General features: G+C 43.8%; 3 protein-coding genes across 3 annotated transcripts in view; 2 read left to right on the top strand and 1 right to left on the bottom strand.

Annotated features, from left to right (window-relative positions):
* Nucleotides 1-11,581: 11,581 nt before the first annotated feature.
* hnrnpub (heterogeneous nuclear ribonucleoprotein Ub) lies at nucleotides 11,582-32,648 on the top strand. Its single transcript, XM_084315386.1, has 14 exons — nucleotides 11,582-12,223; nucleotides 13,881-13,995; nucleotides 15,996-16,075; nucleotides 19,396-19,535; nucleotides 20,220-20,319; nucleotides 21,072-21,184; nucleotides 23,655-23,918; nucleotides 24,413-24,532; nucleotides 24,845-24,973; nucleotides 25,250-25,418; nucleotides 25,779-26,096; nucleotides 26,542-26,828; nucleotides 30,170-30,355; nucleotides 31,786-32,648. The coding sequence occupies exons 1-14, from the start codon at nucleotides 11,749-11,751 to the stop codon at nucleotides 31,834-31,836; spliced, it is 2,547 nt and encodes an 848-aa protein (XP_084171512.1). The 5' UTR covers nucleotides 11,582-11,748; the 3' UTR covers nucleotides 31,837-32,648.
* An 8,975-nt stretch (nucleotides 32,649-41,623) lies between these two features.
* On the bottom strand, nucleotides 41,624-43,354 carry lft1 (lefty1; the record flags this gene model as incomplete). The annotated part of the gene is made up of 4 exons (XM_084314956.1): nucleotides 43,069-43,354; nucleotides 42,479-42,725; nucleotides 42,094-42,336; nucleotides 41,624-41,951 (listed from the first exon to the last, which is right to left on the bottom strand). The coding sequence occupies exons 1-4, from the start codon at nucleotides 43,337-43,339 to the stop codon at nucleotides 41,624-41,626; spliced, it is 1,089 nt and encodes a 362-aa protein (XP_084171082.1). The 5' UTR covers nucleotides 43,340-43,354.
* Nucleotides 43,355-52,937: 9,583 nt separating this feature from the next.
* cdc42bpab (CDC42 binding protein kinase alpha (DMPK-like) b) overlaps nucleotides 52,938-72,089 on the top strand; it is a 198,592-nt gene continuing 179,440 nt past the window's right edge. Inside the window, 3 exon segments of the mRNA XM_084313821.1 lie at nucleotides 52,938-53,309; nucleotides 53,311-53,337; nucleotides 53,339-53,366. Coding sequence (XP_084169947.1) covers nucleotides 53,184-53,309; nucleotides 53,311-53,337; nucleotides 53,339-53,366 — 181 coding nt within the window. The 5' untranslated portion in view covers nucleotides 52,938-53,183.

A 72,089-nucleotide genomic window follows, 5' to 3' on the forward strand; every position in this document is an offset into this window, starting at 1 on the left:
AAGGCTGTGCACTTTGTTGCTCTCCCCAAACTCCCCTCTGCTTCAGAGACCGCGGACCTGATGGTGCTCCATGGTGGTCCGCCCTCCACTGCGTCACGACCCGGGACCCCTCTGGCTGGAGCGCCTTCCTACCATGGATCGAGTACGCCCACAACTCCTTGTCCTCCGCTGCCACAGGTCTGTCCCCCTTCGAATCCTCTCTGGGCTACCAGCCCCCACTGTTCCCTGCACAGGAGGAGGAGATCTCTGTCCCCTCGGTGCAGGAGCACCTTCACCGCTGCAGAAGAGTATGGGAGGACACCAGGGCCGCACTGCTCCTCTCCGCTGACCAAAATCGCCGCTTCGCCGACCGCCACCGGACCCTGGCCCCCGACTATCAACCAGGTCAGATGGTTTGGCTCTCGTCTCGGGACCTGCCACTCAAGTCAGTTTCCCGAAAACTCACCCCCCGTTTTGTTGGTCCCTATAAGATTCTGTCTGTCATTAACCCCTCAGTCGTCAGACTCCAGCTTCCCTCCAACATGTGCATTCACCCCTCATTTCATGTTTCCCAGCTGAAGCCGGTGGTCTCCAGTCCCCTTTCTCCCCCGGCTCCGGAGCCTCCCCCTCCGCTGGTCATCGACGACCATCCGGCCTACATCGTCCGGCAGCTGCTGGACGTACGTCGCCGCGGCCGCGGCTTTCAATACCTGGTTCACTGGGAGGGCTACGGCCCGGAAGAGCGCAGCTGGGTCTCCCGCCGGATGATTCTGGATCCTGCCCTCGTCCGGGATTTCCATCAGGCCAACCCTGGCAAGCCTGGAGGGTCGCCAGGAGGCGCCCGTAGAGGGGGGGGTCCTGTTGTAATCACTGCGAGAGCCTTCCTCACCCCTCCTCCTTCCTCACCATCACCATCACAGCGGAAGCCTCCCTCACCCCTTATCCTCTCACACCCTTATATGGGCAGCATCCACTCCCCGTTTTCCCACGCTGCCAGCCCATCAATCAACACTGCTGTGACGGATTCCCTCATCAGCGTGAGAATACTTCAGCCCGCAGATCCTGTTCCAACCTCGTCGGAGTGTTAACCTTACTTCCTAGTCAAGTCAAGTCAAGTAATTTATTTATAGAGCACATTTAAAAGCTCGAGAGCCAACCAAAGTGCTGTACAGTACAGTCAAAGCATAAAATCAATGTCCTATACAATATACAAAAAGGCACAACAGGACAGGACAGTACATTCAAAAAATAGGACAAGCGGATAGGGGAGCACAAAGTACAGTATAGCACACCAGGGACAGAGGAGCACAAGAAGAGATACAAGAGGGAGGGGCCAGGATAAAATTGCATGGGAGTGTGTGGGTTAGGGTGTGGGAGAATCATGATTAATCGAAGGCTAGGGAATAAAAGTGGGTTTTTAAACTGGCCTTAAATGTCTCCAGCGTAGGGGCAGATCGAATCTCCAGGGGAAGCTGGTTCCATAGTTTGGGGGCTATGGCCTTGAAGGAGCGATCGCCTCTCTTTTTTAGTCTGGTGCGGGGGGGACCAGCCGAGCCTGGTTGGAGGATCTTAGTAACCTGGGTGCTGCGTAGGGGGTGATGAGCTCGGTGATGTATAGGGGTGCTGCACCCGATAGTGCCTTGAAGGTGAGGAGGAGGATTTTGAAATCTATTCTAAGTGGGACTGGGAGCCAGTGTAGGGAGGCTAGGACTGGTGTGATGTGCTCTCTCTTTCTGGTGCCGGTAAGGAATCTAGCTGCAGAGTGCTTGACCATTTTGAGGTGGGACATGGCTGCCTGACTGATGCCTAGGTACGACGACTAGCTCTAGCCTTGCTACTCAAAACATTGTTGAATTGCCTTGTCGCTAATCCTGTTCTCTCTGTGCCCCAGGACCACCGCCCCGGTACTCCGCTCACCTGGACGCCCTGTGCGGCACATGGAACGCACCATTCCTCATCCAGTGAACATTCTTGTACCTGTCGCACATTTCCTATTTGTGAAACTGTCTGCTTGGGGAATCATAATTAAAACCCACCTAAACCGCTCCATTCTCTCTCCTCCTGTGTTCTGCAATTGGGCTCCGCAAAACCCCTATCCTAACAATTATATGGTAATATTTTACAGAACCAAGCATTTCACTGTAATGTACATGTACTTTATATGTGACAAATACAGTAAAACAAAACTTGAAACATCCAACAGGTGAAAGTGTAACACTGAACATGCAAAGGCATAATTCTACTGATAAAGCATTCATATAGTGTTTTCCATTCATACTAGTGTTGAATTGCACACCAGTGTTCAATGAGTGCTTAGTGCATCTACTCATATGATGTATGTGTTTGTCATTTGAAAAGAAAATACCATTTAGTGAAGAGTTAATACTGTTTTCAGGGCAAAGTGTGCTTTTGCAAGAGAAGTGTAGGATTTAGCATTTTGTGTGTGAGTTTTGAGATTACACACAGTGATTTGCAAAGCACAAAACACACTTGCATTACATTAGACATAGAATGTCAAATTACCACACATATGGGCCAATTGGTTAAACACAGCCAACAGGTGCACAAACACACAATTGCTTAATTGTAGACACACCAATCAGGTTTAAGCACTATAAAAATGCAGCAAGTGAGTTCACCTGTCTTCAACCAAAATGGAAGTACACAGAGAATGTTCAAATATACAATACAGTAAATTCATCAAACACTACACAAGACCAATGCTACAGACTGATGAAAATATAATTATTTTCTCTCCATATACCCAAATCAGTCAACATGTCAACATGGAGAATCACAACAAATGATGTCCCAGTTTCCCATAAATTCTCTGGCCAGATCCAGCTAGGCGAAGATATAATGTCTAGTATTTTCTGTACTCTATTTGAACTTTTTCTATTTTGTTTTACTGTAATTGTAACCTGTACTAGATACAGCATTTTATGTTTGTCTGATATTTGCTGAGCTTACAGTGTTATGCACACTACTGTAGTAGCATGAAAACGGGGACATGTTTTGTTGTGATTCTCCATGTTGACATGTTGATTGATTTGGGTATATGGAGAGAAATAAATTATATTTTCATCAGTCTGCAGCATTGGCATAACGACTAAAATTGGGATGGGATAAAAATACAGAAAAAGAAGTAGAAAAAGTAGATTAAAAAAAAGAAGTAGAATTGCTAAAAGTGTTTTAGGTTAAGCACAGCAGTGTGTAACTGGTTCAAACTGAATTAAGTCGTATGAAACGTGTGTGTTTCATATGGTAACAAAATGTATTTTTTATAAATTAGTGTATAGTTTTTACAAGTGTTTCATTTAGCAAAGGATTTGAGGTGTTCTGCTAATTGTGTGTGTGGTTGTGCTAATTGTGTGTAGTGTTTTGAAACATCGGGCCCTGCTTTCAAAATCGTGCTTAAGCAATCGGGGGGGAAAAACTGTAAGACGGCAGTGCACTCTCCACCACCACCATCAAAACAGCAAATGAGGGAATATCTTTTGAAAGAATGGTGTTTCATCCCTCCAGCAGAGTTCCAGAGACTTGTAGAATCTATGCCAAGGCGCATTGAAGCTGTTCTGGTGGCTTGTGGCCCAACCTTACTAAGACACTTTACGTTGTTTTTTCCTTTCATTTGTCAACCTTCTGTATATTGTAACATATTATAGTCTGAATTTCTCCAGACATCGATTGGAAAAGCCTGAGGTGTGGCCAGCAATAGCAACCGGGGACAAAATAGCAAAACAGGGACAAAATAGCAAAACAGGGACACGTCCCCAAAGACTTCAAAATTGCTAGAATTTGCTGCACAAAAAAGGCAGCAAATTAGACCCAGGCAACTACCGCCCTGTTTCTATTCTTACCTCCATCTCGAAAGTCATGGAAAAAATTGTCTACGAACAGGTCGAAAAGTTCCTTGTGGAAAGAAATCGAATCTATGAATTCCAATCTGGCTTCAGAACATCCCACTCCACTGACACATGCCTTCTCCATTTGAACGACCACATCAAACAAGAGGTGTACACGGGCAAATACTGCGGCATGGTCATGCTGGAACTACAAAAGGCCTTCGACACTGTCAATCACTCCATTCTGATTGACAAGCTAAAAGCAATTGGTTGGATGAGCTGGATGCAATCCCACCTGGAGGGGAGAGAACAGATGGTAGAGGTAAACGGTACTCTATCCCCCCCCCCCCCCCTCCCAGTGAACTGTGGTGTTCCACAAGGAAGCATACTAGGATTGTTACTGTTCCTAATTTATGCAAATGACATGTCGTCAGCTTGTTCCTGTTCGCGGACGACTCAGCCCTGCTGGTCTCTGACAAGAACAAGTTACAGGTTGAAAAAACCCTCAGCTCAGAACTCGGCAGAATCTGCACCTGGCTCGCTGATAACAAACTATCATTACACCTGGATAAAACAGAGTCCATTCTCTTTGGATCAAATAACAAACTCAGCAAAACCAACGGCTTCTCTGTTACAGTGGGTGACAATATTGTCACAAGGACAGATGAAATTACATACCTGGGTTCCATCCTAGAGGCAAATCTTTCCTGTGACAAAATGGCATCCAATGTAATCAAAAAAGTCAACCAACGAACAAGATTCTTGTACCGGATCTCCTCTCTGGTAAACAAGAATACCCTGAAGACTCTAGCAGGAGCACTCATTCAAGGGTACTACGACTATGTTTGCACCTCATGGTACCAAAGCACCTCAAAGGCACTAAAAACAAGATTACAAACATCACAAAACAAACTGGTCAGACTACTGCTTGGCCTTACTCCTAAAACCCACCTCACCCCTGCCCATTTTGACAACCGAGGATGGCTTAGAGTAGACGACAGAGTACAGCAACTTGCAATGGGCCTGGTCTACAAGATACACTACACCACTGTACGGTCTGTACCCATGTACATGTCGAAATACTTCCCAAAGTGTAGAGGAGCCAAGGCTATATATTTAGGTTATTGTATTATATGAATGTTTATATGTTTATTTTTATAACCTTACATTGAAACGGCATTAGGAATATTGATTGGATTTAGATAAAGTCATTGAACCGTCTTATTTGACATAATAGAACATTCTAGAACATTTGTGATGTCACATCCAAACATTCTAGAACATTTGTGTATCTATATATATTCAACAATTCTCTCAGGTGGAGGGATATGGGTCAAGGAGTGATAGGGTGAAGATGTGTAGACTGAGGCTGTGGGTTGAACAGTAGCTTGTTCATTGTGGGCAAACATCCAGATGGGGTGTGTGAATGTGGAGAGACTGAAACTGTCGGGCATGTCTTCCTAAAATGTGAAAGGTATAGGAAAGAGAGGGAAATCTTTTATAAAAGTCTGGTAGAGCTGGGAGTATCTTCCTTCTCTCTTAAATCATTCTTTGGCATGGATAATGAGAACCACCAGTTGATCACAGAGGCAGTGCTGACATTTCTGCATGCTTCAGAGTTGTACCAGAGGATATAGCGTTAGTGTATGTATTAGTATTGGACAGGCAAGAGGAGCAGAGAAGAAGGAGAAAGTGTGAGTTGAAGAGGCCTAAAGATGGAACACCACTAGTGTAGTATAAGAAATGAGGAGGGAAGAAATACGCCAAGAAAGAAGAAGAAGAAGAAGAAGAAGAAGAGATCATCAAAAGAAGTGCGGAGGGCAGTAATACGCCACGATGCGTCTAATCTGCCGGAAATTCAAAAGAAGAAGAAGAAGAAGAAGTACCCCAGCTATCACCCCCTTACATCCCCCCTCCCTCTTCTCCCCTACTCTCGCCTCCTTACTTATACCCACCCCCCCAATGCTCTTCATCTTCCTAGCCCTCTCCACCTGCCCCTCACTACCACACCCTACGGCCAGATTCCCATCCCACAAAACTCTTGCGTACTTTACCTCTCCTAATTGCTCGGCAATGGGTTTGGGCAACTCGAGCCTACCTACTTTCCCCTCTCCCCTCTCCCCCTCAAGCCTGACCACTATATGAATCACTTCCTCTTTTGCCACATCATTTCCAGCACCCTCGCCTCCCGGCCCACTTGAGCTATCGTCCCTCACTTTCTTCCTCTTCCACCCTTCTCCCCCACTCTCCTCCCCCCTACTCTCCACGTCACCACCCGACCCCTTACCCTTGCCCTGGCTACTCTCACCCCCATCGCTGTCGTTCCTCTCCGTCCGTTTCTTCCTCTTCTTCCCCACCGTTTCCCACCCCTCTTTCTCATTCTCCTCCCCACTATTCTCCCGCTCTCTCTCTCTCTCTCTCTCGCTCTCTCTCTCTCTCTTTCTCTCTCTCTCTGCCAGAGAGACTCATGGCCATTCTTTTCCCTATCGCTATCTTCCTCGCCCTTCTCACACCATTTACTTCCATCACAATCCTCCCAATACCCTGGACAGCCGTCCACAGACCGGGGCCACCAATCGCAAGGTCTTCGCTGTTCCCGATCCTTTATAACTTCACCGGTCGCATCCCACCACCGACTACTACTCCCACGCATGTGTTCGCTGCACAGTTCCGGCGGACGCAGACGCCGCCACTCTGCGCACCTCTCAAAATCCATCAAAGAAGAAGAAGAAGAAGAAGAAGAAGAAGAAGAAGAAGAAGAAGAAGAAGAAGAAGAAGAAGAAGAAGAAGAAGAAGAAGAAGAAGAAGAAGAAGAAGAGGTCAGTGTGCATCTTGAAACAGTGCGGAGCAGTACTGAACAGATAGACTAAACAACATAGATTGAAGCCTGCATTTCTAGAGACTGGGAAAATACAGTTTTCTTACCTTGTAGTAGTGACGTGAATATTTAGGAAAATAGGTTTAGGATCACTTCTGTAAAGAAAGACTTTGCTGTGGAAGAGAAATAACCCATTTGGATATCTTTTTTTTACACTGGAGCAGCTGTGGACATTATTTTTCTTTATCAATGAATGTACTACTCACGAGTAAGCAACTTTAACCAGTAGAGTGGAACGTCGGCCTCATACAAAGGTCAGTGAATACCACGACCACAACAACACAAGAGGGAGTTCCACAAATCATGTTCAACCCAGATTCGGACCAAACAAGGGTCTAAACACGTTTCGCAATTATGCAACATCAATGTGGAACGCCCTACCCACAGCCGTAAAAAAATGTGAATCCCTACCCACCTTCAAAACCGCTCTCAAATAGCATCTACGGGAGGCTGCAATTCGAAACTGGCCCCCGTAAATGTCCAAACCCCCCCTCCCACCCACTCCTAATGTACAATTTCCTCCCCCTCGTATGTATATATTATCTGTTAGGATCTCTGTTTAACAGTACTATATATTTGCATATCTTGTATGTCACAAATGTAACAGTACTGTATACCTGTATGTCATGTATTGTCATGATATATATCTGTATATCTGTATGGCCCCCGTAAATGTACAAACCCCCCCCCTCCACCCCTCCTAATGTACCAGTTTCCTCCCCCTCGTATGTATATATTTTCTGTTAGGATAACAGTACTGTATATTTGCATATCTTGTATGTCACAAATGTAACAGTACTGTATACCTGTATGTCATGTATGTCAGAATCTGTATGTTGCGTATGTCATTAATGTCATTACGAATTGAAAATGGGGGACCCTGATGTAAACAAGACAAAAGTCTTTCTCTGGTCTGCATCCCCTTAACAATTGTGTGTATTGAGCCGTACTGTAATTGTACCCATTCTGCAATCTGTTAATATTTTTCAATCAATCAATCAATCAATCAATCAATCAATCAATCAATCAATCAATCAATCAATCAATCAATCAATCCCTCCCCTCAATTCCAACCCACACATCAGACCAAAACAAAACATTTAAACAAAGTGCTCATCCACTCCCAGTCTGTGGAATGCTCTCACTGATCATCTGAGAGCATGCTTTAAAAAATTGCCTCAAACACATATTTTTAATAGAGCCTTTTATTGATTTGTATCTAGTTTGGCCCCACACATTTGATGTTCTTTTACTGTTTTACTAGTTTTAGCCCTTCACATTTCATGTTCTTTTTACTTTGACTAGTTTTAGCCCTATACTCATGTTATGTTCTTTTTACTCTCTTGCACTATTCTTTAACAACAAAATAACCTTGATCAGGGCCAGCATTACTCATGATGGAAATAAAGCTGATTGCGGCAAACCGCGCAATGTAACCATGGGAAGTTTCACATGCATCACATTAGATGTACTCTGCAAAACTGTCTCAGAATGTAACTCCTCCACCTCAGACATTGACCCTATACCTACAGCTTTCTTCAAACGGGTGTTTAATAGTGTTTCAAGCCCTGTGCTAGATATCATAAACACTTCCCTTAGGACTGGTATTTTCCCAGATGCCTTTAAAACAGCAGTTGTAAAGCCATTACTAAAAAAACCTAACTTGGATAGTAATGAAATGGCAAATTATCGTCCAATATCCAACCTACCATTCATTAGTAAAGTACTTGAAAAGATAGTTTCAGTTCAAATAAATTCCTTTCTTGAAGAAAACAACATCTTAGAAGAATTTCAGTCAGGATTCAGAAAATATCATAGCACTGAAACTGCCCTCACCAAAATAATCAGTGACCTCAGACTAAACTCTGACGAGAATAAGATCTCCATCCTTATCCTGTTAGATCTCAGTGCAGCATTTGATACAATCGATCACAATATTCTAATCGATCGTCTTGAAAACCATGTCGGTTTCTCAGAACATGTGCTGGGCTGGTTTAAAACATACATCAGAGGGAGGAAATTCTATGTTAAACTAGGAGATCACATGTCTGATATATACGACAACAACTATGGAGTTGCACAAGGGAGTTGCTTAGGTCCTTTACTCTTCTCCCTTTACATGTTACCGCTGGGTGATATCATCAGAGAACATAATGTAGATTTCCATAGCTATGCGGATGATACACAACTGTACATATCTGCTGAACCAAATGATACAGCGATTAGCTCCATTACAGACTGCTTACTGGCAATAAATAAATGGATGAGTAAGAACTTCCTGAAACTAAACGAGAACAAAACTGAAATTCTAATTATCGGCTCCAAAACTAAAAAAGAAACATTAATAAAGAACCTGGGGGGACTAACCCCTTGGATCAAATCTGAGGTCACTAGTCTTGGGGTTATCATAGATTCAGAACTGAACTTCAATTCTCATATTAGCAAAGTGACGAAAACATCGTTCTTCCATCTCAGAAATATAGCAAAAGTACGACCATTTATTAATCAGAACGATGCTGAGAAGCTAATTCATGCATTCATATCTAGCCGGTTAGACTACTGTAATGCACTTTTCACAGGTCTCCCTAAGAAAACCACAGAGAGGCTTCAGCTAATCCAAAACTCTGCAGCCCGACTGCTAACTAGAACCAAAAGGAGAGAGCACATTAGTCCAGTCTTAGCTGCTTTACACTGGCTTCCTGTAACATTTAGAATTGACTTTAAGGTCCTTCTCCTTACATACAAAGCTCTAAATGGACAGGGACCTAGCTACATCGCCAACACTCTAATAAATTACACACCAGCAAGAACACTGCGATCATCAGCTGCTGGACTACTAGAGGCTCCCAGAAGCAGTCAAAAGAGGATCGGTAATGCAGCCTTTATCAACTATGCCCCAAAACTATGGAACAAACTACCCCAAAACATCAGGGAAGCCAACTCGCTAGACATCTTTAAAAGACAGCTTAAAACCTATCTCTTTGCTCAGGCATTTCACTGATAGATATCTGCTACCACCTAGTGGCAAGAGGAAACGTCAGGGATATCCTGACACAACTTGTATTTACCTGCACTATTCTTACCCTGCCTACTCTTAATATAATAATAATGCAGGACCTGTTCAGAGGTCTTTAATTGGCATGCAATTATCCTCAACGTTTAGCGATTAGCACACACGGTTAGCACACACACACCGGAACACACACGCATGCATTGTCTCTTGTAGGATCGCCAATGCGATTCGTCTCTGCGATTAACCCATCCCGTTGCCCTAACCCCCAAGGGCAGCCGGGAGCAGACAGGCGTCGGCGAGGGCCGCGCCAGGGGACCAATCCATGTGCTCCTGCCCGTCTTCGTCAAGGACGCCACAGCGTTAGCGATCTGTTGTTGTGCATGTTTTTCCATTGGGTTTATCTTATCGGGGGGAAACCCTTGCGAGCACGGGGAGAACATGCAAACTCCACACAGAAAGGCCTGGGAGATACCCCACCTGGGTACCTGGCATCATGGAAACCTGGTCCCCTAGCGGGAATCGAACCCTGGACCTTCTTGCTGTGAGGCGACAGTGTTAACCACTACACCACCGTGCCGCTTATACACTGCCTATCAAATTCATGTGTCGGTTATTGCACTTTTTACTTCTTACTGATGACTATTTTTAAACTGAATCATTTTAAACTATTTTTATTATTTGCTAGATCCAAATGTGAAACACTGTGATTATTTGTATTACTAAATAGAGAGCCTATTAGGATGCTAGATCCTAATGTGAAACACTGTGATTTGCCATACCTTGCTATGCTCGCTCATGCCTGTATTTTTTATGCCCGTTCTATTTTATAATTTTTTGACTATTTTTAAACTGAATCATTTTAAACTATTTTTACTATTTGTGTTACTGAAAACTGTAAGCGGAGAGCCTATTGGGATGCTAGATCCTAATGTGAAACACTGTGATTTGCCATACCTTGCTACCTGTCTATCTTTTTATGCCCGCTTATGCCTGTATTTTTTTACTGTTGTGAAGCACTTTGAACTGCAACCTCTGTATGAAAAGTGCTATACAAATAAAGTTATTATTATTATTACTAGTTTTTATGTTCTTCTACACTGTAGCGCCTTGAGATTTTAATTTTTAATTTAAATTTTTTACAAATTTAAAAGGAAATTTAATGCAATATATTATTATTATTATTATTATTATTATTATTATTATTATTATTATTATTATTATTATTATTATTATTATTATTATTATTAATAATATCAAGTGGTTTTTTTTTGCCTAAAGGACTACATTACAGATTCAGGAGGACACAGGACTGGACCGAAAATGCAGACATGTATGCACTAAAAGAAGCATGATGTTTGAAGGGAAAACCAGGAACTAGAAAAAAACGAAAGTGGCTGTGGTTTATTTTGTATTCGTTATTATTTCGTCCACATTTCGTGTGAGTGAGCTAATAGTTACACTAATGTTCTAGAATGTTTGATTATGACATCATACTGTGACATCACAAATGTTCTAGAATGTTTGATTATGATGACATCATACTGTGACATCACAAATGTTCTAGAATGTTCTATTATGACAAATAAGACGGTTCGATGACTTTATCTAAATCCAATCAATATCCCTAATGCCGTTTCAATGTAAGGTTATAAAAATAAACATAATAAACACTCATAATACAATAACCTAAATATATAGCTTTGGCTCCTCCACAGCATGCTTGGTGTGACAGATGGCTGATGGGAGTGGTGGGAGAAAAGAGGTCCTGAGCAGCTCTGCGCATCATTACGGTAACGCCGCCCTCTCTGTCCCCCCCCCCACCTCTTATATAGCTCCGAGCCCACACCGCGCACTCGTCGTCAAGAGTCCTTTCCACCGGTGCAAAGGGCCAGGAACGCGGGTGGTGCCACTATTGGCGCAGTTTTGCATTAACGTTAACTTTCAAAAAGCGTCCTGTTATTTATTATCGTCGTTATTTGTGATTTTTTTTTAATTTAATTTAACAGTAGTGTGTCTTAGCAAAAATCGTCAAAATGAGTGGCATTAACGTGAAGAAGCTGAAGGTAAACGAGCTGAAGGACGAGCTGAAGAAGCGGGACCTCTCCGACAAGGGGCTGAAGGCCGACCTGATGGACCGCCTGCAGGCCGCGCTGGACGAGGAGGCCCTGGCCGGAGACTCCCCTGTGGGCGGGGAGGCGGTGGACGAGGGCTTCAGCCAGGCCGCCGGCGAGCAAGAAGGCATGGCGGAGGACGAGGAGGAGGAGGAGGAGGAAGAAGAGGAGGTTGACGAGGACGGAGGCCCGGTCGAAGAAAGCATGGAGGCTGAGCAGCAGGCCAACGAGGAGGAGGAGAACGGAGACGGCGGGGATGGAGATGTCGTCGCGGAGGACGAGGAGATGGGAGAGGGCGAGGACGAGGACATGGACCCCATGCTGAAGGGAGACGTAGACGACATGGAGAAGATCGACGCCGAGGACGGTGAGCCCGGAGACCCGTCTGCCGAGGAGGGTGAGTCGACCGGGTTGGTTTACAAAGTGCTGCCGGCTGGATGGCACCGTGGCTGGGGTTCTGGAGGGAGGAGGGGGGGGGGGACATGATGCGGATTTTACAATGGCGCGTCCATGTTGAGTCGGCTAGCAGCGTGACCTCACTGAGGCTATAGCTCAGCTACTGTCGTGTCTTCTAGCCGACATCTTAATCTAACATCAGGGCAACGTTACCAACCGGGTGTTTTTTTCCAGACTTGTAGATGCGAAGTTAAGCGAGCCGGGTCACGCCGGATAATGTTTATTTTTTTTGTGCGGGTGCGGAACGCTAGCTTGGCAGCTAACACGAGCTTTAGCTGGCAGGCTAGGTTTCTTTGTGTCGGCGTCGCGCTGCTAGCTAACAGAGCTAACCCCTTCCGTGACTGTGCTGCACCGAGTGAATCCACAGTCACTTGCTCCTCAATGGGAAACGAACCTAGATTTACCCTGAAGGACTGGTTCTGGCCGAACCGTTCGTTATACAAGTATCACAGAGAAATGACAAAGGTGCTCACAGTTGCACGAGGGGTTCGGACAGAGATACGGGATGGTTTGAAAGCTCGGCGTTGCTAATAAACATTTAAAATATTTTTTATAAACTGCTGAAAAACGGCATTGTTTCCGCCGTTGGGTGATCACAGCGCAGGCGCACCAGGCACCCAACGCCGGAAACAGTGCAGTGTTGAGCAGTTTATAAAAAAAAATATTTAAAAATATTTATTTGCAACGCCGAGCTTTCAAACCATCCCGTATCTCTGTCCGAAACCCTCGTGCAACTTTGAGTACCGTTGTAATTTATCTGATACTTGTATAACGAACGGTTCGGCCAGAACCAGTCCTTCAGGGTAAATCTAGGTTGGTTTCCCATTGAGGAGCAAGTGACTGTGGATTCATTCGGTGCATCAGTCACGAAAGGGGCTAACATTAGAGCTAGCATTAGCACTAGGTGAGCTAGCTAGTCAGAAGAAGATGGTGGTGAAGCGGAGCTGCAGGGCAGCAGGGTTTCGTCGACGGGTACCGGCGGGTTGTCTTTAGATTTGCACGTGGTTAACTGTAATTAAAATGCGATGACTAGGTAAGACCGCAAATTTCAGGTGGAATCACATTCGAATAATAAGTAATACAATTAGATTTGAGCTCATTTATCCCGGAACTAGCCGATCCATTCAACGTGGGGGGATGGGGCCCGTGCGTGACTAGACGGCTTTCCCCATTCCTTGCATGATGCATTTGTCTCAAGACATAGCCTGTTCCCCCTAGAAAAGCTGCTATCTTAAGTCTCTTAAATTAGTCCATCTGAACCCTTTCTGCCCGGGTTGTCGCCCCCTTTCTTTATTTTGCAGCGACTGTTTCCCTATCCCAGCAAACCCTGTTGTCACAATGTTGCAATATTTTCGACCAGTTTACAATGTAAGTTTACTATCTGGTCAACATAAATGTTATAATTTATGGGACTTCTATTGTCATTTTTTATATTCAATGCAACCACGAGGTGTTGCCTCTTAGCTAATATAAGAATAATGATGGTCGACACATTGTAACTAATGAACGGGCTTTGTGGGCCAGCACCCCACTCCCAGTCCGGCCTATCTCTTCTCAAAAGGAGCACCTCATTCTATATGTTTGTTTTATTTCCAAAGGGGATGCGGACAAAGACACGAATGCTGATCAGAAGAATAAGAAGGGTGTTAAGAGACGCCGGGAGGAACATGGAAGGGGCTACTTTGAATTTATTGAAGAAAACAAATACAGCTGGTAAGGATGGGACAGAGCAAAAATGGCCTTCGGTATTCCTGAAGCGCCATCCATAGCTTTGTTTAAACTGTATTGGCTTTAAGTGCCAATGCACTTAACTAGAAAAGGAAACCCTCTTTTTTAAAGTATTCTATTATCATTATTATAACCTTACTTTCACATGTTTTTGAGGGTCATCCATGCCTTCTCAAGGAACCTTACCATTTAACCTTGTTGCAGTGTCCACTCACATTCTGTCTGTACCGGACTGCATTATGTAGCAAGAAAAGTGAATAATGATTAAAAGTTTATTAATACTATTGCATCTGTTCCACATGCCATTCCTATTGTCTGGAAAGCTGCTCATAGACCCCAGAGGAGAGTAGCAGATGTTCTTTATGGAGGGTGGGAGGAGGGGATCCACTGCTTCAGAGTAGCACACCAGGATGTAGGAAATACGAAAAACTGTTTTACGTCAACAGAACTCGCCATGTACCGTCCTTTGCTTGACCTCGCACTGTAGTGCTTTTTTTGTATTTTGTTTTCTTTTTACTGGTATGATGTCAAAATGCTATACCTGTATCATGTTTTGTGTATTTACAGGGCATCTTTCTCCCTCCACACAATTGATGTTGTGTGTGTGTATATACCTGGTTCTTTGTTTGTTTTTTCATGTTGTATTGAGTCAGTGCGGGGAGCGATTGATAATAGTTTTACCTTCTGCTCTGGGCAATATTACGGTGTATATATCTCCACCTGACTAAATTCACAGGTTTTGAACTTGTTCTGACTCTTGTCGCGGTTTTTCTCCCAGGACCCATAATCATTGGAACACGTCACTCAATACTCTTGTCACGGTGGCACCCAAAAGAAACTACTCCACCCATGGCCATTTTTTGATCCCATTGTGGGGGAAAGATGAATTCCTGTAGAGCTAATCAGAATATAATTTAGGTGTCCTTGCCAACTATTAAAGGAAGCTACATGAGGCAAATCATCTCTCCAGGGATGCAATTTCAGTATTTAATGCACGACTTGTATTCATTTGTACCAACCAACATTGTTCATCATCATTTTTTTGCCCTGATTACATTCCATGTCCTTTACAAATATGCTCTCTGCACAGTGAGACGTCCCATGGCGGCCACCGTCCTACAGGACCCTTCCTGTCTGACCCACTGGATGCAGTGGCCATATGCTCCTGCTCAGTTTGACAGAATATGGCCCTACTCCCATAGTTGCAAATCTCTCTGTGCCATATGTTGGACTACAAAATGACCGGCTACTCTGCACTGCTGTTAGTCTTCAACAGATGCTTGAAATTGGACCCTCATCCCTGCCCGTCTATATGGACCATTCGTTTCTTACTCTAGTTATTTGATCCTACTCTGATGGGGCATTCATACTCCTGCAGCACTCCCACACCCAGCGTAGGATTTGGTGAAATTACGCTTTTTGAGGATGTTAAACGCTCTTTAAAGGCTGGTTGAAGCCTAATAATGCTGAAACTAGCCAGTTGTGTTACAGTTTCAGAAGGCAGCAGGAGGCGTTGACCTTCTTTTAGTGAGAATTCCACACACAGCGAGGCTTAAATATATCTGCAAGCACTTATTGCCATGTCTGACTGACTCCACAGGAATATCAATACCATATATACACACATTGATCTGAGACCCACGGGTCTGTTTTGATTTCAAGTTTCACTAATTTGTAGTCATGTACACTCCGCCCAGTGTTCTCTCTCTCTCGTTTTTTATTTTAATTTTTTAGATTTCGCTGGATTCCATAAGGTAAGTGCTGTCGGTCAAAAAATTATCACTGGAGGCTGATGTCTGCCATGTTTCTTTCGGTTGAATCTTGAGTATTTTCCACCCTTTCTCTTTATCTGTTCTTTTCAGTCTCTTTTCCCCTCCCACATTTATCCAGCAGGTGGTACGCCCCAGTCCCCTATGCAGGCCAGGAGCCACACGGCTGCGTCTATCTGCTGCTGGCTGAACTGACGTGCTGTACTCTCTTTTCAGGGCTGTCTTCAAGACCCCCGTGCCACCCCTGGAGGAAGAGGATGAGGAGTTTGATGACACTAAAGTCTGCTTGGATACCTGTGAGTGGCCATCTTACCATGACTGATGTTTAGAATGGTGGAAATGGATTTAATCTTCAGAAGATTTAATCTTCAGAAGATTTAATCTTTATCATTGAACTAGGTTTGTACCATTGACTCCTTGAATCTATTTTGGCAAGAGAAGCCTAGCCAAGAAGGCAGCAAGATGAAACTTATTGGAAATTATACAATATTGTGCGTTTACTGTACATGCACACATTCATACTATTTGTGAGTTCCTCATGAGTTTGTCTGTGTGGTCATGTGTCGTTAATGTTTTCAATTCAATTAAAGGCCTTAAAAAGCATTAAAGTCTTAAATTCAGTTTGGTAAGGTCTTAAAATGTTTGTTTATTGGAGGCTATGAGCTGGATCCAAAATGAATGACTAGCACAAAATGTCTGAAATTCTTTTGCGAAATGGATAAGAGTTGAATTAACCCCATAAACCAGACGGTACCGGACCAAGATTTATTTTGCATCATAAATAGATTAATACAGTCTATTAATTAATGTAGCAGTGTTTTCTTTTTTGGCCTGATCCATAGATGTATGACTTGGCCATAATAAGGTAATTTATAGGCCTGATATTCTATATATATTTTTTTATTGCATGTGTCCGGATGGCAAAATTCAATACAGAATCTACAAAAAAACCTGTAAATCATCTGCCCTTTATTAATTTGCCTAGATTTTATGTACACTTGATCTCAAGTAGGTTAAGTCTGAAATTTGATTAAAAAAAGGGTTAAGTCTGGTCAATGTTAGCATGGTGTTGTTCGCCATCAAGGATGAAAAAAAAATATAAGTATCTTATATTCTCCTTTTTGGTTCATTACAATTTACTCAAGCATGGTAACAGACGACGCAATATTTATGCCACTGAGAATACTTCATTGGGACCTCATTCCCTGAGGTCTATAGATGTTTCTAGATACCAAGAACATGCAAATGTCCCTTGTAGGAGTGGAGCAATCTTAAATTTACTTGGGTATCTACTTTTAGGCAAAATTTAGGGCTTAACACGTTGGACGCCAATAACGAGTTACGCTGTTTTTGGGATCAATATTTAATTTTTTCGCCATGGCATTCATAATTCATCCAGCCAACCTCCGGACTCCAGCGGGACCCTGTAAGAGATTGCAACGCCTCAATACCGCCGCCTGGTGGATGGTCGGGCGAGTTGCACGTCAAAACCGGAAGTGCCGATCGGTGCGTCGAGGAAATCCCTCCGGCAGTGATATCTTGTTACGTGGCTCCAGACAAACACTATAGTGCATTTGGATCGCTTTCTAAGCGTAATAATTGATATGATTTCGGCGTTTATAGCGCCATACAAACCGGAAATGGATGTAGGAGATCGGCGTCAAATAATTGGGATCTTTTTCCTCCAGTCTCATCGGTGAACGCTTAGCCCGATTGTTTATTCATTTCACTGCAAACCATCTGATCAATATATCAACCCATACTAAATAAAGCCGTTACTGATCAAGGAATTATAAACGACCCCCCCCCCCCCCCCCCCTTTCCTTCACGCATGATGAAGCATAATGTATACCGATCATATACATTTGAACTTTTTAATATAGCGTGTATAGGAAAGAAACGCCAATCGATAATCTTATCATATGCGTCAGGGCCTATAACTCGTTTTTGGAATTACAGCTAAAAAGATTAAAAACATACTTATATTCTAGACGGTATTAACACAACAATGTATGAATGAAAAAATATAACGTTCCCACTAGGGATGCCCCGATCGATCGGCCACCGATCGTTATCGGCCGATAATCAGTATAAATATGCGATCGGGGAATTCCGATAATGAGTCATATTCGCCGATCGCGGAAACTGATCAAGTGGATATCTCACTCGCTTGTCTCAGACGCACAGGACCTGCAAACTGCTCCTCCCTAGCCCCGCCCGCCCCCGTGTAGAGTTTGTAAACAAAGAGGTGCGGCTCCTCTGCTCGAGTCTGTAGTGCATTCGACCTGCGCTAACGTTAGCTACCTAGCTATCGTTACTGTTTAAACAAAATTACCCAGTCAACTATTCACGTTTAGTAGGCATTGTCTAACTGTATTTAGCCGGCTAGCTACCGATAGCTCCTGATATCAACAAATGATCCAGAAAATCTAGTAGTCCATGTTCATACCTCCGGTAGCTTGCGTTAGCTGACGTTAGTTTACTGTTCAAAACGAAATGTCCCATTGAACTAAAGTTCTGTCTTAACGTCATCTAGCCGGCTAGCAGTAGCTACAGATAGCTCTTGATATCAATGTCTTATAACATTGATTTAATGCGTATTCGAGCTGAGGGCTTGCTGAATGTGAAATGACTAAAGCATAACGTTACCAATAGGGTCCCGCTGCAGCGCCGGAGAATCCTTTTTGGAGCTGGGCTACTAGAGTACACACAGACAGTGGAGCTGTTTGCAGATAGCGAGCATTTTGACTTGTTGCGTGGTGGCGATGTCTCGCAGATAATACAAGTACAAGTCTAATTATATAATATATATATTTTATTAAAAAAAAAAAAAATTATATAAAATAATTTTTAATTTCTTTTTAATCAAAAACGATCGGTATCGGCCGATATGGCTCACGACGATCGGTATCGGTGGCAAAAAACGTGATCGGGGCATCCCTAGTTCCCACATCCTGAACGATAGATAATCGATGTTGAATGGGCCATAGTAATGTCAATATAGCAATACAATTAAAAAGTTATAGCCCTGCAAAGAAGGTAAACGTCTCCATAGGCTTTCAACGGTGGCAGACTGGGTATATTGATGGATATAACTCATGGCGCCCAATGTGTTAAGGGGTTAAATTCAAACTTAGTCCTTAATGACCTCCGTTCACTCTTGTGTGATTGGCTGGTGTGTCTGGATGAATGATATGGAGCTAGCTAGTTGGCTAACCTACAAACATCTATCTGCTGAGGCCTCTGCCATTTCTCTCATATTTCAGTCTCATTCATGAATTAATGGATTATTTGTATTGCAAAATTGGCCTTAAATTAAACTGGCATTAAATGGTCTTAAGTCTGAAAAGGACTTAAAGTCATAAATGTAAGTTGCTGCTTGATACCTGTAGACGCCCTGTTTGTACAGGTACATGCTGTGTCCTGTTTCCAGTTGCCCCCTCTTCATGTAGGAGAGGGGGGGTGGGGAGAAACTCTATTTTGATTGTATTTTATCCTGCTCTATTTTGGGTCACAAATCTTTAGGTTAAACGCTGTCCCAGAAGGCATTGGGATAAGGATCCATAGACATTTTAAATTGGGTCAATTCACATTCAATCATATTTTTTTTTAATAGACAACTGCGACCTGCACTTCAAGGTGTCCCGGGACCGTTACAGTGCTTCCTCACTCACCATGGAGAGTTTTGCCTACCTCTGGTCTGGAGGCAGGTCCTCTTATGGGGTTACCCAGGGCAAGGTCTGCTTCGAGATGAAGGTAAGATTTAGTTTCTCAGGAATTCTGGGTATTTGGTCACATCTGTCATTTCAATTTGAATATAGACTCCTCTCCAGCACCACTGGAATACCACCCACTTTAAGAATTCACACATTATTCCTGTCTGCTATAGAGGAAAATGAAGAACTCGTTATTCCTGTGCCGTAGAGGAACATTTTGAGGCAAAAGATTTGAGTTGAGCCTGTGGCGTCGCATGGATGAAAAATCTGTGACTACTAGAATGGGGCTCTGAATTTATGAGGCTATTAAATGTGAAATGAAATGTTTTCGCTTTTACACCCAAATTAGGTTTAAATTCTGGGACAGACCTGTAAGAAATGCCAAGTGCATATACGCCTCATTTGGGTGTGAGAACCCAAATATAAAACATTGTAAGTCTACAAAGTCAGACCCCTGTTCATTATCTATTGAGCAGCCCCAGATTTCACACCCAGGTGACATAAACATTTTATAAATAAAACATCAAGGATTCTCATTTTTTGAACTTGAGAAGACTTTGAAATATGTTAACATATTGACTAAACCATCCCTGGGCCTCCGGAAGAACATGTGAAGTCTTGGGTTAAGAAATAATGTAATATCCCAGAAGATTTATGCGATTTGTATTTATTTTATGATTATTATCTGGCTATTTGTACATTCTAATGATGAGGATGTTGACAGATCACGGAGAAGATCCCTGTGAAGCACATCTCCAGTAAGAACACGGTGATCCATGAGGTGCAGGTCGGCTGGTCTCTGCCCACTGGCAGTCTGCTTCTGGGTCAGTATCTGAAAACCCTCCACTCTTTTGTTAGCTGACTCATTATAAAAATCTTACTATTCACAGATGGCTTAGTAGAGCCCTCTAGGGGCTTGTAGATGTTGTGACAAGTGCATGGCTCTGCAGTTATTTTTAGGCTGACTTGATTTTTTGTTATGTAAACTCTTCTGGACAATATTATCTCACTTGGTGGTGAACATTTGGTTGAGAGTGGTAGATGGTTATGACATTTAATTTGGATATGAAGAAAAAAATATTGTTTTCCCCCCCCTTCTATAGAACACCGTAACCACTTCTAATGGTCTTAAAACGTGCTTTATTCCAAACTCAGCCACTAGATGTCACTAGAGCACCAGCATCTCGGAACAACAGTCTATGCATCGGCCACGCCTCTCCTCCCGCTTTGCATTCTCAGCAAATTCATTATATAATATTAAAAAAAAAAAAAAAAAAAAAAAAAAAAAAAAAACTTTCTTGCTTACAATATTTTAGTGAACTATTTGGGTGGAAAACTTGGGGTACTTGAGTGTGCTGTCATGTATTCCTGCTTTCCATAACCCAGCGCACAGGTGTCTGGCTCATGAAAGGATGGAGAAGCTCTGATTACAACACACACACAGAGGGAGAGTGACTTCATTGTATCAGGACACCATTACTCCACTATATCTTTACATGGCAAATGTTTGTTTGCGGCTATATTCAAATTTGGAACATAGCGTATTTTAACTGAAATGAATCCATGTAATTTTCAGGTGAGGAGGAGCACTCCTACGCCTACTCCGGAAAGGCCAATAAGAGCACCAACTGTGTGACTGAGGACTACGGAGAGACTTATGAGGAGAATGACGTCATCTGCTGCCTTATTGTAAGGGATCCAGCCACACACTGGTATTCATGGCTCAAAATAGTCATGATTTTTAGAGAATATATATTGCCTCTAATGTGATCATAGATTACGTTAACGTTGAAGTTTGTTCGACCCATGAGCTATGAACACTATTTTCACTAATATTTATTTTTCATGTCAAGCGGGCTGCGGCTTTGTCTGTGGCTGGTGTGAGCTGGGTAGTGTAGTTTTATGAAATTGATGTCCGTCGGAAGCCCTGGGTCTCCTTCTTAGGACTACACCGATTTCATGACTCCTCCCTGTCCTCATCTAAATCATCCGGTCTCCGATGCAATGCGCAGAGATTCTTTTAAGCTCATTTTGCTAATGACACTGTTAACCTCTTATCCCTAGCCATATTTTCAGAAAATTCGCCTAAAAGTACATACCCAAGTAAATGGAAGATTGCTCCACTTCTACACGGTCCAAGGATATTTGGCCCGATCCACAGATGTATGCCTTGGCCATAATGTCATTTATAGGCCTGATATTGCAACATCTGCCCTTTGTTCATTTCCTTAGATTTTGTGTACACTTGATCTCAAGAAGGTGCTGAATTTTTCACTTTTGGTCAATGTTAGCATGGTGTTATTTACCATCAAAGATGGAATTATCTTTTTATATTCTCCGTATAAAAATCATTATAATTTACTCAAGCATATTAACAGACACAATATTTCTGACACTGGGAATAAATTCCCTGGGGTCCATAGATGTCCCTAGATACCAAGAACATGCAAATGAACCTTGCAATCTTCTATTTACTTGGGTATGTACTTTAGGCGAATTTTCTTAACATGAACTGTATTGATCTATTTGTGACGTGAAATAAATCTTGGCCTGGTACCTGGCCGATCGGGCTTAACACATCTTGCGCCAAGAATGAGTTTACTCGTTATTGCCCGCCAATCTAATGGCGCCAACAAGTTTACTCGTTTCTATGATAGTTATTTCCTTTATTCGCTATTGGCATTTATAATTCATCCAGGAAGGCTCCGGGAGCCAGCTCGACCCCGTCTGATATTTCAACGCCTCAATACCGCCGCCTGGTGGATTTCGGCCGAGTTGCACTCTACTCTAAACCGGATGTGGCGCTCTGTGCATCGGGGGAAATCCTCTGGCAGAGATATCTTGTAACGTGGATCAAGATACACACTCGGGTACATGGGATCGCCTTCGACACGCAAGAATCAATATGCTTTCGGCGTTTATTGCGTCATACAAACGGAAAATGGATATAGCAGATCGACATCAAATAATTAGTGACAATCAAGGAATCATAAACGACCCCCCCCCCTTCCTTCATGCATGATGGAGCATAATGTATAGCGATCATATGCATTTGAATTTTTTAATATAGCGTGTATAGGAACGAAACGCCATCGATTATGTATAATACGCAGCAGGGCCTATAACGTGTGTTCTAGGAATTACTGCTATACAGTCTAAAAACATACTTATATTCACGACGGTACTAACACGATTGGTATGAATGGAAAAATATAACGTTCCCACATCCGGAACGATAGATACCCGATGTTGAATGGGCCATAGTAATGTCGATATAGCTATAATATTGAAAAAGTTATAGCCCTGCAAAGAAGGTGAGCCACTCCATAGGGTTACAGCACTGGCAGAGTGGTATAGATGGGCATACTGCATGGCGCAGAATGTGTTAAGAGGTTAATATATTGTTTATAATGGGATGTCTCATGAAATATTGTATTGATCAGATATATTTATGAGTAGCACAGCATTTTGGTAGTTCAATTGATTGTTAGTATGTCTTATTAATGGGTATACAGATGTGACAAGTAATTGGAACATATTCTATTAAAATCGCAACCTATAGTGGGCGGTCAGGTGGCTTAACGGAGATTGCGTTCGTCACCAAACCCCGGAGCGGCTAGATTCGCCTGTTCGAATCCAGCTCACAGCTCCGGGGTTGTCACCAGCTTGGCTGGCCGTTCACACTAATACAATTGGCAGTATTAGAGGGTGGGAGAAGCTGGCGGGGTGGGTCCGGGTCGTTGTAAACAGCGACTCCTACAGTTCGGTCGGGGCGCCTGCTAAGCGCGGATAGGAGTGGGATAGTGTGATCCTTCCACATGCTACGCCCTCTCAATGGGAATCCGCGCTGCCAGGTGAAAAGAAGTGGTTGATTGGCTGGACGTGTGTCGGAGGAAGCACGTGATAGCCTCCACTCTCCCAGACCGACTGTGGGGGGGTAAGTGCGCAGCGACCAGGAAGGGAATTGGGAATTGGCATAACGACTAACATTGGGATGGGAGAAAATTGGAGGAAAATGGAGGGGGGAAAAGATCAATAAGAAAAAAACGCAACCTATAGGTTATCATTTAAGTTAAATGAATGCGGGAAAACATTGATCTTCACCCCTGTTATCAGAACAGCTAACAGTGTTTATTCCCCTTCCCTCACCATTCCTCAGGACTTTGAGGGTGAGGAAGTGGCAATGTCCTTCTCCAAGAATGGCACAGAGCCCACCGCGGCCTTCCAGGTCAACAAGGAGTCCCTGGGCGACCGGGCCCTCTTCCCCCACGTCATGTGCCACAACTGTGCCGTGGAGTTCAACTTCGGCCAGATGGAGACACCTTACTTTCCGCAGCCTGAGGGCTACAGCTTCGTGCAGCAGATCCCCCTGGACGATCGCGTCCGTGGACCCAAGGGACCTGAGACCAAGGCAGACTGCGAGGTACAAATGGATTTATTTATTGACTGAAAAGTTCACTTGACACTAGTGATGCACCTATGTGAAAATTGTGGCAGATACCGATAACCGATATTAATATTGCTGTTTTTTTTTTAAACTTATTTTGAAACTATTTAAGGCCAAAACATGTAAAAAGAAGATTTTTATTTTTTTTTAATATCGGATCTTGATATCGGACCGGGGGGGGGAAATAGAAAAACTGCAATATCGCCCGATATTATATCGGTGTCCGATATATCTTGCATCACTACTTGACACCAACACATCTCTCCTATTAAGATCACTGACATGCTCCGTTGTAGTTGACTATGCATATAAGGGAGAAGATGGGACTTGTTGTCCCAAAGTCCATTTTTATTCCGACGTACTCTGCAGTCAAAAAGCATAAATCCAACAATACTACAAATGTACACAAATTTACCATTGCACAGCTGTAATGGTATCAAAGACTTAAAGTGCTCTCTGCTGTGTTGTAGATGATCGTGATGGTGGGTCTGCCAGGCTCGGGGAAGACCACCTGGGTGAAGAACCACGTCCAGGAGAACCCTGGGAAATACTACATCCTGGGAAGCGACACCATCGTGGAGAAGATGATGGTCAGTGCTCACATGCAGGACAATGTACCTACGACGTTCAGGGGCTACAGAAAAGAGGCTACTCTTGCACCACTTTTTTATATTGGAGGATGTGTAAGAGTGACTATTCTGAGCTAGTGTTCTGGACTCTAACAATGTTTTCAGATGGACTCTATAGCCTAATATCTGTCACTTCGGGGGTCCTTGACGTTACAATTCAGGGGTCCTTGGCGTTACAATTCGGGGGTCCTTGGCACAACTTCTTGAGGCCTACCGTGTCCCTCCTCTGTGCCTCCAGGTAATGACTCAATTGATGGCATGTTTTGATTTCAGATTGGAAGCTTAAAGCGCCAGGCAAAAGACACTGCCAAATTGACAGCTATCTCCCAGCGTGCACCCCTCTTCCTGGGCAAGTTTATTGAGATTGCTGCTCGCAAGAAGAGGAACTACATCCTGGACCATGTAAGTCATCACTTCCATTTATAAATAACTCAAAAGGAACCTTGTACATTATTGCTGATTATATTATTAGGTCAGAACCATCTCTGCCAACCAACCTGTTAATAGGATTTTGAGGGAAGCTACATCAAACTTAACGTAATCAAGCCTGCATTCACTTTGTCATAGTGCTTACAGAGCATTGGATTTTCGTTGGAGTGCTTCTTTATAAAAAATGTATTAGTCATTACCGACCGACATCTCACCATCTAAAACACAATATCCACTCTCTTCCCCCAGACCAACCTGTCTGCCTCAGGCCAGAAGAGGAAAATGTGTCTGTTTGCAGGCTTCCAGAGGAGGGCCGTGGTGGTGTGTCCCTCTGAAGCAGACTACAAGGAGAGGACTCAGAAAAAGGCAGAGAGCGATGGCAAGGAAGTGCCTGAACACGCTCTCCTCAAGTTGAAAAGTAATTGAATTTATTTATGCCTTTCTATTATTGCCCTGCATAGCCCCATGCTGCTATGATACCTGAATTTCCCCAAGGGGTCAATAAAGGAATATCTTATACCTTAACAAAAAATGTAATCAAAGTCCAATGCAAAGTGGGGCTCTTTTTCCTAGAGGTCGCTGTTTAACGATGTTACAGATTCTACCTTTTGAGATTGATTTAAAACGATTCAGGAGGGATTCTGATCCCCCTCAAGTTTGTGAAGCAGTTTGTTGCTCAACTATTTAAAGATGCTCTATAAATACATTTGTATTCCTTTACGTTCTTATTGATCTACCATCATGACCTCGTGTTTCCTTATTCATTTCTTCTGTCCAGGCTTCTATTCGCTGCCCGACGAGGGTGAGAGCTTCTGTGGCGTGACCTTCGCTGCGCTGGAGAGGGAGGAGGCGACCAAGCTGATGGAGCAGTACAAGGAGGAGAGCAAGGCGGCTCTGCCCATCGAGAAGAGGCCCAACCAGGGAGGAACGACGCCCAAGAGAGGAGGCGGAGGTGGCGGAGGAGGAGGAGGAGGAGGCGGCGGCCAGCGAGGAGGTGGCCGCGGGAACAAGAACCAGTCCAGCCGCGGAGGGGGAGGACCAGGACAAAGAGGGGGCAACCGGGGAGGCTTCCAGAACAGAGGCAACTTCAGAGGAGGTAGGAGGACCAGATGCGTGTTCACCCATAGAGCTGTGGATCTTCACTCACCTCATTACGATGCATCTCAATGCAGCTCGATAATATATTACATCCTCAATTTTATAATCTATATTACTGCACATGGCTACTTTTTCATCAATTGGTACAAGCGGTCATATAAATGAACTTGGAACCTGAAAAGTTGATTCTCAACTGGAACCAAAACATTGTTTGTCCAGCCAGATTGACCGTTGAACTCTGTCCCCCTCTTGTGTTTGTCCAGCCAGATTGACCCTTGAACTCTGTCCCCCCCTCTTGTGTTTGTCCAGCCAGATTGACCCTTGAACTCTGTCCCCCCTCTTGTGTTTGTCCAGCCAGATTGACCCTTGAACTCTGTCCCCCATCTTGTGTTTGTCCAGCCAGATTGACCCTTGAACTCTGTCCCCCTCTTGTGTTTGTCCAGCCCCGGGACCCCGAGGTGGCTTCAGCCGTCCCCCCCGCGGCTTCATGCCTCCCCCGGCCTTCAGAGGAGGCTTCCCCAGCGTTCCCCGTGGTGTCTTCCGCCCAGGTGGCCTCATGCCCAGTATGGCCCGTACCCCCAGAGGCAACATGGGCCCCAGGGGTCCCAGGGGCGGCCCGATTAACAGAGGTGGCCCCCCGATGAACAGGGGGAACATGAGCCGAGGAGGTGGAGGCGGAGGCAACATGCACAGGGGAGGAGGTGGTGGCGGCAGAGGCAACTTCAACCAGGTGGGTTATCAAACATCAGGGGTGGGATATATAGTCATATGAAATCCGTTTTATTTTATTTCCGTTTTTAATATTTCAGAATTCTGTATTTTGCTTTTTACGCTCATTTTACCATCAGAAATGGTGTCTAATAAGTGGGAATGAATTAATGTCTACAATTTAATAATATATAACGGTCCATTTAATGTTAAGTGCTGCAACTCAGAAATACAGTTACATTTTAAAGTGCTTATAAGCTTGTCATTTCAAGTAAAGAAAACGACTGTAAACAAACAAGTTTTTAACTCATTTTAAGCAAACTTTTCACTCTGCTTCAAGTAAAAAGAGAAATAAAAAATGTGCACTGGATTATGACACTGAAGCGGGTAGGGGTGGGACGATACATCGATCCAGATCGATCTATTATCAATAATCAAATAGGATCGATGCAACGTAAAAAGATCGATATTGCGATACTCTTATTTTGAAAATCCCCTCGTGAGCATTTCCGCCCGGCCGGAACAACAAGCTCAGCGCAGCTCCGTGTGTAGACGTTAGATAGTATTGCTTCAGAGTCCGCCTATTTTGCCCGAAATAAGTGCCTGTTTTTTCCCCACAAGGGGTTAAATGCATCTAACATGCTTTCCATCCTCTCCATTCCTTTATGCCCAATATGTCGCGTTAAATACCGAAATGAACGTTGCGTTAGCGTGAGCTAACTATGCTAACCACTGCAGCTAACCATGAGAGGAGAGGGGACTTGGGTAAGAGCAAGGGTGGGGGCACTGGGCAGTCTACCTTTCTGTGGGGGACTGGGTTGCGTGAGGGGCATTCTGTGTGTGTGTTACTGAGGATGGACAGATAATGTTGATATTTAAACATGAATACATAATATATGTATTCATGATCATCATGCAACAAAACAATTGTAGGAAGTTTGGGAGAGGAAAGGGTTTTAGCTTGCGTGTTGTGAGTTCCAAAACATTTTACTTAAAGTTTAAAGCTCAATATATAAAAAGTTAACAGGAGGTCTATTTGTATTAAAAACAATAGATTGTTTTTCATTTAAATGTCTGGAAGAGCTCAAAAATAAAAACATCAATTGATATTTCTGTAGCCTTTTTTTAGTTGATCTAAATGTGACTGTGTTAAATGGGCACATAATATCGCCTCTTATATCGATCGCAGGCACCTGTATCGTATCGTGGCAGACTTTGTGATATCGGCAAATATCGTATCGTTGTCCAAAGAATCGATATTGTATCGTATCGTGATGAAACTGGTGATTCCCACCCCTAGAAGCGGGTAATACCACTGATTGTTAGCTCTTGAGTCTATCCTTTTGCCTGTTTTTGATGCACACACTTGTAAGTCGCTTTGGATAAAAGCATCTGCTAAATGACTAAACTATTACGCTTTTCATTATAAATGAAAAAGAATGCATTGGAAACTATGCAACAATACAGCAACTTTCTTCAATAGTAAACACACTCGGGGCCGCTTTGCACCAAACGTTCCATCTTCTCCCCAAAACAGTATTTCAGTCCAGATTAGGGCAAATTCTGTAATATTCCACGTTTTACAGTTTATTAAATTTTTAGGTTAGTTGTAACGTTAGTTTAGGTTCGTGTTAACGTTAGATAATGTACAAAATAAACGTTTTCCGCTGCTATAAACGTCGCACTTTTATTTTGAAAACCCCAGAAAGGAAGTCATTATATTTGCTTTACCATCCTCCTGTTCTGCGTTAGCTCCGGTTAGCTCCGAGCGTCCAGTAGTTAGTAGTATATTATCAATACCAGCCATTGGATTACTGTTTTCTAAATTGGGGAGGCTTTTAATCGTCAAGGTAAGAGGATTTTAAGTCATGGTATCCATAAACTTCAATCTGTTCGGATCCTTTGAAGGAATGAGAATATCAACAAACCTGTAGGGAACGTCACGCTACTGTCCTGCCTCACTTCCAGTGATGAAGCTAAGCTATGCTAACGGAGCGACTGTTCCCTAAGCTAAATGCACGCAGAGAGACAAAAAGGGTATGTATCTTCTTGTCTAACTCCAGGGAAGATGTTAAATAAGCTAATTTCCCAAAATGTTGGAGTTTTCCTTTAAGACATTTTAATTCTAGGGCGGCTAGGTGGTGTAGTGGGCAAGGCGCTCGCCACCAATGCAGTAGACGCTGGGTTCGAGCCCAGCTCTCCGCATTGCTATCAGCTTGGCTGGTCGTTCATACTAACACAATTGGCAGTGTTAGAGGGTGGGAAAGCCGGTGGGTGGGGATTGGACGTTGTAGACAGCGACTCCTACATGTCGGTTGGGTGACGCCGGTGTGGCGGAAACAGGAAGTAGCGGGGGCAGCGTGAGCCTCCCACGCGTTACTCTTCGCCACAGAGTTCGAGCTGCTGCGGTGACAGGCTGCCTCCGTGTACCGGAGGGGACGCGTCAATATTTTAGGTAACCAACTTGTGTTCAGCGTTTCTCTGATTGGCCACGACGCCCATGTGACCGCAGCAGCGCGATAGAGCGGCAGTGCGGAAATAGGCTGCATTCTATTGCCATGCTCTGCGACAAACTCTAACCTTAACCAACTCCGAAACAATGCCTAAACTTAACCCTTCTAACCTTAACCAACTCCGAAACAATGCCTAAACTTAACCATAACCATAACCAACTCCGAAACAATGCCTAAACTTAACCGGCGAAAGAATGCACGTTAAAAAAAGAAATTGAAGGGATTCGAACTTGTCACCAACGCACCGCAGGATCCACAGCAAGGCGGCGAACCAGTTGAGCTAACCGTCGATGTTAAAAGAGGGGGAATTACGGCTGCATAATGCCGCGGCAGAGCTCTGTGTCGCCGCGGGGGCGTGGCTAGACTCAAGTTGGTTACCTTTTAATGATTAAGTGGAGGGGACACGTGATGCAAGGCTTCTATCCTCACTACAGCCGACCAGTGGGAGGCATAGTCTAGCAACGACAGGGGAGGGAAGAATTGGAAATACGAAATTGGGGATGGGGAAAAAATTTAAAATGGAGAAAAAGTGTATAAAAAAAAAAAAGACCGTTCCTATTACACAAATACTCATGCTAGTTTGTATCTGCCTGCGCCAGTTGATTTGATCGAGCGTTGGACCACAACAAGCAGCGCTCTGGACTTTACACCTGGGCCAAACTTTTGTTCAAGGGAGGATCCACCAACATGACTAAACACTTTTTTTTGTCTCTTCACATACCTGGGTAATGATATTGTGTTAATGCCTTGGATGAATAATGCATGCATTAATCTTGTTGACTCATGGGAAATTCTACAACTAACAAGAACTTGCGTATCAATAACTGGCTTTGTTTTTCTTCCCTTTTAGCAGTTCCAGCCAAGAGGAGGAGGAGGAGGAGGCGGTGGCAACCGTGGAGGCAACCGTGGCAACTATGGCAACAAGAACAGCAACTACGGGAACGGTGGTGGTGGTGGCGGCGGCGGCTTCGGCAACAGGAACGGCAACTTCGACAAGGCCCAGGCCCAGGCCTTCAACCAGAGCTGGCAGCAAGGGGTCAGTGTTACTAGATATCACGCACTCAGTCAAGTTGATTTAAATAACATATATACAGCTGCTTTCACACATGGGTTAGTTAAAACTAACCCAAGTGTTTTGGGTGTGGACGCCAGCAGCAGCATCTAAACGTGTAGTGGTTGAATCACCACATCCCTAGCCATTCATAGCGGTTCTTCAACAAAACGGCATTATAAGGGAATAGAACAGACTTGTTAGTTGGCTCACTGTCTCATATTACTATTACCAGCCCAATCTCACTTATGTAAATAAAGTACTATCGACTACAAGAAAAAGGTACCGGTTAGGGGTGGATGGTATACGGTATGAATTTTGACTATACCTTCATACCTTGTGACCGGTAGATTAGAGCAGCTAGTCACAGCAGTAGCAATGACATTAACAGGTTATTGACACGGCTTGACGACAGAGGTTCAAAGATAACTTCACATTTATTTGGCTATTTTCTTTATCGCTTTATCCATCAGGCTGCTCCCGTTTCCAACTGTGTTGACAATGACATCACACCATCACCTACAGCATCTTAGAAAGCTCAAACTCAAAATTACATCACGCTCTCTCTCTCTCTGTTGTCAAACATGTACACTAAAGTTAAGTTATGTTGGAGTTGTATTGTGTTTGAGGGAAAGAAACCTCCTGTCCTGCAGTCGTTAATAGCTGCCATACCAGTGTTTTACCCCTTCAGAAGCATTTATATAGACATTTTAAGATTAATGAATATACCGTGATATATACCGTTACCGTCTATGCTTCAAATTATACCGTGATATAAATTTTTAGACCATACCGTCCAGCCCTAGTACCGGTACTTATTGTATGTTACGTTGCGGCCATAAGTAGAATATTGACGTATTTATGCAAATGTGTACGTATTATAAATAAGTACATATATTAAAAACATTTTCAAGTGTAAGCATTTAACATTTTCAGAAAACTAACCCAGGGCACCAACATGAGGGGCAAGTTCCTTTACCTTGAGACGACCTCGAGCCTCGCCCAAACCCTGTTGAACCCTTAACCAGTGTTTGTGGGTGGCTCAGTCTAGTGGTGAGAGCACTCTCCCGCTACCACAATCATTGTTAGTTCGACTCGCCGTTTTTGTTTTGGACTTTTGCTATATAAAATGTATAACTTGTACAATACATAAATATATTACTTATGGCTATAACATACATTATGTACCCTTTTTCTTGTGGTCGATTAATACTTTATTTATGTTTTCTGATAAACATGTTATTACTCATGTCTGTTGTACCCTTCCCTCTGACCTGTTGTACAGAACCTGCAAGTTGCTTCGGAAAAAGCGGCAGCTAAATGAAAAGTCCGTCTCCCTCGATATTCCTAATCTGTATGTAGCTTCATGCTTAACATATTAACTCATTGTTTTTGTGCTGCTTTTGTGTTTTCAGTTCTGGAACCAGAAGCCCTGGAGTCAGCAGTATCAGCCAGGGTACTACTGAGAAGAGACTTGTGTGTATGTGTGTGTTTGTAAAGGACTGGTGGTGCAGACACTGAGAACCACCGCTAGCCACGGAACACCCCATCCCTCCCTCCCTCCCTCCCCCCCCTGCTTTTTTCTAGAACCCACTTTTAAATACAAAAAGAAAAAAAACTACCAACTGACAACAGCGACTAAAGCGATATGGAGCAGCAACAACATTCCACATCAAAAAGGAGACGTGGCCTAGACGAGTCTCTTTGAAGCTTTATATATATATACACATACACATGGGTTCAGTCTCATTCGATTATTGTTTTCCTTTTTTTTCTTTTTTTCTTTTTTACACTTACTGGTCTTTTTCCACCACTTTTAAATCACGTGCTTTTAAGAAAAAGAAAAAAAGTCATGTTTTTTTGAATATCGGGAACCACATTTTGCCGGCGCGGCAGATGTTTTGAAAGTTTTCAGGGTCGTGCATTTTATCGGTGCTGTGATTTATAATTTCTTTTTCCTCCCCCTCCCCTTTTTTTTATGAAGAATTGTAAATATTATTATTTTTTTGCTTAGTTTTCGATATTTGTTTATGAGAAGTTTAAGAAAACACAGTAATTTCTTTTTTCTTTGCAAGGAAACCTTTGCTTCTTAACGGGCACGGTAGCTAATAGTGTTGTTAGATTGTATATGTAGTCCATTGTCATCACAACTGCTGAATTGAAAAGCTGCAAAATCTTAAGGAAAAGTATCTGGTTTTGTCTTTTTTCCATCAAACCTGTAACCTAAACTCCATAGACTTTAACAATAAAATACCCTTTGGCTTTTTTACAACTCTCACTGGCTTATGACTTTTGATTGAATTTCAAAGGTGCGTAAAGGACCTTTGACTGGGCTAGCCTATGTCCTAATTTACTCCATAAACAAGACATCAGCCCCTTCTCATGATCCAGTGAAGGACACGTCTACGTGTTAAGTGTCCTGTCTTTGATACACTAGTACGGGTGGTTGTAGGTATTCTAATGCATATTGGCCAAGCCATTTTTTTTAAGGGGCATGAGAGCCTTGTTAGTACGGCATTCTGCTAATTTGTTTCTTACTGTAGAGCACTGACTTTGATTCTCAGGTGTATAGTGAAGAGTATGTGGTTCCTGCTTTTTAATGTATTAAGAGTTTATGTCCTTTTATTTTTAAAAAGGGTCAACATTACTTGGATCATGGCAACTTTCTGGATAACGGTGTAGCATGCATTTGTGCCGTCTTGTCAGAAGTCGCATAACACCTCAAAACTATGTGACCACACACAACAAAGTATTTTCTTGCCAGTGCTAGATATAACATTTTCTACATGTTTTTATTGCAACAATCCTTTTTTTTTTTTTTTTGATGAATGGAGATGGGCCTCTGTGGTGAGTTTAGCACATGTATGGGATTTGTGGTATGTAATTCAAGATGGGCCTACTTTATGGCTGAGGTGTTGGTGAGACAATTTACAATGGGCTCCCATTTTCACCAGCAAATACAAGGGCTCCATGATGTTGCCTCATGGTCACAAGACTCACAACCAGCAACACGCGTTAACCGCTGGCACAACGTAAAAAGGAACATGGGAATTGCACTTATTTGCCATCTTATCCCAGAGTCTGATCGGACGATTGATACCAATTTCATCTCTGCATCAGTAAACGTTTTTCAACTTTAAAACAAAATTCTACTGGATGATGGTGCAAATCCTGAGCAGATCTCACATGGCAGTTTGGCCCTGCATCTTCTCCTTGTTACAGCGAATGGTGTCGAAACCACATTACAGAGGATTCCAATATTGCCACAACTTGTACTTCTTGAAACTGCAGGCCTATTATAACTTGACGTACCACTAGAAATGTTGATTATTGGAACCTGATCAGGCTAGAAATAGAATTTGAGCATCCATTATCTTGATTTTGAATTTAAATTATCATAGTGTGTATATATAGTCCACTATTTCAGCCATGCATGAATGTCCATTACTGACTTCAGGTATGCTGTGTTGTGATTATGAAAGTGTTAGTTCGCCCTGCTAGCTAGCGGTACCTGTTGAATTTTCATGTTTTAAAAATGGAGAGTTTATGCCCGCCCTTTTAAATGTACTGGATACACAACATAAATTTGAGTGTAGCCTATGATTGACTATATTTTATGTTGCAGGATAAATATCTGGTGTTTTGTTAAAACCAAAAGCCCCAACAGCTTTGAAGCCTACTGGGTTCTATTGTATTTTTTATCGGACAATGTTTTGATATGTGTTCAAACGTTGCATTTGTGTCTTTTTTTTGTCAACTCCATTGAAATAAATTAAACTACTATAAAATGGGCCTTGTGGTTTCATAAATCAATATTGCTATATTATATTTAAGTAGATGTGTACTCGTTATTTGCCCTCATGTAATGGTAAATGCATGACATTCCTCTTACATATACAGTATATCAGAAGTTAATGATTTTTAGGTACCCAACAGAATTCCTGTCCCAATTTGACCACTAAACACTCCCTGTTAATTTTGAGTGACTCATCAGAAAGGGACACTGGACATGGTATGTTATTTCTTTGCCATCACAATGCCCACTGGGACAGCAAAGCACAACCTTGCTTTTGAGCCAGCATTTTGATTGGCTCAATTTAAAGGGAGCAAACAGCCACTCCCCCTTGATCAATTTAGCTCGGACAATCTCGAGTGTTTGCGAGAGTGCTAGGGGTCCAGTGAGTTTTGTTAATCTATCTGACAGATTTACTGTCATTCTGGCCATCTGTTTCTGATCAGTGCAGAGTTCTCGCTGATGCATGTGTCCCACTCTGCTTCCTTGACAGTTTGTGTGCGTCTGCAAACCAGTCGATTTCTGCACTTTGACATGGAGCACATACCCTTTCAAACTACTTTATTTTCCCTTCGGAACTTCATGTGTTCAGTGGTTAAAAGAGTCCGGCCTCCACCAGACCTAGGCGTTCAGCAGTCTGATGGAGGAAGGCACGAAGCGACCTAAGCCCCTTTTATTCAGTGTCGCAGCAGTGCTGGGAAGCACAGAATGGAGTGTATTCCGTGATAACACAGCCAATATTAACGAATACACCGAAACGGTGATTGACTATGTCTGTACTCAGGTAGAAGTAATAATCCCCTCCACCAAAATTAATATCTACCCAAATCAAAAGCCCTGGGTAGACAAATCCGTCCGTGAGGCTCTGAAAGTGCGCACATCAGCATACAACACCGGGCTGGTGACAGGCAACATGGAAGAACACAAGATGGCAAGATACAACGTCAGGAGAGCAGTAATAGAGGCAAAACGGCGTTACAGGGATAAAGTTGAACTTCAGTTTGAACAGGCTGACTCTAGAGGCATGTGGCAGGGCCTCAGAACAATGACAGACTACAAAGGAACCCCCCTCAAACTGAACAGTGACATCTCCTTAGCAAATGATCTCAACTCCTTCTATGCGAGGTTTGAGGCTGTGAATAACAACACCAGCCTACAAACCACGGCAATGGGGGGGGGGGGGGTCTGCTGATGGAGACTCAGTGTTCAGGGTAACAGAGCATGAGGTGAGACGGATCTTTAAAAAAGTGGATATCAGGAAGGCAGCAGGACCGGACGGCATCCCCGGCCGCGTCCTAAAAGTCTGTGCCGACCAACTGGCCCCGGTATTCACTGACATCTTCAACCTGTCCTTGGAACAGGCCGTCATCCCCACCTGTCTGAAGAAGTCCACCATCATCCCTGTACCCAAAAAATCTACGCCCGCTTGCCTCAACGACTACCGCCCTGTAGCCCTCACCTCCATAGCCATGAAGTGCTTTGAGAAGCTAGTGAAGGGCTACATCTGTTCCTCCCTCCCCATCAACCTGGACCCTCTGCAATTTGCATATCGCCCCAACAGGTCCACGGAGGACGCCATAGCCCATGTGCTGCACACAGCAGCATCACATCTGGACAAGAGGCAGGGGAACTATGTGAGAATGCTGTTCATCGACTACAGCTCAGCATTCAATACCATAGTCCCCTCCAAACTCATAGCCAAGCTCAGGGACCTGGGCTTGAACTATGACCTGTGCCAGTGGGTCCTGGACTTCCTGACGGGCAGACCCCAGGTGGTAAGAGCCGGCAACTGCACCTCCTCATCCATCACGCTCAACATAGGGGCCCCCCAGGGCTGTGTTCTGAGCCCCCTCCTCTACTCCCTGTACACACATGACTGCGTAGCACAGCGGAACAACAACACCATCATCAAATTTGCTGATGACACAGTAGTGGTGGGCCTGATCTCTGCCAACGACGAAAGGGCCTACCTGGAAGAGGTAGAGAACCTGTCACAGTGGTGTCAGGAGAACTGCCTCTCCCTGAACGTCAGCAAAACAAAAGAGATGATTGTGGACTTCAGGAGGTCGGGGGTCAAGGACTACAGCCCCCTCAGCATCGACGGGGCACCAGTTGAGAGAGTGAACAGTTTCAAGTACCTCGGAGCCCACATATCCGAGGACTTGACATGGACCACACACATTGACAGTGTTGTGAAGAAGGCACGACAACGCCTCTACTTCCTCAGGCGCCTAAGGAAGTTCCAAGTCAGTCAGAAGATCCTTAGGAACTTCTACTCATGTACAATAGAGAGCATCCTGACCGGCAACATCACCTCCTGGTTTGGGAATAGCACTGCACAAGACCGTAGCAGACTACAAAGAGTGACACGTTCAGCCGAACGCACAATTAGAGGGGGGCTTCCCACCCTCCAGAACATTTACAACAAGCGGTGCAAGGGGAAGGCTAAGAGAATTATTAAGGACTCGAGCCACCCGAACAACTGCCTCTTTGAACTGCTGCCGTCAGGCAAGCGATACCGGAGTCTTATGGCGAGCACAGAAAGACTCAGAAGGAGCTTCTATCCCCAGGCCATCAGGCTGCTAAACGAACAATAATCGCTAAACGAACAATAATCACTATGCAACAACCATCAAATGCACACAGCACACACACCCACACGCACACACTCACTCAAACAAACAACACACTGCAGCACCCACTCTCCACACTTTAGATCACACAAACACACTTACACTTTATATTTATTGATAAAGGATTTGCACTACAACTCGTACACCTACTGTGAATTGTACCTAAACTGCACCTCGTCCATTTATGCCTTGCACTATATAGTATTGTATATTAGTACACTGCACAGTATTGTATATTGTATGGTAACTACGTCTACGAACATTGTACATATGTCTAAACTGAACACTGTGACCTCTTTTTTTTTTACTTCTAATTTTTACTATGTTTTTATTTCATACTTATCTTGTCATGCACAGTCTCTGGAGCGCAACAGTAAGAAGCATTTTGTACAAAAGTATTCTGTACTTCTGTATGACAACTATTAAAGAAACTTGAAACTGAGGGCATTAGTTTGTAGTGGATGTGAAGGGTATGTGTTCTCAACTATTTGGGAGGCCGTTGGGTCCAGTGGTAGCCAGAATCCCAGTTTGCGAGACCTGACACCATACAGCTTTGGTTGAGCTTTGCTCAAAGGCAAATCCATGGCCAAATGTCAAGTTAGACCGCGCTCTCAAGATACGACACTGGGTGCTGAAATCCCATTAAGTATTATATAAAAGAAGCAGTGAAGCCAGACCAGCACTCTCAGGTTAAAAATTTAATGGCAGCCTGAAACAAACATGTTTCGGAATTACATATTCCTTCTTCAGTGTTATAGCTTGCTAATCCATGGCCAATAAATGGGACAATGGCCCAAGGGCCCAAAGATCATGCAAGCCCTAAAGAAGCCCCTCAAAATCAGACCAAGCATGCCTCCAGGGCTGCTGGGTGATTGAAACGGGCCCCCAGCAATAGTAGTTAAAAGGGCCCCCCGGTCTGCCCAATTCGCTATGTCTAGTCACTAATCTGATCACTTTCAGGCCTTCCACCACATTGTACCATGTAGTATAGGCTTGCCAAGATAGTCGGCAATACCAGTGTTACTCAGTGTTAAAGGAAAACTCCAACATTTTGGGAAATTAGCTTATTTAACATCTTCCCTGGAGTTAGACAAGAAGATACATACCTTTTTTGTCTCTGCATGCATTAGGCTTAGGGAACGCCCGCACCGTTAGCGTAGTTTAGCTTCATCACTGGAAGTGGGTCAGACCTTTACCTTGAAGTTCCCTACAGTCACGAAATACACTCCAAATACAACTCCAAAACGTTCCTGTAAACATGTTGTGACCTGTGTATTTACCACGTGGAGAAATAGAAAATAATTGAATTAAACATTTACGTTTTCTAAGCAAATATACTCTGAACTATTTTTTGCCAAACCACTCCTCTCTGGGCTCAGTGATTTCACGTCACCAGTGCTACTTTTTTTTTTTTTTTTTTATATATTGGTCTTTTTCCCCCTCCATTTTCCTCCGATTTTTCTCCCATCCCAATGTTAGTCGTATGCCAATTCCCAGTCCCTTCCTGGTCGCTGCGCACTTACCCCCCACAGTCAGATCATCTGGGAGAGTGGAGGCTACCACGTGCTTCCTCCGACACACGTCCAGCCAATCACCGCTTCTTTTCACCTGGCAGCGCGGATTCTCATCGAGAGGGCGTAGCGTGTGGGAGGACCACACTATCCCCCTCGAGTCCTATCCGCGCTTAGCAGGCGCCCCGACCGAACTGTAGGAGTCGCTGTTTACAACGACCCGGACCCACCCCGCCAGCTTCTCCCACCCTCTAATACAGCCAATTGTATTAGTGCAGACGGCCAGCCAAGCTGGTGACAACCCCGGAGCTGTGAGCTGGATTCGAACAGGCGAATCCAGCTCACAGCTCCGGGGTTGGTGACGAACGCAATCTCCGCTCGGCCACCTAACCGCCCACCAGTGCTACTTTCTAACGTTTGATTGATTGACTGATTGAAAACTTTATTAACAGATTGCAGAATGGGTACAATACAGTACAGCTCAATACACAATTGTTAAGGGGATGCAGACCAGAGAAAGACTTTCGTCTTGTTTACATCAGGGTCCCCCATTTTCAATTCATCAGGACATATATGACATACATGACATACAGATAGACAGTACTGCTACATCTATACATTTATGACATACCAGATTTGCAAATACAGTACTGTTTGTGATACAAAAAGAGTCCAGAAAAGAGTATATACATTTGATGTAAAAACTGTACATTGGGGGAGGTGGGGGGGGGGGGGGGCTGTACATTGGAGGTGGGGGGGAACACTGTACAACTGTACAAGCAAAACTACATTGGAATATTGACAACCATACTTGGTCATTTACTGTACATTGGAGGGGGTTGGGTTAGGACATTTACATGGGCCAGTTTCGAATTGCAGTCTCCCGTAGGTGTTCTTTGAGAGTGGTTTTGAAAGTGTGTAGTGATTCACATTCCTTTACAGCTTTGGGTAGGGCGTTCCACATTGATGTGGCATAATTGCTAAACGTGTTTAGTCCCTTGTTTGAGCCGAATCTGGGTTTAACATGATTTGTGGAGCTCCCTCTGGTGTTGTGATCGTGGTATTGTAATTTTGTTTTTAGCGCCTTTGAGGTGCTTTGGTACCATGAGGTGCAAGCATAGTCGTAGTACCCTTGAATGAGTGCTCCTGCCAGAGTCTTCAGGGTATTCTTGTTTACCAGAGAGGAGATCCGGTACAAGAATCGAGTTAGTTGGTTGACTTTTTTTTAATTTATTGGATGCCATTTTGTCACAGGAAAGATTAGCCTCTAGGATGGAACCCAGGTAGGTAATTTCATCTTTCCTTGTGACAATATTGTCACCCACTGTAACTGAGAAGCCGTCGGTCTTGCCGAGTTTGTTATTTGAACCGAAGAGAATGGACTCTGTTTTGCCCATGTGTAATGATAGTTTGTTATCTGCGAGCCATATGCAGATTTTGCCTAGTTCCGAGCTGAGGGTTTTTTCAACCTGTAACTTGTTCTTGTCAGAGACCAGCAGGGCTGAGTCATCTGCGAACAAGAACAAGTTGCAGTCACAAGCTGACGACATGTCATTTGCATAAATTAGGAACAGTAGCAGTCCTAGTATGCCAGTGTTGTACATTAGAAATAAAAACCCATTTATTATATTTCCGCATATCAGTGTCCATGTTCATCAAATGAAAAAGGAATTTGTCAAATTCAAAAGTCACAGCATTATAAACTGAAAGTCAGTGAGAACAGCAGAGCTATTTTATAGGTCTGCAGCATTAGCTTAAGTTTCACTTTCACCTTGAGAGTAGATTTAACTCCACATGAAGGAAAGAGGGCTCTAGAGACAACATGACAATGATAGGAGTGTATTTGGTAATATTTTGGATTTAAGCCACGCTGCAGCAAAAATTCGACTGGAGAGGAGCTCAGAGGACCAGTCCAGACCAGCAACAGGATGTTTGTGAGATGCGCTAAAGGCTGCAGCTACAGTACATTGCTCCGTCACATATGAATGAACGGATAGAAAATTGAGGGAAGGTATTACTGTCCGTTGGTTTATTTTCAAATTTAGAACCTAACAAAAAAATGGATGCTCATTGAAAATGAATTAAAACACGTAGATGGACAGACACAGCGTATCAATGTAGCCGAATAACGTTAAATATTAAAGTAAGCGCTCTACAGATATTGAGCATCATTTTGTAAAATGTCACCGGTAATACTTCTGTTGTCATGAGTTTATTAATCATGGAATCACTGCGGTATCAACCCTACCATGTCATGTGTGCCAATGAGTTCTGTGGATGGAGGGGCCCCAGACATGTTTGAGCCCAGGGGCCCTCAGATTCATAATCTGACTTCTCTATTCACATCCTTCCTGTTGGTGTTAATCCACTGCCCTCTCAGACAGTTGCTTGACTTTAACAATGCAGCATGTTTACCTACATCAGCATTAGCTGTAACATACTACAGTAACCCATTAGTGTATTACAAGGCCCCCCACACAGACAGCAAACAGGCCATGTGATATTGGGGCCCCCACAGACCTCCCTGATTACCACTGCTGGGCCCCCAGTCCATTTGCTAATCCTGATGTAAACGCCCGTAGCCCTTCTCCATGGTGATGTGGATTGACTTCATGTTTCCCTCAGGATGGCTGGTCGATGGCATTGTTGTGTACCTCGATGGAATAAGTCTCAACAGTCATTAGGCAAATGTTCAGTTTGCTCTGCAATTACCACTTCCATATTGAATACAGTGCAAATAAGGGATTGTGAAGAAAGACGGCTATAGCAGGGGGGTTGGTTTACATTTGTAGAGCCCGCAATTAGTTTACCAAACGTAATTGACTTACTATAAATGTATTATTTTTTTTATGTAGGCCCTGACTTTGTAAACAAGCCGTGAAATGGTAAGTGGTAGGTTTTCTGGTAGCTTTCTAGTTTCAAACAGTGTTCATTTTCCACAATCCCCCCCCCCCCCACGACTCCCAGAAGTATATGGGAGTTAAGGAGGTTAGGACAAGTAAGACGTTGTTAATGAAAAAAATATTTTATTTTCTGAACATAAAATATGTCACTCATCCATACTATATATACAGCTTGAAAATATAAGACATCTGAGATCAAATCAGACGTTCATTTTTTATTCATCAATACAACTAAAAAAAAATACAAATGGCAAATGCTATCAAAGTTCCTATTATTTACAAAGTGCTTGGGGAAAGTTCATTTGGTCAGGAAAGCTGGTACTGCCTGATATCTTTTTTATATCCCTGCAAATAACCATTCATTTTAAATAGAAAGTACTGTAAGTGTCGTGTTGCCACCTCCACCCCCAACGTCAGACCATGGAGATGTTGTCCATTGTACATGCGCACTTCTCAACAATCATATTGGGGAATTCTGCCACTTCTATCTCAGTGTAGTCGCCTTTTTTGACCAGGTACATCATGGGCAATGGGGCGCTCTCGGCCACAGTACACCTCCTCTCCCCGTAGCCATAGTTGCGCTTGGGCTGCTTGCAGCCTCCGGCGCACCGGTACGCCTGGTAACCCGCGGGCTCGATGATCCAATACTGCGTCCACGTGAGGGCACGGAAATCCACGTAGGACTGATCCCTGCAGCATGACGTGTCTTTGCTCGGACTGTTTTCACAATCGCCGCGAGAACTGAGGGAGGGAGGAAGAGAGGGCTGTTAGTATCCACGTACTACTCGTGTAATCAATGCAAATGATGCAAAAGGGAAATTAGGCGCCTAATTGTCACTCTAATACAATATCCTGTGTGTGTGATCAAAGCGCGCGTCCTTACCCGTATTCTTCGAGGTTGAGTGTGTAGAGGACCAGCTCGGGGTCTCCCAAGGTGTTGCCAGTCTGCGCCTGGGTGGTAAAGTGGACACTCTTGGCCATCTCTGCCGCGTAGCTGCCAGGTCTCTCGCCCTCGATCCACACCTCCAGGTGCATGGGTGTCGCTGTCCGCTGGGCCTTGGCCCAGTAGTGCACCGCCTGGGTCACATCAAAGCTCGTCCAGCCGGCCTCATGAATCGGGATCAACCTAACATGTGAACAGGCAAAAGGGTGTGATCGATTAGAACACTTGTGTGGTGGTGCTGCTATGGTTTTTGACAACATGTCATGACAATCCAATTAGCCACATGGGCGTTTTTTTTTGTGAGACATTCTCTCTCTCGTCTTACCGTGAGTCCACTAGCGAGGTTCGGTTAGATCCGTTCGGGAGCACGTCCACCCAGTAGATGCTGACTCTGGCGTTGTTGACGGGCCGGTGGTTCCTCCTCTCGGGCATGGAGCGCTGATGGAAGGACGACGACTTGTAGAGCCTGAGCTCCGCCATGGTCACCTCGCTGTTGTGCGGGATCCTCGCCTCCATGTCGAACAATATGCGTTGCCTTGTGGTGTCGGAATACACAAACTGCCCGGATATATCTACAACAAAAAGCATTATAGCTATTAGTTTACAATGGTTATATTTATAGGACATTACATTTGGATGAAATACATTTTGAGGGGTGAGCGGCTGCGCGTAAAAAGGCCATTACGCACGAAATGTCATTGATTACACATAGCTTTATCATTCATGTATCCAGGTTCAGCTACATTACATTTGACCTGACGCTTTTATCCAAAGCGACTTACACGTTGTGTACAACAAGACAGCAGGATGGGTAAAACTCTTATCAGCTGAGTAACAACTAGTCAAATATGCACTAATACCAATAATGTATTTAATAATATATTGTTTCAAAATAATGTCAAAGAGGGTTTTTACCTGCATTGCCGGGGATGCCCCTCAGAATACCCGCCAGACTGGGCAGGGACCTGCGTTTCCTGCTGTGGTGCAGCTTCATCATGGAGAGGTACTTGTTCCTAATATGAGCCGGGATCACCAGGTTCTCCAGATCCCGTTTATGGATCCTCGGGATCTCATCCAATCCCAGTTTCTGAAGAAAAGCGCTTTTCATGTCCTCCTCGTGCGTAAAAGCTTTGGCTAAGGCGATGAACGCGGCGCACAGAACACAGGCGGCACGGAGAATATCCATCGTTAAACACCTCGGCGGTCCAGAGGAGAGAGAGAGAGAGGGAGGGAGGGAGCGCACAGTAGCAGTGCGTGGTGCTCACAGAAAGACAGTGGCCTCTGTGACACTCGAGGGGCCCTTATATGCACGCGACGCCTCCAGTCGTTCGCACTTTGTCGATGGGGGTGGGGACCGTTATCAGAACAAAGGTGCGACATTAAAGCCCTGTCCAAGACAGGATATCGAAGTGACCATACGCACTTCAAACAGGATCAAGTGACGCATGGCGTCCGTCTCATGTATGGTGTAATTTCACTACAGTATATAACCCCTAAAACGGTCTATATTGGTAGCATGTCGTGGCATTTGATATCAGAAATAAATAATGCAGAGTCAAACGTGAGGCCCATTTCGCATGTTAGCTGTTGGCAGTAAAACATTGTCTCTAGTCTGGATGTGTCATCCATCCACACAACCCCTTTCTTTAAACTGTATTGCCACTGTGAGAACATCCTAAATCCTGATGAAAAAACAAGCTAAGGTATGAAGTAGTGGCAGTTATACTAATGATGATGTGAGTTTTGTTCTTTTTTGTCTGACCTTATGTAAAGTTGCACCTAAAAACCGTTGACTGATATTCGAGATTCAAGACAATATTCTCATCATGTTTCCTCATATCATCCCCCCATCACATATGTTTCCCTGATATTTTGCTCAAATGAAGTATAGTGATGTCAAACAAAAGTACTACATTTTCCTTCATTACAATATAATTAAATCAGCCTATAATATACATTTTCTCAAATTAGTCAAAGTTAATCGATTTTGCTCTTGGCCAGCAGCTGTTCATGTTTTGTTGACTCCATGCTTTATATATGACATTTATTATTATTATTATTATTATTATTATTATTATTATTATTATTATTATTATTATTATTATTATTATTATTATTATTATTATTATTATTATTATTATTATTGTGTGCCTTGGAATTATTTATTTACGCTTGTTTAAAGGGGTATTCCACTGAAATTTACTTTTAGGATGCAAATGTTTGGTATAGTTTAGTAAAAATACATTTATTTTATGAGTTTTTAATTATAAGCTGCCAAAATAAGGAAAATACAGTCTGTGACATTATGGAATTAGCGTTGCATGATATGATTGAAGGAAAATGTTATTGTCTATCAAACATCTATAGAATTATGGAGGAACATGTTTGATGTTTAACATATGACGTGATTGGTCATAAAATTGTCTTTCAATCATCTCAGTCAGTGCAATTCGATGATGTCATAGGATTGCATTTTCCTTACTTTGGGCACTCATAACAAAACAAAAAAAAATGCATAAAACAAAAAGGGGGGGATCCTGGCACATTTTACGGAAAATGTGTAATTTGTGAACAATTACAACCTAAAAAGTAAAATCCAATTTAAAGTGGTGCCCCACAGCATCAAATGGGTTGTGAACCAACTACACAACCTTCTACAGATGTGTGCCCCAGACAGCCATCCAGTGACCCCTACGAACCTGACGTGGCCTCTGCTCAGTAGCACCCTTGTCTACACACACCCCGCACCCCGATGTACACATTCCAACCAACACTGTCAGCTCGGGGAAGTCTGGCAACAGTCTGCCACACAATGTGGTTATTTCTGTCACAGACTAATACGTGTCTGGCCCGGCAGGGGTAGGGAACCAATTTATATTTTAGCTCGCTGAGGCTGTTTGAGATTAGGAGTGCTGCAGAGCTATGGGGGGGGGGGGCATTCAACTGGTCACTCATGCGGTCAGTCACGGTTCATCGTGGGACAAGTGTGGAGGTGGGGGGTCAAGGGATTAGATGTTTATTCCGTGCCCCGTCACCCATTCCAGGCCTTCTCCAGCAGATTAAAATTATTAGCCAAACAGACAGTTAATCCAGTGGCTGAGATAGGGTAACCCCCCCCCCCCCCCCTCCTGGTGGGTGCTGTGGATGTGGATTGGGGCAGGCTCTTCACAGGTTGGTGATTATCTGATTCCATTGCAGGGATTTGCCTTGCCTTTTTTTGTCACACAAACATTAGACGAGGGCCCTCGCAGTGGCTGCCCCCAGAGGGCCCCTGGTCTCTGGGCGGTTGTGTATTGGGCCCTGTTTGCTCAGAGATGTCAGACAGACTGGGGCACACAGGAAGACCAAATGACAGATGACTGTCAAGAGGGGAACCATCCATAGACTACAGTCCTGGGACCACACACTCGTGATTCTAATACAGCAGGATTTAGAGGATTATAATGTATATTAGTATATCTGAATGATGTTTACTATATGTCACAATCCATGCACATGATGAATTATAGTTAGATAAGACTTTATTATCCTCTGTGGGAAATTGAGCTGGCAAACAGCAGCACACGGGCAATGGTTGTTAAAGAACATTGTGTACAAATTATAAATGGTAAAATAAGAGATTTAATAAGTAGCAGTATTCAGCCTGCCTATATGGATATTTCAGCATATAAGGTTATCCGAATCTAGCCTGGTAATAGCTTAGTCATAATTATTGTCAGACTATTGATTGCATGCATTATGTTGTTATATTGTAGGTGCGTTCATGCATTAATGATGTATTATCAGTCATCAGTTTGAATATTTACTCATAGCAAATTTCAAATGAACATTATAGTTTGTTGATATAATGTGCATAGTTTGTTCCTATGTGCACAGTGTTGTTGTACGATGCATGGCACACAACTTCCAAGGCCATTCATTTGCATCAAATTGAGCCATGGGACTAAAAGGCAGTAATGGGGCCATCAGTTAAATTGTCTGAAGTCAGAATCATAGCTGTAGACATGTAAATTAAGTCTATAACTATTGTCCAGTCCAGTCAAAGGCCCAGTCTCACAGCCCTCTCCCTATAGTAACAGGGACTGTTGAGAGCCACAATGGAACGTTCTCTCACATTACAAGGCCTAATTCGGTAAATTAAGATGCCGTTTGTGTGATATTTCTCAGTCTTTCCTCCTTCCCATGCCAATCAAACAGACAGCTCTCCCTAGTTCAAAGCTATGCCCCTAATGGCACCGGGTGACAATTCTTTCCAATCAAAGGCCAACAAGCTCCTTACAATCAACAATGCAGGTGTTAATTAACATCCATACATTTGCATTAGAAAGCAGTCCAATTTATAGGCCATTCCCTTCCATTTGTGCGACACATGAAATCTCCTTGCTTACAAACATGAAAAGCGCTTGTTGTGGTTAAAGGCCCAGATTAGGCCTACGTTCTGGTTTCAGGTTATAATCTGCTCTCACTATGGGGAATAAAATACAATTGAAACCAGCAAGCATGAATGAGTCCCTATATATATATATATTGTTTAATGTCACATGGACTGTACATTTAGGCACTGTTGGGCCCCTTAGTGAAAGAAAACAACAAACTGGAGTGCTAAAACTCAAAGTTGTGACGTAATCAAGTATAAAGTCTATAGAGCTGCTCTCCAGACAATTAATTGGGAAAGATGGTAAAGATGACACTGAGAACACCCAGGGTTGATTGATTGATTGAAAAGTTTATTAACAGATTGCAGAATGGGTACAGTACAGCTCAATGCATACAATTGTTAAGGGGATGCAGACCAGAGAAAGACTTTCGTCTTGTTTACATCAGGGTCCCCCATTTTCTATTCATCATAACATATATGACACACACGACATACAGATAGACAGTACTGCTACATCTATACATTTATGACATACCAGATTTGCAAATACAGTACTGTTTGTGATACAAAAAGTGTCCAAGAGGGCAATGTTCTGAGTATATATGGGTACATTTTCTGCTTCAGAACTGAGAACACTATTATGGAATAAAGCTCAAACACAAAAACAGTCTCCCATTCACTGTCTATGGAGCAGTTCCAGATTTTATGACATCACAGGTTTGAGTCTGACATCTCTGGTTTCTGGCTTTATGAGAAAGTAGGCTATATAGCTCATGTTCACAAATATTGATTGAACTGTCCTGGGTCATGTGAATAACACATTAGAATTATTAATGGCAACATGGTGGTGGTGGTGGGGCCTCAGCTGCCTGTGCAAAAGTCAATATTGGAGTTGTTTTGGTGGTGGGGGGCCAAGTCCTAATTATTTACATTCGCTATTGTCACCAACTTCCTGAGTATGCTAGATCCTGGTATAGCTTGCTTTATCTTAACATCAAATATTTGGAGAAATGTAATGCTCTTAGTTTGCACGTTAATGGCCCAGGCAGCTGCAGACGTCAACATACACTCTGAGGGTCTGAATGAAGTCAGAGCTGCCTGCCAATAATCATTGAGCGGGTCTGATGGGCGGCGATAAACGCGCTAGACATGTGCAAAGACAATATCATTATTGCTCGACTGTCTCTCAACGTTTCAAGTACAACTACAATAAAGTCTAGTAATTGCCTAGTAATTGCGATTGATTGCCTTTTATCCTCTTCTATTTTATCTTTGTGTATACGCTTGATGAAATAGGATCAGACATTTGTTAGACTAATTAAGTATGTCTAACATTACATATTTTCATTACCTGTTAATTAATCGACGCAACACAAATGTCGGCCCATGTCTGTTATGTTGGAAGATGATATAATAAAATGACCAATTACTACAACAAAGATTGCGTTATATGATATGCCGTTTTACATGCAGAATTACCTGCATTCAGAATTAGTCTTCGGGTGAATTAAAATAAACCATGTCCTGAAAACAGTCGCAGTCTGACAGTTGTCGTAAAATAAGGAGGAAATAAGTAGCAAGCGTTTCCTAAAACTATAAATTGTAGGAAGTCGTGTTACACAGCAGAGGGCGCAATCATGCCACATTATTATGCGTAGTTGATTGATTGATTGAAAACTTTATTAACAGATTGCAAGAATGGGTACAGTACAGTACTGCTCAATACATACAATTGTTAAGGGGATGCAGTCATGCAGATCAGAGAAATACTTTCGTCTTGTTTACATCAGGGTCCCCCATAGATTTACAGATAGACAGTACTGCTACATCTATACATTTATGACATACCAGATTTGCAAATACAGTACTGTTTGTGATACAAAAAGAGTCCAGCAAAGAGAGTATATACATTTGACGTATAAACTGTACATTGGAGGAGGTTGGATAGGTGGGGTGGGGGTGGGGGTGGGGGGGGACTGTACATTTGAGGTGGTTGGTTGGGTGGGGGGGGGGGTGGGTAGGAGGGGTGGGTGGGTGGGGGACACTGTACAACTGTACAAGAAAAACTGTACATTGGAATATTGACAAAACCATACTTGGTCATTTACTGTACATTGGAGGGGGTTGGTTTAGGACATTTACAGGGGCCAGTTTCGAATTGCAGTCTCCCGTAGGCGTTTTTTGAGAGTGTTTTTGAAAGTGGGTAGTGATTCACATTCCTTTACAGCTGTGGGTAGGGTGTTCCACATTGATGTGGCATAATTGCGAAACGTGTTTAGTCCCTTGTTTGAGCCGAATCTGGGTTTAACATGATTTGTGGAGCTCCCTCTGGTGTTGTGATCGTGGTATTCACTGACCTTTGGGAAGTATTTTGACATGTACATGGGTACCTTAGTCGTGTAGTGTATCTTGTAGACCAGGCCCATTACAAGTTGCTGTACTCTGTCGTCTACTCTAAGCCATCCTAGGTAGTCAAAGTGGGCAGGGGTGAGGTGGGTTCTAGGAGTAAGGTCAAGCAGAAGTCTGACCAGTTTGTTTTGAGATGTTTGTAATTTTGTTTTTAGCGCCTTTGAGGTGCTTTGGTACCATGAGGTGCAAGCATAGTCGTAGTACCCTTGAATGAGTGCTCCTGCCAGAGTCTTCAGGGTATTCTTGTTTACCAGAGAGGAGATCCGGTACAAGAATCGAGTTTGTTGGTTGACTTTTTTTATTACATTGGATGCCATTTTGTCACAGGAGAGATTAGCCTCTAGGATGGAACCCAGGTATGTAATTTCATCTTTCCTTGTGACAATATTGTCACCCACTGTAACTGAGAAGCCGTCGGGCTTGCTGAGTTTGTTATTTGAACCGAAGAGAATGGACTCTGTTTTGCCCAGGTGTAATGATAGTTTGTTATCAGCGAGCCAGGTGCAGATTTTGCCTAGTTCCGAGCTGAGGGTTTAGTGTGATGGTGTAAACGTTCTATTTAAAACTTAAATCCCTTATTTTTGTATGTTGTGCCACCTTGAATTTGGTTTTATCTTCCCGTCCCCTTTTTCATGGACCATTCATGGATATGAGGGGGAACAAAACTGCTCAAATAATAAACAGTTTAATGTTTTAACATTTTCAGCCTAGGATCCAAATTTAGTAAATTCAGTGGCCTCCTGGAACCAGGCTCACTAAAACATATAGTAGCCAACTCTTGTGTAAGTAGCTTCTACTTATGTAAGACCCAAAAGTATTGAAGCCCATTTGGGAGTGAGAAACTTTGAAGTAGTCAACTCAAATCAAATCAAATGTATTTGTATAGCCCGAAATCATAACAAATTGCCCCCATGGGCTTTATAGGTCAAGAAGAAACATCACAGAAACCCAAAACAAAAACCACCATAAAATCCACAAGTAGTAGGCCTATATTGCAATTACCAGCTCTTTTATTTCATGCCAAAGACCACCAAATGAATATGCACAAGGCCATTTTGTCCCAGTGGTCTCTCTCTATTTGTGAAGACGTTTGTTGTTACCTCCACCAAGTTATGTTTTCACCCCAGTTTGTCTGTTTGTGAACATGATACTTCTGAAAATAATGTCCGGATCACCATGGAATGTGCTATGGTAGAGGAAGAATCCTATTGATATCATGATCTTTCTTCTAGTGTCATCATAAGGCCAAACTTTCATTTTTCAAATGAATGTATCTCCCGATCCGTCTTACATTTACAAATGTATCTTTGTTACATGTGAACATTCATGACCCCTAGATAAAGAAACATATTGATTTTGTGACACCATGGCCTTTCTGCTAGCACCACCATCAGGCCAAACGTTACATTTTAAAATTAGTGTATTTTCTGACCCATTAGTCATATAGTCACAAAGATGATACCCAGATATGCTCATTGACACCACGTTAGTCATATAGTCACAAAGATGATACCCAGAGATGCTCATTGACACCACGTTAGTCATATAGTCACAAAGATGATACCCAGAGATGCTCATGGACACATCTGCCATAGGACCTACTATACTGTATGCAGTCCATCACATTGGATTTTCTGCCATTTCATATTTATCTTTTGCCTCATGATGGCGCTATTCTCACAAAACTAAAACCATGAACTCAACAGCTTGTCTGATCATGATGACATCTGAAATGTGTTGCCTCTTTATGATATCCCACTGACGGTATCAATATGTATTATTTTGATAGTTGATAACCTCCAGATCCAATACATTTTATCCTGTAAAATGTTGAGTATGAAAGTAACGGCAAAGTGGGGAAGTCGTTAAGCCATGGCAGAGGTCTGCACTCTACTGAGTACATTCTTCTAGTTAGATAATGCTTTGGTATAGAATTGCATAACCAATCTAGATAGCAGGGCAACAAAAGATCAAAATAATAAGTTGTTTACCTACATTCTTGTGCTGATCTCTAGTGTATGAAATAGCTAATAGTTCAATTCAACGAGCCTATTCCTCGTTCTGCTCCGGACTCAATGGAAGCCTCTCAAGGACCCGTGGCGGTCCCCTGGACCCCACTTTGAGGATGAATCTATTCAGCTTGGCTTGCAAACAAAAGCCTGTTGTCTCCTCCCTGCCTCCCCCTAAAATGTAACGCCCGAGTAGAGGTTATAAATCATTAATCTGTGTATTTGGAGCATAGCCTTTTTATAAAACAGCCCACTCCATTTGAATTAAACCCCAAACGTAGGTTATAGGCTATCCGAATTAGCTTCCATGTGATGTGATAGCTTCATCCATCTTACGTGGATCCTATTTTAACAGTGCAAATGATCAGCTAACAATGTTAAAAGCATTTGCCTAATTTACGTGAAGACACATATAGCTTTAGCTCACAGAGAACCTACTTGACACATGTATTGTATTGTGTGTGATTTTTACAGAAAGGAAATGGACTTATGGGAGTTTATCCCATGAGAGTTTAGAAAATCTCAAGATTGTCAAGGGCCTATAACGTTATACCTATTATGGGTGATACTTGCCTAGAAAACAGCAAGACAGAAAGGCTGGTAAAACATGAATAACCAGATAATCTAGGCGTAGGCTATAGGCTCTAGCCACCGACAATAATAAATACATTGTAATAGCAATGTAATAAAACCCATACAAGCCCAACTATTCTTTTAGGAAATAATAGCAGTAGTAGTAGTAACTAATGCTCAGGTTGTCAGAGTGCGGCCTTTAGCTGTGTGTGTCCAATCATGACTTTAGCTTGAGCTGTGTGTGTGTAGTACAGTTAGTTTGCTGGGCAATTAAAGGGCCAGCCAGTGATGTTCATTCTAAAAATATGCCGTTCCATGATCCCATACCATGATGATGCCAGACTGACAGCCCGCAGTTTCCATTCACAATATTGACTATCCTTCCCTGTATCCCCCCCCCCCCCTGCCTCCCTCCGCACAGCAGATGCTGTGACGGCAGTGTGTGTGTGTGTGACGGGCGCCATGATGATGATCTGGGATTTTGCCTGCAGCAGCAGCGAGCTGTAGCTGTTGTATATCTGCTCGACTGGGGGAGGCAAGAGAGAGAGAGAGAGAGAGAGAGAGAGAGAGAGAGAGAGAGAGAGAGAGAGAGAGAGAGAGAGAGAGAGAGAGAGAGAGAGAGAGAGAGAGAGAGAGAGAGAGAGAGAGAGAGAGAGAGAGAGAGAGAGAGAGAGAGAGAGAGAGAGAGAGAGAGAGAGAGAGAGAGAGAGAGAGAGAGAGAGAGAGAGAGAGAGTGTGTGTGTGTGTGTCCCGGGTTGGTATGATCGGGGGATGAGAGCAGCAAGAATACAGCAGCAGCAGCGTTCCTCTTCTGTCTTCTCCTTGACGTGGAGAGAGAAAAAGATCGAGCTGCTCTACACCCTCCTTCACTAATAATAAGATCAGTCCGCGATTTTCGACGACAATGGACGTGCGGCGGAGCCGAGTGCGAAGAAAGTAGATAGTTTTTTTTTTATGGCGTTTTTTCTTCTTCTTCCGATCGGAATGGGATTTGAACAGAAGTGAGGTTAGCTGCTCGCTAGCTTAGCTCAACCCCTGTAGCCCTGCCTGCTAAGCCTCTCTCGCCCTTCCAGTCCCAGCCAGCAGGAGGGGCAGCAGCAGCAGCTTTGTAGCATTGCAGATCTTGCTTTGCTACTTGTGTCTGTTGAGTGTTGATGCATTATTATTATTATTTGGGTCGCTGCAGGATGGATCATCAACACAAACATCAACAACTCGTGGGGATCTGTTGTTGTTGAGTTGCATTGACACACGGGTTATATGTGTGTTTTTTTTTTTTTTTTTTTTTTACGAAGATCTTTTTTCCCCTGCTTTCATTACGTCAAAGATCCGCCGGTCCGACCGGACAGTCAGGGGCTGTGAGTTCTCCTTTATGATGTGTCTTCTTGGGGGGAACAGATCGGATACAATGAGGAGACACCGCGCATCTCACCTGCCAGATATTGTATCAATACATTGGTGAAATGGGGCTCATGACTATATCGATTTAAACCCTGGAAATAGCCCTTTTATATACTCAAGGTGAGACAACTTCTACCGGGGGCCCTTTTGAAACACTAAGGCCACCCACTTGATTTGGCCGTTTTTTTTTTTAACTCTACAACACCGTTCTCCCTATCGATCGTCCCTTGGATCGTCGTCCCCTCGGAACCAGAACCATCATGTCGGGCGAAGTGCGTTTGAAGAAGCTGGAGAAGCTGATCCTGGACGGGCCGGCTCAGTCCAACAACGGCCAGTGCCTCAGTGTGGAGACGCTATTGGATATCCTTATTTGCCTTTACGACGAGGTGCAACAACTCTCCCCTCAGAAGAGAGAAAAAACATTCTGGAGTTCTTGGATTGGGGTAAGAGTTTGTTTTTCTCTCTGCCCTCTTCCCCCTTTTTTATTCATCGCCCTTTTTTCTTTGGTAAAAATGATAATGTTGGTGCTGCAGTGTGTGTGGCCCTCCCTAGTCCCTCCACATCACATTCCTTTTATAGTAGTAATGGGGCTCACTTGGCCCTGCTCTCTCATGCTATCCCTCTAAAAGAAACGCAGGCTACTTTAGTTCAACACTACTTTTTCATAAAGCAGAGCCACACAGTGAGCATACCAATGTTTCCCATGGCCCGGCCAGCGGAGGGGAGGAGGGGGTTTCTACTTTCTATCCCAACTCGATTGTGGTTGGTTTCCTCTCACAACAAGTTTGAAAAGCAACGATACACACACACAGAATTGAAAGGGATAGGTTACCGACATGCTTGTCATGTTGTAGCCTAGCTCACACAGTGTGAATGGTTTGGAATGGTATGCATTTGTTTTAACCTTCCCACTCCCCTGGTGAAAGCAATGCTACAAAGCAAAGCACACAGTACCGTCCACGGCACACACACAAACAACTCAGCCATTTGTGTGTGTGTGACGACACCAGGGGTTTGGTTGGTGCATGAACGTGGAATGTGAACAACTCACCTTTTTCTCTGGCAGAGAGGCCTAGCTGGTTGCTGGAGCACGCCCCGGCCGGCCCGCCTGCCTGCCTTGTCTTTCAAAAGCCCTGACACAAGGGCACACACAGTTTGAGGCAGTCATCCCAACTGGCCAATATTGTCCTCTACAGGGACAGAACCTAACCCTCTGCAGGGACGGGGATTAAGCCAATGGGACATTCATATGTTTGATGTTAAGAAACAAGGAAGTCGTGAGAAATACTAGCTGGAGCTCAGAATAGCACTTTTTTTATTCATTTCTACACATAGGATTTTGAGCTAGTATCTTTCAACGGGCAACATTTAGTAGATAACACTCATGACATGACATCTTGTCCAAATAGAGTTGTTCCTACTTTCCAGTCCCTGTCTCTGCTGTTTAACATTGCCCTTATCCTCCATTGCTTTGAAACATTGCCCGTCGGTGTGTGTGCTGTGCCGTGGCCTTTAGCAGAGGTGCTGTGCTGGCTGTGCCAAGCAGTGACTTCATTCTGACATTTCCCGGCTGTGTTGACACACAGGACACCCGCTGGCTGTGAGACACACACAGGACACTCGCTGGCTGAGAGACAGACACACACACAGGACACTCGCTGGCTGAGAGACACACACACACAGACACTCGCTGGTTGAAGTCTGTGAGACACACACAGGACACTCGCTGGCTGAGAGACACGCACACACAGACACTCGCTGGTTGAAGTCTGTGAGACACACACACAGGACACTCGCTGGCTGAGAGACACACACACACAGACACTCGCTGGTTGAAGTCTGTGAGACACACACAGGACACTCGCTGGCTGAGAGACACGCACACACAGACACTTGCTGGTTGAAGTCTGTGAGACACACACACAGGACACTCGCTGGTTGAAGTCTGTGAGACACACACAGGACACTCGCTGGCTGAGAGACACGCACACACAGACACTTGCTGGTTGAAGTCTGTGAGACACACACACAGGACACTCGCTGGTTGAAGTCTGTGAGACACACACACACAGGACACTCGCTGGTTGAAGTCTGTGAGACACACACACACGGGACACTCGCTGGTTGAAGTCTGTGAGACACACACACACAGGACACTCGCTGGTTGAAGTCTGTGAGACACACACACACACAGGATACTCGCTGGTTGAAGTCTGTGAGACACACACACACAGGACACTCGCTGGTTGAAGTCTGTGAGACACACACACACACAGGATACTCGCTGGTTGAAGTCTATGAGACACACAGGACACTGGCTGAAGTCTGTGAGACACACAGGACACTGGCTGAAGTCTGTGAGACACACAGGACACTGGCTGAAGTCTGTGACTCAGCCAGTCTCTCCCAGACGGGATGCAGGCTGTACAGTACATACTTTTTTTTGTTTCCTTTTCCTTTTACATGCTAGTTGCTACACTACCGTGTCGCTCCACCTCAGGAATTCTATGGCTTAGAAATAGTAGTACAGTATATAGAGATGCAGGGTGGGTTGGTTACTTGGGCTGCTAGAATCAATGCTACTCATGCTTCATGGTTTGGGGAGAAGCACATTATGTTGCAATGCAAATGGTAGACAAAAACAAACACTTGGGCTTGGGAGTATAGAGACTCTCTACTCTAGAGAGAGAGAGAGAGAGAGAGAGAGAGAGAGAGAAGCAGATAACGCACAGTAGAAAAATGTCTTATCTTGTAGAACCTGGAACTCCATTCAAGGGAAATGAGACAAAAGAATGGATTGCACGGAGCAAGTTGCACCCTTACTTACAATTCATTATGAATTGAAAATGGGGAACCCTGATGTAAACAAGACAAAAGTCTTTCTCTGGTCTGCATCCCCTTACCAATTGTGTGTATTGAGCCGTACTGTATTGTACCCATTCTGCAATCTGTTAATAAAACGTTCATTCATTCAATCAATCAATCTGCACGGTGATTGATTGAATGAAAATTGTATTAACAGATTGCAGAATGGGTACAATACAGTACGGCTCAATACACACAATTGGTAAGGGGATGCAGACCAGAGAAAGACTTTTGTCTTGTTTGCATCAGGGTCCCCCATTTTCAATTCATAATCAATTGTAAGTAAGGGTGCAACTTGCTCCGTGCAATCCATTCTTTGTGGATCTAGGTGTCGTCACTGTCGTGTGGTTTCAGCACTTTGATGGCGCCGGTTCAACGGGAGCACCCAACACTCACCTACTGTGGTATTCAGGCAATTAGTTAACTTGAATATTTACCTGCCTACCTAAGGGATGTCATGTACCTGTCATATACGTTATACAGCCCTATTATAACGTCCTCACCCACACCCAAAGAAGCATGCATGACTGACTGACTGGCTGGCTGCACCTACACACATTATATATCACATGTTCAAGTGCAGCCTGGTAGTCCTACATACGGAGAGAGAACGCACCTAGATGGTTCATTATGAAACGTGAGACCCTCCCACCCAGGTTACTCTGACTTATCTCCTTTTGTCAGCTGATCTCTGAGCTCTCATATCATCCGCCACTGTACATGAAAAAAAGGTACAATATGGTACTTTTTTGTCCCTGTGATTGTACTTTTTTTTTGTGTGAAACGGGTATAGGCTCGTCGTCCTAGTGACAAAAGGTACAATGTTATGTCTTTTTCTTCTCTCTTCTGAGTGTACTCTGGCCACAGTAGAAGACAAACATTTGTATTGGGTTTGCTTTTGTTCTCGTTTGGTGACCTCATTCCAGTTGAAATAGAGACCCCAGTGTGACCTGCAGCCACAGAGGGGGGTATGAAAAAGGTACACTCACTGTATGCAGCCCTACTTATATTCCTACTGCCATAGTGTAGGTACCATACTGGCTACTAGTGCTGGGCCTGTTGTGTTGTCTTGGACTGTGATAATCACCTGTCATCTAGGGCTGCATCTCAAACCCTGCCCTCTTATCTTTATCCTCCAATCACAAATACAACAATGTCAGAGGGAAGCAAGATGTGTCAATCGATTAGGCTAGTTGATTTAATTGACGAATCTGTACAATTGTGTTTCCGCATATGCAGTCGCACAGAAGGGCCACTTTTAAATTTGAGTGCTTACCAGAGATAGTTTATAATCTTCCAGGAAATGGCCGAAATTATTCAGCAAGGGAAAATAATTGACTAGGCCTAATAACCGACTGACGATCGATTAACCAACCAACCAATTACCTACAGTAACTTACAGTTTACACAAATAGCTAAATAAAGGAATCTGAACCAATTAACCAACCAATGAATTGACTAACAAGGGCTACAAATGTAATGGATCATTGTGATTTATTTGAAGGAGAATGATGACCTCATCATGACCTAGCCAAAGTTTACTTCCCAATAGGATTTGTTAAAAGAATGAACTGCTCTGCTTATGGTTTTCATGGAGCCAGCATTTCTTGGTCAGCATGAGATCAATAATGAATCATTGCGAAACAGGCCGGCATTAGGCTACTCCAGGGGCCACGTTTTCCTATAAACCCATAATCTGTCTCTCCAGTATTGTATGCACAATAGATATGTTCTGGACTGTATTGCTTAATAAAGTTGGTTGTGTTGTTATGATTCAGATGCTGATATTCTGAGCTGAGCACTAGAAACATCTTCACCCATGTGGCCTACAGTGGAAACTGTAATTTTAGGCAGGAATGTGATTTATTATTCTTATTTTTAAACATGTTTTTTTGGAACACAACAACACTCCCATTGGTTTTCCTCCAGATTTCCTGTTTTTCTGCCCTTTCTCCCATAATGTCCTGCTTTTTCTTGTTCTTTCATCCTGATCACATTCCGGATCACTGTTTTGGGAAAAGCGTGGTTCCAGGCAGGGTGGCTAAAAGTCCAGATGGACTACCAGTGTAGAGCCACAGAGTCAGTAGTAGAGACTAGACCAGACCGACTAGTAGGCTAAACAAGCCTTTCTCAACCTAGCCTGTCCACTCTGCAGTGGCCAGCTGTTCAGCTGTAGCTGATGTGTGCTCCACCCTGCAAGGATTTTATTGGCAACATGCCACACACACACTGTGCAGGGCTGTACGTTAACTTTTTTTGCACATAGCACTGGTGCTACAGAGGTTGATAGTTTTGTAGCACAGGCCAAAATCTTGTAGCACAAGTATAAAACGTGTTATATTTATATATAACAGTCAATGGACACATGCCTATTGTATTTCTGTTATTTAGTTGCAGTGCCATGTTTGGCTGTCATTTAGTATATTGCCATGTGTTATTATTATTACTATAATACTCTCATATGCTATTTTCAATTAATATCATAAACAACATAAGGAATATTAGAATAATTTTGAGTGGACTGAAGGAATGAGTCAGCGTTAATAGTTTTAAATGCAAATAATTTATTGAAACATAGAAGTGGGGTCGGTTGGGACACCCACACACAATGGGGGACCCTGATGTAAACAAACGTCTTTCTCTGGTCTGCATCCCCTTAACAATTGTGTGTATTGAGCTGTACTGTACTGTACCCATTCTTCAATCTGTTAAATAGCGTTTTCATTCATTCATTCATTCATTCATTCATTCATTCACACACACTGTTTCAACTCACCACCCCCGCATCATATTGTAGTCTAGTCTGTCTTCAAACTTCCACTCCTCTCGAAACTTTTTTATATTTGAATATCAACATTATCTGTCCATCCTCAGTAATCCTCAGTTTACTATAATATACTCCTGTCCTGAGTCCTGACTAGTGACTTCATCGTCTTTCCAAACGCACGCACACACACAGGGAAGGGGAGAGTGCCCCCCCCATTTCCCTTTCCCCAGTCCACACTGTGTCTGCCTCTGCTAGAGCCATATGAAATCCGCGTTCACGGAATCGCGGACGGAATCGCGGAATTAACCAATAAAAATGGAATCAACTGCAAAACGTGGAATATTGCAGAATTTGGCCTAATCTGGACTGAAATTTCGTTTTTGGGTGGAACGTTTGGTGCACACGCGACCGGGGAGGCGGGGACGCTACAGCGTGTTACACACAACACAGCCGCGGTGCTCAAGCGTCTGGCTGCTTCAGAAGATTGTTCAGATTGTTCGTCAAGAAGCTAAACAATTCCACAATAAGCCCTCAATTCAGAGCAGAACAGTATCCTAATGACTTTTATGCCTCCGGTGATAAGGTGTTTTGCTAATTCTGTCAACGTTCCGTGGACTGGACCCGCAAAAACACTTGCGACACTATTGTGATTAAATAGCTATAACGTTAGGACGTTTAGCTTCTAGCTAAATCTAGTGCACCCATCCATTTGTTTAATGCAAACGACTGCCCTTTATAAACTAAATACACTTAAATAGCTATGTAACGTTATAGGACTATCTATGGAAATGATAGCTTCTAGAAGTTCTAGCTAAATCTGGTGCACCCATCAATTTGTTTAATGCAAACGATTGTCATTATACACTGCCCTTTATAATCTAAATAAACTTAAATAGCTATGAAACGTTACAGTACATAGGACTATAGATGGAAATGATAGCTTCTTGCTAAATCTAGTGCACTCATCCATTTGTTTAATGCAAACGATTGCCATTATACACTGTCCTTTATAAACGAAATAAACGAAACTAAAGGTGCCTAAATTATGCATTACTATATTTCATCACAATATAATAGATATAGCTAGGTTACTGACATTGTCATTGTGATAATGTCAGTAGTAGCTAGCTGTATCTATTGTTTACACTTGAAATATGTATTTTTATTTTGTCACAATATTAATTGAAAAATATTGTGTAAAATTGAACTGTATTTCTGAGTTGAAGCACTTAAAAACATTAAATGGACTGTTATATCTTATTCAATTGTGGACATTTATTCATTCCCACTTATTAGACACTATTTCTGATGGTAAAATGAGCATAAAAGGCAAAATACAGAATTCTGAAATATTAAAACGGAAAAAATGGAATTTGGGAAAAAATAAAATGGAATTTGGAAAATAATAAAACGGATTTCATATGGCTCTAGCCTCTGCCTCTGATCAGGATTAGCTTGTTAGCTTACGCTAACGTTGTAGTGATTGTAATGGTACATAAACGTTCATTTCAGGCGATGTGCGCATAAAGGAATGGCGACGGTACAAAGCATGTAGATGCATTTGACCCGTTGTGAGAAAAAAAAAACACCACAGACTTATTTCGGGTCGTGTAGGCGCACTGCTGTGTAGCCAGGGGGCGAAATTAAAGCCTGCCGCCCGCCAGGGGCGCTCAGTTTTTACCTTTTGGCGCTTGCCACTGAGAGGTCTGCCCGCCGTGTGGCGTGTAGACGTGTAGTTCATAACGATACTCTTATTTTGAAAATCTGTGCGGGTCTCATTTCCGGCCCAAGCGCAGCTAGAGTCATAATATCGATGGCTCCGGCAGTTAGCAGCATTCGGTTCGTATGATATTCTTATTTTGAAAAAAAACGTAGCAACAAGTCATATCCGCCCAGCCGGGCCAGCCCTGCAGCGGGATACTATTGGCTTCTGCTCGTATCAACACAGAGGCAGTCTGCTCTAGTCTAGATCGGACCTCCATGAGCTACCGTTACTGTTTAAACAATGACCCAGTCAACTATTCACTTTTAGTTTAATACATGACGAGGCATTGTCTAACGGTATCTAGCTGGCTAGCTACTGATAGCTGCTGATATCAACATGCTCCAGCAATAGTCGACTCGAGTGCATAATACCTCCGTTCCCTTGTTAGCTAGCTCACGTTAGCTAGCTCACGTTAGCTCTATATGTCCCAGTAAACTAAATTGTTTTAACGTTATCTAGCGGGCTAGCAGTAGCTACAGATAGCTCCTGATATCAATGTCTTATAACATTGATTCAACGCGTATTCTAGCTGAGGGCTTGATGAATGTGATTAGACCAAAGAACCGTAACGTTATACCAATAGGGTCCAGCTGCAGCGTCGGAGAATCCTTGCATGCTGAATGTAGAGTATTAGTATAGGGTCTAGCTGCATCGCCGGAGAATCCTTGCTGGAGCTGGAGGCTACTCAAGTAATCAAGTATACACAGACGGTGGAGATGTTTGCAGATAGCGAGCATTTTGACTTATTGCGTGGTGGCGATGTCTCACAGATAATACAACTACAAGTATGATTATATAATATATATTTTATTTAAAAATTATTTTTTTTATATAAAATATATATATATATTTTTTTTATATCAAAAAAATTTGGCAGGTAAGAAATATGCTTGGCGGGTAGATTCTTCCCATCTACCCGCCACTGGCCGGTGAGTCAAAAAGTTAATTTCGCTCCCTGTGTGTAGCGCCTGTTCTATATAGATATCTATGTGTAGCGCTGCTCTGCTTTCAGACTGGGCGGATATGACTCGTCGAGTTGTCACAGAGTTTTTTCAAAATAAGAGTATCATATGCACCTGAACGTTGCTAGCTGTCGGAGCCTAGTTATTATAGCTGGAGCTGCGCTTGGGCAGAAATGAGACCTGCTACAGGATTTTCAAAATAAGAGTATCTATATGAACCGAATGCCTATCGCACCAGTGCTACTGAAGTAAATCCATTCATCGCACAGACCGCTGTTGCTGTAGCACGTGCAATATATATGTCGCACTGTACAGCCCTGCACACACACACACACACACACACACACAGACGCACACACACACACACACACACACACACACACACACACACACTAAACATGCCATTATAAACACAATGGCATAACAACCACACCATACACTGATGATTATTGTGTTTTTTGGGCTACCTAGGCTATCTCTCAGTACTCGCGTGTGCACACACACACACACACACACACACACACACACACAGACTTGAGCTCCTCCCTGGTGCCTGCCCTGCCGATGTTAAACCTTATATCAATGTGTCCTCTCACCATTTACTAGGGGCGAAGAGAGGCCTTTTCAGCCTTAATACATTTCATTGATGGTTTCAGAGGAAAGCTTTAGTGTCGCATGGTCTTTAGGCTGTTTCAGATGCCTTTCCTGTTCCCCCAGTTACATAGCCTAGCTCCTACGCACTGAGTATTACATCCACACATGATGCTGCGCTAATTCTGGTAGGCATGTTGCATGCTGATTAATAGTGATTATTCTGGTAGGCATGTTACATGCTGATTAATAGTGATTATTCTGGTAGGCATGTTACATGCTGATTAATAGTGATTATTCTGGTAGGCATGTTACATGCTGATTAATAGTGATTATTCTGGTAGGCATGTTACATGCTGATTAATAGTGATTATTCTGGTAGGCATGTTACATGATGATTAATAGTGATTATTCCGGTAGGCATGTTACATGCTGATTAATAGTGATTATTCTGGTAGGCATGTTACATGCTGATTAATAGTGATTATTCTGGTAGGCATGTTACATGCTGACACATGCTGATTAATAGTGATTATTCTGGTAGGCATGTTACATGCTGATTAATAGTGATTATTCCGGTAGGCATGTTACATGCTGATTAATAGTGATTATTCTGGTAGGCATGTTACATGCTGATTAATAGTGATTATTCTGGTAGGCATGTTACATGCTGATTAATAGTGATTATTCTGGTAGGCATGTTACATGCTGATTAATAGTGATTATTCTGGTAGGCATGTTACATGCTGATTAATAGTGATTATTCTGGTAGGCATGTTACATGCTGATTAATAGTGATTATTCTGGTAGGCACGTTACATGCTGATTAATAGTGATTATTCTGGTAGGCATGTTACATGCTGATTAATAGTGATTATTCTGGTAGGCACGTTACATGCTGATTAATAGTGATTATTCCGGTAGGCATGTTACATGATGATTAATAGTGATTATTCCGGTAGGCATGTTACATGCTGATTAATAGTGATTATTCTGGTAGGCATGTTACATGCTGATTAATAGTGATTATTCTGGTAGGCATGTTACATGCTGATTAATAGTGATTATTCTGGTAGGCACGTTACATGATGATTATTCTGGTAGGCACGTTACATGATGATTATTCCGGTAGGCGTGTCGAGTTAACTTAATTTCTATAGCGCTTTAAACTCAAAACCGGTTTGTTCCAAAGTGCTTTAAAAAGGAGATAATAGAAATCACCAAACAAAACCAGGCAGACAGAGGTGTGGGGCCATCTGTAAATGCTTGGAATCCACAAAGTTTAATCTCAGCCTATAGTGACCCAGACCAGTCAGCCCAGTGCCCCAGTCAGCCCCAGACCAGTCAGCCCAGTGCCCCAGACCAGTCAGCCCAGTGCCCCAGACCAGTCAGCCCAGGTGCAGAGCTCTGGCCCTGGCAGTAACAAACATCCGCTAGTGCTCTGACTTCACCGGCCCTTGGTGACTGATAAATGACTGATAAATGACTAAGTGGGGCTTGTCCCTTTCAACAACCAGACCGTCGCATGTATTTCCCCCAGGAAACCCGATATTATCCAGCGATATTTCCTTATTTCTATATCGGATCTAATATCCTCATCGTCTCACAATGCATCAATTATTTTCCTACATGCTCAAGTATTAATTGTGAAATGTGAATGTGATGTCACTTGATAATAGCAGGCCTAGAAACTATAACATTTTGTTCAGTGGAGAGCAATCGGAATATCATGTCATTACGTTTCCTCAAAAGCTAAATTGGAGTGAGTAATTGAGAGGAAACATCGTGGCATCACAAGACGTCCACGTCAGAGGATATAGATCATAATCGGTCATCTTCCCCCTTGATATCATTTAGAGATGTGATATGGTTGCTGAAATCGGATTATCGGGCCAATACCAGGCTAAAATAGGGTATTGGTATTGAGAGAATTTCCCTAATACTAAAACCTGATGCAGAGTGTCATGTGTAACATGTCAAAGCGAAGCCACTCGATCTTCTGCATTTTTGACACAGAAATGGTGTTATTGTGAAAGCGGATCATACGACTCAATGACTCCAAAACTAAAGGTCTTTATAGCTAAATCAGTCAGTAGAATTATGAATGTATGGATGGATTGGTACTAACTGAGAGTTTAGGTCTCGGAATCTGTACGTGCCGCCGAGGCATAACGCCTAATATCGGCATCATCGGATAAATAAAAAATAAAATAAAAAAAGAAGAAAAAACTTTGTCAGGAGGAGATCCTCGTCACCGATTGGTCTGTTCTACTCATTTCCTGTTTGGAGATTCCGCTAGGCAGGGGAGAACAGGAAGGGACAGTCGGGGGACGCACCAGAAACCACTCAGGGGGGGGGGGGGGGGGGGGGCAGCGCGCGGGTCCATGATGTCATAGCAGGACGTGGGTTTTATTGTGTTGTATTGTGTACTCGGTGGCCCTCTCTCCCGCGCGGCGGAGTCGTCTGGTGGAGATATTGTTGGGGAGCAAGGTCACCTCCGGGCGGCTCAGCTAGCTTCCTCCCCCTCCTCTGTTGATTCATCCCTCCTGCTCCCTCTGCCCTCAGTCTGCCTCCACGTTGATCCAGAATGATGTCTGTGTGCCGCGTCACCGTGGCCTTAAACCACGTTACATTGGTGCCGCACCACCACCACCACCATGTTAAGTGTAGCACTGCCATGCAATCTGCAAATGGTAACTCGGTTAGTAGGATTCTGCACTATTTGTTACTTCGGTCGGTGGTAGGATCCTCAGCAGTGGGACGGGTGAATGTTGAAATTATCACGCTGTGGTCTTTAGAAGCAAAGACTATAGAAAGCCATTCATGAAACTACTGCCACTCACTCGGAACAGAAGCAAAAGCAAAAGACACACACACAAAGAATTTTTGGGGGGGTTTGGATATTGGATATATTAATTTAGGTTGTGTGGGGAGAAAAACAATTAGGCCTTGGAGCTTCAATTAGCTGGGAAAGCCCTGTTGCTAATTATGATGTGTCATCAGAAAGGGCGCGGGGCTAGTCTTCCTCCCAGTAGGCTCTCGCTCTCCCAGAGGACACCAGCTCAGCCAATTAGCAAACCTCCCAGAGGTCTGTCTGAAATGGCCCTCTCGTCTCCTCTCCTGAGTCCTTGCCTCTCTCCACCTCTCCCCACTCCTCTCCTCTCCTCACCTCACCTCTCCTCTCTCCTCTCATCTCCTCACCTCTCTCCTCTCCTCACCTCTCCTCACCTCTCTCCTCCTCTCTCCTTTCCTCACCTCTCTCCTCTCCTCACCTCTCTCCTCTCCTCACCCCTCTCCTCACCTCTCTCCTCGCCTCTCTCCTCTCCTCACCTCTCTCCTCACCTCGCTTCTCTCCACTCCTCACCTCTTTCCTCTCCTCACCTCTCTCCTCTCCTCTCCTCACCTCTCTCCTCTCCTCTCCTCTCCTCTCTCCTCTCCTCACCTCTCTCCTCTCCTCACCTCTCCTCACCTCTCTCCTCCTCTCTCCTCTCCTCACCTCTCTCCTCTCCTCTCTCCTCTCCTCTCCTCACCCCTCTCCTCCTCTCTCCTCTCCTCACCTCTCTCCTCTCCTCACCCCTCTCCTCACCTCTCTCCTCGCCTCTCTCCACTCCTCACCTCTTTCCTCTCCTCACCTCTCTCCTCTCCTCTCCTCTCTCCTCTCCTCACCTCTCTCCTCACCTCTCCTCTCCTCTCCTCTCCTCACCTCTCTCCTCACCTCTCTCCTCTCCTCTCCCCGCCTCTCTCCTCTCCTCGCCTCTCTCCTCACCTCACCTCGCCTCTCGAGTCTCTCCTCACCTCGCCTCTCTCCTCGCCTCGCCTCTCTCCACTCCTCTCCCCGCCTCTCTCCTCTCCCCGCCCCTCTCCTCGCCTCTCTCCCCACCTCACCTCACCTCGCCTCTCTCCTCTCCTCACCTCGCCTCTCTTCTCTTCTCTTCTCTGCCTCTCCCCGCCTCTCTCCTCTCCCCGCCTCTCTCCTCTCCTCACCTCACCTCGCCTCTCTCCTCACCTCGCCTCTCTTCTCTTCTCTTCTCTTCTCTTCTCTGCCTCTCCTCGCATCGCCTCTTCTCACCTTGCATCGCCCCTCTCCTCTCCTCCTCGCCTCTCCTCTCCTCCTCACCTAACTCCTCTCCTCCTCACCTCTCTCCTCCTCTTCTCGCTTCTCTCCTCTTCTCTTCTCCCCCTCTCCTCGCATCGCCTCTTCTCGCCTTGCATCGTCTCTCCTCGCCTCTTCTCTTCTCCCCCTCTTCTCTTCTCCCCCTTTCCTCTTCTCTCCTCTCTTCTGCTCACCCCTCTTCTCTCCTCTCCTTCTCTTCTCCCCCTCTTCTCTCCTCTCCTTCTCTTCTCCCCCTCGCATCGCCTCTTCTCTTCTCGCCTCGCCTTGCATCGCCTCTCTCCTCTCCCCTCCTCCTCTCCTCGCCTCACCTCTCTTCTCTCCTCTCCTCTCCTCGCCTCACCTCTCTCCTCGCCTCACCTCTCTCCTCTCCTCTTCTCTCCCCGCCTCACCTCTCGCCTCACCTCTCGCCTCACCTCTCCTCGCCTCACCTCACCTCACCTCTCTCCTCTCCTCTCCTCTCTTCTCCTCGCCTCACCTCTCTCCTCTCCTCTCCTCGCCTCACCTCTCATCTCTCCTTTATTAGTCTTAATTTTAGAATAATGTTCTAAATAAATAATGAATAGTGTTCCTAAATTAAGTCTGTACCTATAGCCTAATCTATATACCATACTGAATGCTAACATGCCAACATACCTTCAGTTTACTGCTGGGTGCTAATATACAGTATACTGTATGCTAACTAACATGTCAACATACCTTCAGTTTACTGCTGGGTGCTACTATACACTATACTGTAAGGCTGCTGCCATTGGAACATGATTTAAGACTATGGCATTGGCTTGCATTAGGAAAAACATGCTGCTATTAAGCTCTTAGGCCTGAACCATAATACCTTTCAGCATGATCACTGGTTCACTCATATCTGACCTGTGTGTGTGTGTGTTAGACTGTTGCTCTACTCTACCTCTAATGACTCTAGCCCAAAGGAGCAATTAGCAAGTCTTCCTTTCCCTCTGCCAGCCTAGTCTAGACCAACCCCCCCCCCCCCCCACACACACACACACACCACAGACAGAGCAGCATTGTTTTCTGAAATGATTTTTCATGCCGTGAAAGGGGGGAATTTATGCAAGCAGCTCAAGCCCCCCTCCCTCCCTTCCTTCTCTCTTTAGTTTTTCTCCCGGTTGAGACGTATCTGCCGCCAACTGGCAAAAAATACACCCGGCGCGCACATGCTTTATTTTTTGGTCTCTCTCCCATCGCTGACGGAACTTGGAGGGTTTGTCAGTGAAGGAGACGGCGTCCCACTGCTCTTTGATAGCAGGATGTGAGAGTGAACTGTCAAAACAGAAAAATACAACAACAAAACACAGAACACAGATATGCCCCCTATACGCACGCACACACACAGTCGCGCACACACACATGTTTTTTCCATTCATTAAAGAGTTTTCAGGAATGTCTGGATGGAATGTGAAAGTCAACCGAAAGAAGCCCAAAGCAAATGAGACAGCAAAATGGATCCTCCTTTTTCTCTTTAACCCGTTCACTGCCACACTACCAACTGGTTAGCCCTTTCACGGCGACAATACAGATGGTTAACCCTTTCACTGCCACACGACAAAGGGTTAATACAACTTCAAGGATTTTTTTTTATTAACGTAAAATGTACAGTATGTATTAGGCTTGGGTGGTATGACGATATTATCATTTACATATCTCGCATGATAAATAAATGTGTCCCCAATAAGAGAACGACATTCAATTACGCATTCAATCATACCGGCTGTTATGAATCTTGTGCTTATAGTCAGTCTCTCTCTCCCTCTTGCTTCACCACATTGTTGTAGCCTATCAAAGAGGTAACATTATGGGCCTATGTTCTGACCGCATGTAGCCTAACTTAGTGGCAGTCAACTCTCTTACTTTCACTTTTATACTGAACTCTTGAGTCTCTCCTACAGTAGCTCTCTTAGCAGAACGTAAAATACATAAGGGCAGAAACAACTGATTCTATATTCTAGGTTTAGTCACACCACAACACATTGGATTCACAATATGACTTACCATTACCAAGCAGCAGAAAAAGGCAGTCGATGATAGTTCTATGCACTGCACTGACCCACAGACATTGTGGTCAAGTGTTAAGTTACATAAGTTATGTAAATAAAAAAAACACGTGTCCATGTTACATTATATATATCCATCACTGGCCAGCAGCAAAAGCCTGGTGTCAATCTGGTGACAAGGACCATAAGACTTCGCTCTGAATATTTCTTATTTTTGTATCTACTTTTTCTCCTTTTTCTATTTTTCTCCCATCCCAATTCCACTGTGCCAATTCTCCCCTCCCCTGTCTTGAACGTTGCTCGCATATGCCCCCCACTGGCCGGTTGTAGGGAGGATAAAAGCCTTGCATCACGTGTCCCCTCCGATACACGAGGAGGCAGCCTGTCACATCTTTTCACCTGCCAGCGCGGACTCTCATTGGCGAGGTGTAACGTGTGGGAGGCTCACACTACCCCCGCCATTTCCTGTCTCTGCTGTGCAGGCGTCCCCAACCGACCTGTAGGAGTCGCTGTCCACAATGTCCAGATTTACCACCCATCAACTTCCACCCGCTGACTCTGCCAATTGAGTTAGTATGACGGCTGGCCCAAGCCGGAGGCAACGCCAACAGCCGGAGTCGAACCCGGTGCCTCTTGCGTTGGTGACGAGCACAATGTCTGCTGCGCCACCCAGCCGCCTCCGCTCTGAATATTTCTAAATAAATTTTTTTCAGCTTTCTTTGGACGATAATATAATTTATTGTTTTTCTTAAAACAATATAGTCTGTAGGGGAATTTCAATATTTGACGACAGTATAGTAAAAATTAGGGGTGTAAAGGTACACGTGACCGTACCAAACCGTTTCCGTACCGTACCGAACGGCTGTGTACCGAACGAATACAACGGTATGTTAACCACTAACGACCGCCCACCGGGGGCTGTTTTTTTCACAATCTAATATAATTTTTATTTAATTTTTCTTTTTAACAAGTCCATTATTAATTTCAATATAGAATATTCGTTGACAGCCCTACAAGTACAATTAGTTACTGGACCACTACATCACCCCTGAGTGGAACATGGAACGCCAAACTTTCCCCCACTGTACCGAAAACCCGTACCGAACCTTGACTTCAAAACCGAGGTACGTATCGTACCGTGGTTTTTGTGTACCGTTACACCCCTAGTAAAAATCCATACCTTTGCAGGTATCCTTGATGGTATACCTTCATATTATGTAAACCCCCTCCCGCAATAGATCAATTAACGTCTCTGTTCCCTGTATAATCATGGTTATATCTACCATCTAGCCTGGTATAAATATGGTTATATCTACCATCTAGCCCGGTATAAATATGGTTATATCTACAATCTAGCCTGGTATAATCATGGTTATATCTACAATCTAGCCTGGTATAAACATGGTTATATCTAGCCTGGTATAAACACTGTTATATCTACCATCTAGCCTGGTATGAACACTGTTATATCTACCATCTAGCCTGCTATTTTAACTTAATTCTTGACTTTATTAGGATTTATTGCTGACGACTCGGTGAGCCTGGAGTTTATCAGGACCGTGTTATATTGTCCATTTCTTGTCTTGGTTGTGAATGTGATTCTCTCTCTTGATGTGCAGAGGACCTGCTTGGAATGCAGCAAGACACTTTAAGTCAAGCTGACATTCCCAGCAACAGAGTGGAAAGCAATCCCAACCTGAGCACGACGCAAGAGCAAAAACTGGCCCGGTAGTGTTATTTACCTGCGTGACCAGTGTTGCCAGTATATCCATCGGACTCTATTAAAATTGGGTTTCGTGAAAACAACTTTGCATCATAGCCTGGGCTTAGTAGTGGGCGAGTGGGAGGGCTTGGTGCAATACAAAACAAATTCGACATTTGGTTCTAGAAGGATACTATTATTTTGTAGCCTGTGCCTTTTCTTTGCTGGATGAAAGATAAGATAAGATATTCCTTTATTGATCCCCTTGGGGAAATCTGGGCATCATAGCAGCATGGGGGATTGGGGGAGGGAGGAGGTGAGGAACAGGTATGGGCAGGGTAATGGTAGAAAGACATGGGTAATAAAATGTTATCTGAATATAAAAATGAGAGCAAATAAACGGTGTAAACAATATAATTAATGTTACAATAAATATGGCAATAAAGATTTTGAATCTAAATATATAGCCTAGGCCTACTATGAGTAAGAGTAAGCGGTATACACAAGGTGCAGTATACACAAGGTACTCTTAACTGGCATGATATAGGCCTACGTCATAGGTTGTAATCCGTGCAGGTGTCGGTGGTTAAGAGTCGGAAACACTTGGTGGCCAGACATTCCTAATGGTTCTGGGGCTCTGCAGCCGTCAGTTCTCCAGCTGCTGGCAGCAGTCCATGCCCTGACTGGCTGAGGTGGTTAGTGGAGTGTCGGGGGTATGAGTCTGTGGCTGAACGTGCTCCTCATCTTGGCTATAGGCGCTCCTCCAGGAAAGCACATTTTACTATGTGATAGATTAAACTGTTTCATCCGTAACATTTGCGTCTAAAGTTTCACAGGTCTCGTCTGAACTTTCCCTGAAAAGTCTTGACGGGTCGAAGCCAGAGAAGGAAATAAAGATTGCATTTACCCCCCCCCCCCCTGACAATATGAGCAGAACCAACAAGATTCTGATGAATCGTATCAGTTTTGTAGTGCATGCCTATTGGCCAGTGTCTTCCCTGTCTCCGAGCCCAGGATGAAGGCTATTAAAAGAGGAGCTCCGGGGAGCCTCACCAGGACATGGGTTCATAAATACCATGGAGCGGCAGCGCGGGGTATCTCACCTCCTCCTGGACGCTCCCCCCTCGCAGACGGGAGCCAGCCAGGGAGCGAGTCGCTCGGCAGGGAAGCCAGGGCTCTGGTCGTATGGGGGAGTCGATGCCAAAGAGTGCATCTCACCTCTCGTCTGCTCCAGACCTCCTGTTTCGTCCCGTGTTATTCACTGTGGAGCTCGTTCTAGGAAAGCTGGAGATTTATTTATTTTTATCAAGGTCTTTTTATTTCAAGTTTCCCACATTATAACACATCTATAGTTATTTTTTAATGGGAGTTGAGAGATGTCCACTAGGGTTGCTTGCTGCCGTGATATGAAATGTCCCACGACTGATGAATTCATGACAACACCGGTGTTACCGGGGACAACGGACATTTTACAAAATGACGTTCAATATCCGTAGAGTGCTTACTTTAATCTTTAATGTTATGCAGCTACATTGATCCACTGTCTTATGTTCTAATTTTAAAATAAACCAACGGACAGTAATACCTTCTGTCAATTTTCTATCCATTTATTGACTGATCAATGTAGCTGTTATTAAGCGCCTCACGCCTGTCGCTGGTCTGGACTGGTCCTCTGAGCTCCTCTCCAGTCGATCTGCTTCTCTGCCATCATTGTGTCACCTGTCGTGTCGTTTCTCTAGAGCCTCCTTTCTCTCCTTCACGCAAAGTTAAATCTACTCTCAAGTGAAAGTGAAACTTAAGCAAGTCTATACTGCGATACACGTTCACTTTATAGTGTTATCTGACTTTAAGTATTGATACCATGCTGCTTAGTATTTAGTACACCGGTAATACCGACTACCGTGGCCAGCCTACTGTCCACTGCCCCGAGAGCCAACGAATGACGTGTGTGGCGGTGTTTCAGGTGTAAATGGACCAGAAGAATGGCGCACAGACTTCACTGACCATATTCACACACCGGCCATTTTGCACTTATGTCATGCTCGGGCTGGGTTCCTGTCCATGGCCGTCATGTGTACGGTCAATTCTTTTATGGTTCATTTTTGTATTTTCTCTGGCCTAAGGCTGGGCATCCTGTCCACACTGATTACCCGATTTGATTTGATTTCACAAGGACCCGATTTGATTTGATTGATTTTTGGATATTGATTAAATTTGTCTATGATGGTGCTGGTTTCCTGAGGTGGCAGCATGCCTGGTTATCAAAAGATGTGATTTGATCAACTGAGTTTCTGTAGGCTAGTAGTTCAGAGACAGCTGCAGGACTGGACATATACTAAAAATAATGGTTAATAAAAATCTTCACACATCCACTGGAAAAAGCCATAGATT

Source organism: Notolepis coatsorum (genome assembly GCF_963971535.1).
Source record: "Notolepis coatsorum genome assembly, chromosome: 5".
Classification (NCBI taxonomy): Eukaryota; Metazoa; Chordata; class Actinopteri; order Aulopiformes; family Paralepididae; genus Notolepis; species Notolepis coatsorum.

Coding starts and splice junctions, on each gene's coding strand:
- hnrnpub (XM_084315386.1), top strand. CDS start 11,749: ATGAGTGGCATTAACGTGAAGAAGCTGAAGGTAAACGAGCTGAAGGAC. Junction 16,076..19,395: donor TAAAGTCTGCTTGGATACCT/GTGAGTGGCCAT, acceptor TTTTTTTAATAG/ACAACTGCGACCTGCACTTC. Junction 26,097..26,541: donor CAGAGGCAACTTCAGAGGAG/GTAGGAGGACCA, acceptor GTGTTTGTCCAG/CCCCGGGACCCCGAGGTGGC.